The following is a 60,948-nucleotide window of genomic DNA, read 5'->3' as shown; positions in this document are numbered from 1 at the left end:
GGGGACTCTGCTCCCCTGGGTTCCCCGGCTGTGAGATCTCTGCTGCTCCGTGTTTGCATGGGACAGCGGGACGTGGTTACTGGGCACTGAGTTGGGGCTGGCTGAAGTCCGTGTCCAGGATCCCTCCCTCTTCTGCTCTTCACTGGCCCTTCCTCTGCTTCTGTGCCACCAGCCGCACAAGTAGCCATCTCCTCCCTGACACCCTGTTCTTTTCTAGACCGCGACCCGGCTCCCCAGCTCACCATGTCCCCGCAGCCGCCTGTCTACATAACTGGAGAAGCTGTGACCCTGACGTGCTCAGCTTCCGGGACGTCCACTGTCTCTGGGGTCCGGTTCTTCAGAGATGATCAGGAAATTCAAGGGAAGGAACTCCCTTCACCTCGGTACAGTTACACCAATTCGATTCAACTGTTAGGGGTATCTAGATCACAAGCCGGAGCGTACACCTGTGAATCCTGGAAGAGAGAGTCTGGGAGAGATATAGCATCGGAGAAGAGCCGACCGATCTCCATAATAGTGACAGGTGAGTCCCCCCGTCTCCTGCTGTTTACTGGCCCCGTGGTGGGGTATCTCTGCTCCACACATGGGGTGAGACACAGCCCGGTCACTCAGTTCCAGACAGGCCCACCAACTAGGTCAGTTTCAAACCCGCCCCCCCCATGTCTGGTTACTGTCACTCCCTGGATCTGTGGCTCCTCTAGTGGGTGTTGTGGGGGCTATAGTGCTACTTTGCGTTTTGGGGTCTCCCAGGCAGCAGTAACATCTAAAGTTTGGGGGCCGTCTCTTGTCAGTGCCGGGCCCTGATGTCAGACACACCATGGGGAGGGTGGATTGGGCACCCCAACAGCAGGGCGAGGCTCCTAGCTGATCAGTAAAGTTAGTCACTTAGAAGGCACAGCTGTTGGGCAACTTTCAGCCCTGTCATCCTGGCTCACAAGTCATCTAGTTCTACATGCTCAGTCCTGCTGCTTCATTCATAATTGTTATCAGAAGAGGGATCCATTTCTGATGTCACCCTGACCCCTTCCGGCACCCGCTCACCAGGATCCCAATGGCCCTTGTATATGGGAGGGGAAGGTGCTGCCCTGAGGTGCTTGGCCCCCGGGCATGAAACCACCATAGGATACCAAAAAAAAAAATTTATTAATTAATTAACTAAATCCTTCTCTCAAAGCAGGGATTTGGTCGCTAGAGAGGTCTCTGGTCTAGGTGGAGTTACCAGCTGATGCTCACAGCTGAGACAGAGACCACCCGCCCCTTACCCCTGTTGGGCACTGGGCAATCCAGTCCAGCCAGTGGATCCCACACAGAGATGCCCGGCCTCCTGCTGGGTAACATGTGGGCACAGTGCAGGGTTCGGGTTTAGTGAGGTACAGGGGTGCAGGGTGTTTCCCACAGAGAAGTCTCCATCCCCCTCTTATTCCTGAGATGAATGGAACCTGGTAACATCTGCCCCTCACCTCCCAGGCCTTCCAGACATGCCGTCCATGTGTGACCTTCTCCTGTATCTAACCCATATGCCTGTTTTCCAGAACCCCCTGCGGCCCCATCCCTCTCCCTGAGCCCTGATCTCCCTGGGTACCTCCCCGGAGAGCCTGTTCCCCTCTCATGCTGGACGCTCCTGGGGTCACAAAGCTGCAGGATTCCAAATCGATATGGTGGGGTCATTGAGCATCTCATCTGGGGGTAGCTTCCCTCAAACCCTGAATGTCACAGGGCCAGGGGGACTCTGGGTCATGCACCTGCTTGTACTGATACGTCTGTCCGACCGGGAGATCCCAGCTGTGAAGAACCAGCCCCTCTCCACCAGCCTGGGGGAGACGGCACTTGGCAGGGAGATCGGGCTGGTTTGTGTGTGTTAGGGATTTTTTCATTTATCTCCCAATCCTCCTCACTTTGTGGAGATTCCCCATTCTATCTCCATTCCAGACCCTCCACCACTCCCATGCTCTCTGTTGGCTCCCTGCGCCCATCTCTATCCGAGGGGAGTCAGTCACCCTCAAGTGCTTGGCTCCCAGGAGTGAGAGGGCGACGGGTTACAGGTTCCTCAATCACAGAGCGGAGCAGATCCCCAAAGGGGTCTTCAGCCAGGGCACCTCAGTGATCAGCACGACCTACTCAGCAGAGAGCATGTGTGACGCTCCTCGGGGATACCCAGAGCCTGGGGCATGTTCCTGCCACCTGCCCTTAGCGTGAGGAAGCCTGGTCTGTGCTTGCTGGGGGCAGCTCCCTGACTGCCTGGTCTCAGCCACACAAGCCCTCCCCTCCCCGCCCCTGCAGGCTGAGCTGGCCCTGGGCAGGAGCTGCCCCCTCAGGTACCAAGGAGGGGACTCTGCTCCCGCAGGTTTTCCCGGCTGTGAGATCTCTGCTGCTCCGTGTTTGCATGGGCCAGCGGGACGTGGTTACTGGGCACTGAGTTGGGGCTGGCTGAAGTCCGTGTCCAGGATCCCTCCCTCTTCTGCTCTTCACTGGCCCTTCCTCTGCTTCTGTGCCACCAGCCGCACAAGTAGCCATCTCCTCCCTGACACCCTGTTCTTTTCTAGACCGCGACCCGGCTCCCCAGCTCACCATGTCCCCGCAGCCGCTTGTCTACATAACTGGAGAAGCTGTGACCCTGACGTGCTCAGCTTCCGGGACGTCCACTGTCTCCGGGGTCCGGTTCTTCAGAGATGATCAGGAAATTCAAGGGAAGGAACTCCCCTCACCTCGGTACAGTTACACCAATTCGATTCAACTGTTAGGGGTGTCTAGATCACAAGCCGGAGCGTACACCTGTGAATCCTGGAAGAGAGAGTCTGGGAGAGATATAGCATCGGAGAAGAGCCGACCAATCTCCATAATAGTGACAGGTGAGTCCCCCCGTCTCCTGCTGTTTACTGGCCCCGTGATGGGGTATCTCTGCTCCACACATGGGGTGAGACACAGCCCGGTCACTCAGTTCCAGACAGGACCACCAACTAGGTCAGTTTCAAACCCGCCCCCCCCATGTCTGGTTACTGTCACTCCCTGGATCTGTGGCTCCTCTAGTGGGTGTGGAGGGGGCTATAGTGCTACTTTGGGTTTTGGGGTCTCCCAGGCAGCAGTAACATCTAAAGTTTGGGGGCCGTCTCTTGTCAGTGCCAGGCCCTGATGTCAGACACAGCATGGGGACGGAGGATTGGGCACGCCAACAGCAGGGCGAGGCTCCTAGCTGATCAGTAAAGTTAGTCACTTAGAGGGCACAGCTGTTGGGCAACTTTCAGCCCTGTCATCCTGGCTCACAAGTCATCTAGTTCTACATGCTCAGCCCTGCTGCTTCATTCATAATTGTTATCAGAAGAGGGATCAATTTCTGATGTCACCCTGACCCCTACCGGCACCCGTTCTCCAGGATCCCTGTGGCCCTTGTGTATGGGAGGGGAAGGTGCTGCCCTGAGGTGCTTGGCCCCCGGGCATGAAAGCACCATAGGATACCAAAAAAAAATAATTATTAATTAATTAACTAAATCCTTCTCTCAAAGCAGGGATTTGGTCGCTAGAGAGGTCTCTGGTCTAGGTGGAGTTACCAGCTGATGCTCACAGCTGAGACAGAGACCACCCGCCCCTTACCCCTGTTGGGCACTGGGCAATCCAGTCCAGCCAGTGGATCCCACACAGAGATGCCCGGCCTCCTGCTGGGTAACATGTGGGCACAGTGCAGGGTTCGGGTTTAGTGAGGTACAGGGGTGCAGGGTGTTTCCCACAGAGAAGTCTCCATCCCCCTCTTATTCCTGAGATGAATGGAACCTGGTAACATCTGCCCCTCACCTCCCAGGCCTTCCAGACATGCCGTCCATGTGTGACCTTCTCCTGTATCTAACCCATATGCCTGTTTTCCAGAACCCCCTGCGGCCCCATCCCTCTCCCTGAGCCCTGATCTCCCTGGGTACCTCCCCGGAGAGCCTGTTCCCCTCTCATGCTGGACGCTCCTGGGGTCACAAAGCTGCAGGATTCCAAATCGATATGGTGGGGTCATTGAGCATCTCATCTGGGGGTAGCTTCCCTCAAACCCTGAATGTCACAGGGCCAGGGGGACTCTGGGTCATGCACCTGCTTGTACTGATACGTCTGTCCGACCGGGAGATCCCAGCTGCGAAGAACCAGCCCCTCTCCACCAGCCTGGGGGAGACGGCACTTGGCAGGGAGATCGGGCTGGTTTGTGTGTGTTAGGGATTTTTTCATCTATCTCCCAATCCTCCTCACTTTGTGGAGATTCCCCATTCTATCTCCATTCCAGACCCTCCACCACCCCCATGCTCTCTGTTGGCTCCCTGCGCCCATCTCTATCCGAGGGGAGTCAGTCACCCTCAAGTGCTTGGCTCCCAGGAGTGAAAGGGCGACGGGATAGAGGTTCCTCAATCACAGAGCGGAGCAGATCCCCAAAGGGGTCTTCAGCCAGGGCACCTCAGTGATCAGCACGACCTACTCAGCAGAGAGCATGTGTGACGCTCCTCGGGGATACCCAGGGCCTGGGGCATGTTCCTGCCACCTGCCCTTAGCGTGAGGAAGCCTGGTCTGTGCTTGCTGGGGGCAGCTCCCTGACTGCCTGGTCTCAGCCACACAAGCCCTCCCCTCCCCGCCCCTGCAGGCTGAGCTGGCCCTGGGCAGGAGCTGCCCCCTCAGGTACCAAGGAGGGGACTCTGCTCCCGCTGGGTTCCCCGGCTGTGAGATCTCTGCTGCTCCGTGTTTGCATGGGCCAGCGGGACGTGGTTACTGGGCACTGAGTTGGGGCTGGCTGAAGTCCGTGTCCAGGATCCCTCCCTCTTCTGCTCTTCCCTGGCCCTTCCTCTGCTTCTGTGCCACCAGCCGCACAAGTAGCCATCTCCTCCCTGACACCCTGTTCTTTTCTAGACCGCGACCCGGCTCCCCAGCTCACCATGTCCCCGCAGCCGCTTGTCTACATAACTGGAGAAGCTGTGACCCTGACGTGCTCAGCTTCCGGGACGTCCACTGTCTCCGGGGTCCGGTTCTTCAGAGATGATCAGGAAATTCAAGGGAAGGAACTCCCCTCACCTCGGTACAGTTACACCAATTCGATTCAACTGTTAGGGGTGTCTAGATCACAAGCCGGAGCGTACACCTGTGAATCCTGGAAGAGAGAGTCTGGGAGAGATATAGCATCGGAGAAGAGCCGACCGATCTCCATAATAGTGACAGGTGAGTCCCCCCGTCTCCTGCTGTTTACTGGCCCCGTGGTGGGGTATCTCTGCTCCACACATGGGGTGAGACACAGCCCGGTCACTCAGTTCCAGACAGGACCACCAACTAGGTCAGTTTCAAACCCGCCCCCCCCATGTCTGGTTACTGTCACTCCCTGGATCTGTGGCTCCTCTAGTGGGTGTTGAGGGGGCTATAGTGCTACTTTGGGTTTTGGGGTCTCCCAGGCAGCAGTAACATCTAAAGTTTGGGGGCCGTCTCTTGTCAGTGCCGGGCCCTGATGTCAGACACAGCATGGGGATGGGGGATTGGGCACGCCAACAGCAGGGCGAGGCTCCTAGCTGATCAGTAAAGTTAGTCACTTAGAGGGCACAGCTGTTGGGCAACTTTCAGCCCTTTCATCCTGGCGCACAAGTCATCTAGTTCTACATGCTCAGTCCTGCTACTTCATTCATAATTGTTATCAGAAGAGGGATCCATTTCTGATCTCACCCTGACCACTACCGGCACCCGCTCACCAGGATCCGTATGGCCCTTGTGTATGGGAGGGGAAGGTGCTGCCCTGAGGTGCTTGGCCCCCGGGCATGAAAGCACCATAGGATATCAAAAAAAAAAATATTAATTAATTAACTAAATCCTTCTCTCAAAGCAGGGATTTGGTCGCTAGAGAGGTCTCTGGTCTAGGTGGAGTTACCAGCTGATGCTCACAGCTGAGACAGAGACCACCCGTCCCTTACCCCTGTTGGGCACTGGGCAATCCAGTCCAGCCAGTGGATCCCACACAGAGATGCCTGGCCTCCTGCTGGGTAACATGTGGGCACAGTGCAGGGTTCAGGTTTAGCGAGGTACAGGGGTGCAGGGTGTTTCCCACAGAGAAGTCTCCATCCCCCTCTTATTCCTGAGATGAATGGAACCTGATAACATCTGCCCCTCACCTCCCAGGGCTTCCAGACATCCCGTCCATGTGTGACCTTCTCCTGTATCTAACCCATATGCCTGTTTTCCAGAACCCCCTGCGGCCCCATCCCTCTCCCTGAGCCCTGATCTCCCTGGGTACCTCCCCGGAGAGCCTGTTCCCCTCACACGCTGGGCACCCCTGGGCTCACAGACCTGCAGGATTGCAATTTGGCATTGCAGGAGGATGGAGCATCTCAGCCGGGGCAATGTCACTCACGCCTTGAGGATCATAGCTCCGGGGTCTCTGGGTTATGCTCCTATCTGTACCGGGTACCCCCATGCAGCCAGGAGATCCAAGGTGGGAAGAACCAACCCACCTCCATCAGGCTGGGTTCAGCGGCACTGGGCAGGGTGTTTGGGGTGGTTTGTGCTGTGTGTGTCAGGGACTTTTCTCATTTATCTCCCTTCCTCATGTTGTTGAGGTCCCCCTCTCTGTCTCTATACTAGAAACTCCACCTCCCTGCCCCCCATGCTCTCTCTGGACCTGCTCCACCCCATCTATATTTGAGGGGAGCCAGTCACGGTCAGGAGCTTGGGTCCCATGAGTGAGGAAGCAACGGGGGATATAAGTTCTTAAATCAAAAAGAGGGGTCGATTTCCAACGAGGTGTGACAATGCGGTTCTGGCGGAACCCAACTGAGAGTGCCAACTCAGGACAAATTGCTCAAATAGGGCAGTTACAGCCCCAGGCTGGGGTTTTTTCCACCTCTAAGGCAAACCAAACCAGCCAGACTAAGAGGACTTCGGTCTCACCCCACTGGCTAACCGCAAGTCCCACAAGCAATCTCCTTAGACACTCCAGTTTCCCAGTATTACCACCAGTGCCACTCGTTATAGGGACAAATGGTTATGAAAACCAATACCCCAGTAAAAGAAAAAGGTTCTCCTGATCCCAAAGGACCAAGCCCCAGACCCAGGTCAATATACAAATCAGATCTTACCCACAAATCACGCTGCTGCCAATCCTTTAGAATCTAAAATCTAAAGGTTTATTCATAAAAGGAAAAAGATAGAGATGAGTTAGAATTGGTTAAATGGAATCAATTACATACAGTAATGGCAAAGTTCTTGGTTCAGGCTTGCAGCAGCAATGGAATAAACTGCAGGTTCAAATCAAGTCTCTGGAATACATCCCCCGCTGGGATGGGTCCTCAGTCCTTTGTTCAAAGCTTCAGCTTGTAGCAAAGTTCCTCCAGAGGTATGAAGCAGGATTGAAGACCAGATGGAGATGAGGCATCAGCCTTATATAGTCTTTTCCAGGTGTAAGAACACCTCTTTGTTCTTACTGTGGAAAATTACAGCAACATGGAGTCTGGAGTCACATGGGCCAGTCCCTGCATACTTTGCTGAGTTACAAGGCGTATCTGCCTTCTCTCAATGGGTCCATTGTATAGCTGATGGTCCTTAATGGGCCATCAAGCAGGCTAGGCCGAGCTAACACCAGTTCATCTGGGATGTCCCCCAGCAGCATAGCATAAGTTTGAAATACAGACAGTATAGAGCCAATATTCATAACTTCAACTACAAAAGTGATACACACATATAGACAGCATAATCATAACCAGTAAACCATAACCTTGTCTTAGACACCCCATTTGACCCCCTTTATACAAGATTTGCGTGCCACTACAGGACCTTGGTTGCAACAATGATCTATATGGTCCCAGATTATATCAATAACGTCACACCCCCAACGCAAAATTGATGCAGGAAGGGATGACACAAACATCACTGTCTGCATCCCAAGAGCTCCCCATCCTTGGGTTTATCTCACTATGGCCTAGCTGGCTAAAGAACAACCGAAATGGTTTATCAAAATTGTGTTCAACAACATGATTGAACCTCTTTACAAACAAGGTAAAACTTGGTTAGAACAATAGTGGATTGGATCTGCTCTTGCAGCATGGTTCCTGTATGTCTCATGTGACCTTGCCAAGAGCTAAAGAAAACAGCTACTTTATCCATACAAGCTCGGGCAAATGTTTGGAACCCAATTAACATCAAATAAATGCAGATATTAATGATGTTCATAGTACAGGAATCTTGGCATTTAGCCATGAAGGCAATATGGTAGTGTGCCTTAGTTTCCCTTCTCATACAGTACATTAGGTCTGGAATGTCTTTTCTCCTGTGAAAAGTTCCAATACTGTTTACAGGCATCAACTGTGAAACATTAGTATAGCAAGGCCTTTTAACATAAAGTGTGTTCTCATGTATTCCTGTTAACATGTTCAAGGGATTTTCCAACAGATTAGGAACATTGTACATTCTTACAGTTCTTGGTAATAGCAACACATCAGTTACAAAATTACCATTAGCATTAACAACAAATCCATTGCAAGTGTCCATCTACAATCATGGTTGTCATGCCACACCTTTGGCTCAATACCATTGGAGTTTGGGCATTTTAGGGTTAACCTGTGGCTTTCCTTTGCAAAATTCAGTTTTCTCTTTCCTCCTTGTCCTGCAGGATCACACCCTGATTTTTCTTGCTTAACAGAATTTACTGGCTGATGGGGTGGGCTCTCTGTGCTAACAGCTATTAGCAAGTCCTTCCCCTCCCAGCCAGACAAGTAATTTGCATTACCACAGTCAGAAGCCAGTCCACCAGTTTTCATATCCTTAACTGTTATCATTTCCAAGGCTGGACTCTGTCTTAAAGAGATACCACACAAATCCAAAGAGTCTGAGGGTGAGAGTTTGCTTGCTCTCCCCTGCATCCTCAAGCATTTAGCCATAAAACTGTTCTGCTTTGAAACACCAGTAACCAAATCTGTCCTCAGACCCTGAAGCACAGACTGCTCACTTAAAGAATTAGAATGGAGACATTCCTGTTCCAACACCATTGTCTTCCCAACAAGCTGGCCACACACAGCCACTCGGTTATAGGGCTGCTCAACTTTCTTAACAGCTCTTACTCCATCTGAGACCTTCTCAAAGCTACCCACACTGGATCTTTCGAAAGGAAAGTCAGTGGATCCATTCACAACAGAAAATTTCTGGCTGTTAGGAACTGAAACTTCCTTGATTAAATTACTCTCACACCCTTCATTTGCAGGGAACTGCTTGCACAAATTACCATGAGGATTCCTTTCCCCAGGAGCTTTTTTAAGCAGCAAATCACCCCTCACAGAAATTCTGCCCTTACCCTCTTCACCTAGGGCTTGCTCTAAAGGAACACTTTCCTGAGCAACAACAGACTTTTTCTGGGTCTTACTTACATCCAGGATCTCCTTTGGCCCATCAGGCAGATTTCTACACAATCCCCTTTCAGGCAAACCCATAGACTTCCTAGATGAAAGGTTAGAAACATTTCCCTTTCCTTTGCCACACACAAGTTTAGGAATCCTTTCCTTCTTGCTACAAGTTTCCACACCATCAGTAGGTAACACAACCAAATCACCTGCATGCTCTCCGTGTGCCCCGGCTAGGGTATTACCCTGATTAGACCATGTTGCTACACCCTTTACCAACCACACACTAGCAATAGGCAAAATACAAGCACCAGAATTGTCTGGTCTCTGGGATTTTGCTAAGACACTAACTGTATGCAACTTAGTTACAGTGCCATTCTCCCCAGCAGACACAGACTTAGGACCATTCCCTTCCTGGGCTTTAGTTGAATTCAGAACCAACTTTGAGACAACTGCACTATTCTCAACCATCACAGGCTGAAAGGCACCTTCTGTCTGCTCCACAGACAAAGAAGAGCTGGAGACACCTTTTTTACCAGACACATAGCTCGGGATTTCATTTCCCTTGTCCCAGCACACTGGGCTGTTCACAGACAACTGCTTGGAGACTGAGGTAGCTTCCTCCATAGGCAAGTCAATACCCCTGACAGACACAGGCACATTTCCTTCACTGTCACTATTCTCCACACAGGAAACAGGTAAGGTATAGGGACATTTATCTTCCACTATCCCTGCCTTCCCAAACTGCTGACTAGACAAAGCCATCAGCTCACAAGGCTGCCTTGGCTCCTCCAAACTTTTCCTGCCTTCCTCTCCTTTGTCCCAGCACACAGGGCTGATTACAGACAAAGACTGGGAGAGTGGGGCAGCTTCCTTACCAGGCACCTTGCCACTCCCAGCAGACAAACTGCTCTTTTTACTACACTGAGCCACTGCCAGCAAATCACAGTTACCCTTTTCAGATTCACTTTTACAAGCTGTACTAGCCACCAAAACATCACCCATCAAAAATCCACCCTTTCCTTCCTCAGTTAGGGCTTCCACCTGACCATCCTCTTTAGTCTGCTCCAGAGAAACATTTTCCTGCCCAATAAGATTTTGCTGCTCTTGATTCAACTCCAGATTCACTTCTGAGACACTAGACCGACATTCAGAAACTTCATTTACCGACAAATAGCTCTTCTCAGACAAACCTTTGGAGCAACCCTCCCCAGGCAAATCATTGCCCACAATAGACACAGGTTTAAGATCATTCCTGTCCTGTGACTGACCACCTGGACTGAACAAAGCTTTAACATTTTCCCCAATCAAAAGATCCTTAGGCAATAACTTCCTTACACCAGCTATAACCTCATGCTTAGCACCATTCCATTCAAGGTGGATTCTGGCTAAAGGCACACGGACAGTAAACTCATAGAGGACTACAACATTCACACTCTGATCTGGTAAATAATCTTCCTCTTTGACAAGATCTGCTTTAACAAGAGTGATGTTAGAAGCCATAATTTGCCCTACACAGCTTTTACCATTGACTTTTACATTCTCTGTGAATCTTTCATTACCACTCCCATACAGAGCATTGGCACCAGTTATGGAGTCACCCTTTACTGAACACACAGTAAAAGCATTTACATAAAAGGTGGCAGAATTGGGGTACATTTGGTTACACCCAGACAACTGCTCAGAGTTATACAACATACCAACATTGTTATAAACCGGACTTTCAAGAGGATACAATTTCTGCTTTTCTTCCCTTGCTTTTTTGACTTGGAGCTGAAATCTTTGCACTTTTGCCTCAGCTTCTAGTTCCTGCAATCGAATTTCTGCCAGTCTTTGTTCATGTTCAAGTTGAAGTTTACTTGCTGCCTTTTGCTTTTCAATTGCTTCTGCCTTCTGATCACTGGCCATTAACAGATCTCTCAGTTCTTGATTTGTAGCTTTCTTTCTAAAGCTTATCCCCTTTTCTGAACACAAATCTTTCAGGGCTTTTTTTGTCAAGGCCCTCATATGCTCTTTGCTCACCCATTGCAACTGCTCTTTAACCAACCAAACTCTCAATCCCAAAATTCAAATTTGGATAACGTGGGGTTCTGATCCAAAGCTTAATTGACCTGGTTCTGTGGATCCAAGCACGACTACGCCACTGTGACAATGCGGTTCTGGCGGAACCCAACTGAGAGTGCCAACTCAGGACAAATTGCTCAAATAGGGCAGTTACAGCCCCAGGCTGGGGTTTTTTCCACCTCTAAGGCAAACCAAACCAGCCAGACTAAGAGGACTTCGGTCTCACCCCACTGGCTAACTGCAAGTCTCACAAGCAATCTCCTTAGACACTCCAGTTTCCCAGTATTACCACCAGTGCCACTCGTTATGGGGACAAATGGTTATGAAAACCAATACCCCAGTAAAAGAAAAAGGTTCTCCTGATCCCAAAGGACCAAGCCCCAGACCCAGGTCAATATACAAATCAGATCTTACCCACAAATCACGCTGCTGCCAATCCTTTAGAATCTAAAATCTAAAGGTTTATTCATAAAAGGAAAAAGATAGAGATGAGAGTTAGAATTGGTTAAATGGAATCAATTACATACAGTAATGGCAAAGTTCTTGGTTCAGGCTTGCAGCAGCGATAGAATAAACTGCAGGTTTAAATCAAGTCTCTGGAATACATCCCCCGCTGGGATGGGTCCTCAGTCCTTTGTTCAAAGCTTCAGCTTGTAGCAAAGTTCCTCCAGAGGTATGAAGCAGGATTGAAGACCAGATGGAGATGAGGCATCAGCCTTATATAGTCTTTTCCAGGTGTAAGAACACCTCTTTGTTCTTACTGTGGAAAATTACAGCAACATGGAGTCGAGTCACATGGGCCAGTCCCTGCATACTTTGCTGAGTTACAAGGTGTATCTGCCTTCTCTCAATGGGTCCATTGTATAGCTGATGGTCCTTAATGGGCCATCAAGCAGGCTAGGCCGAGCTAACACCAGTTCGTCTGGGATGTCCCCCAGCAGCATAGCATAAGTTTGAAATACAGACAGTATAGAGCCAATATTCATAACTTCAACTACAAAAGTGATACACACATATAGACAGCATAATCATAACCAGTAAACCATAACCTTGTCTTAGACACCCCATTTGACCCCCTTTATACAAGATTTGCGTGCCACTACAGGACCTTGGTTGCAACAATGATCTATATGGTCCCAGATTATATCAATAACGTCACACCCCCAACGCAAAATTGATGCAGGAAGGGATGACACAAACATCACTGTCTGCATCCCAAGAGCTCCCCATCCTTGGGTTTATCTCACTATGGCCTAGCTGGCTAAAGAACAACCGAAATGGTTTATCAAAATTGTGTTCAACAACATGATTGAACCTCTTTACAAACAAGGTAAAACTTGGTTAGAACAATAGTGGATTGGATCTGCTCTTGCAGCATGGTTCCTGTATGTCTCATGTGACCTTGCCAAGAGCTAAAGAAAACAGCTACTTTATCCATACAAGCTCGGGCAAATGTTTGGAACCCAATTAACATCAAATAAATGCAGATATTAATGATGTTCATAGTACAGGAATCTTGGCATTTAGCCATGAAGGCAATATGGTAGTGTGCCTTAGTTTCCCTTCTCATACAGTACATTAGGTCTGGAATGTCTTTTCTCCTGTGAAAAGTTCCAATACTGTTTACAGGCATCAACTGTGAAACATTAGTATAGCAAGGCCTTTTAACATAAAGTGTGTTCTCATGTATTCCTGTTAACATGTTCAAGGGATTTTCCAACAGATTAGGAACATTGTACATTCTTACAGTTCTTGGTAATAGCAACACATCAGTTACAAAATTACCATTAGCATTAACAACAAATCCATTGCAAGTGTCCATCTACAATCATGGTTGTCATGCCACACCTTTGGCTCAATACCATTGGAGTTTGGGCATTTTAGGGTTAACCTGTGGCTTTCCTTTGCAAAATTCAGTTTTCTCTTTCCTCCTTGTCCTGCAGGATCACACCCTGATTTTTCTTGCTTAACAGAATTTACTGGCTGATGGGGTGGGCTCTCTGTGCTAACAGCTATTAGCAAGTCCTTCCCCTCCCAGCCAGACAAGTAATTTGCATTACCACAGTCAGAAGCCAGTCCACCAGTTTTCATATCCTTAACTGTTATCATTTCCAAGGCTGGACTCTGTCTTAAAGAGATACCACACAAATCCAAAGAGTCTGAGGGTGAGAGTTTGCTTGCTCTCCCCTGCATCCTCAAGCATTTAGCCATAAAACTGTTCTGCTTTGAAACACCAGTAACCAAATCTGTCCTCAGACCCTGAAGCACAGACTGCTCACTTAAAGAATTAGAATGGAGACATTCCTGTTCCAACACCATTGTCTTCCCAACAAGCTGGCCACACACAGCCACTCGGTTATAGGGCTGCTCAACTTTCTTAACAGCTCTTACTCCATCTGAGACCTTCTCAAAGCTACCCACACTGGATCTTTCGAAAGGAAAGTCAGTGGATCCATTCACAACAGAAAATTTCTGGCTGTTAGGAACTGAAACTTCCTTGATTAAATTACTCTGGGCTGTTCACAGACAACTGCTTGGAGACTGAGGTAGCTTCCTCCATAGGCAAGTCAATACCCCTGACAGACACAGGCACATTTCCTTCACTGTCACTATTCTCCACACAGGAAACAGGTAAGGTATAGGGACATTTATCTTCCACTATCCCTGCCTTCCCAAACTGCTGACTAGACAAAGCCATCAGCTCACAAGGCTGCCTTGGCTCCTCCAAACTTTTCCTGCCTTCCTCTCCTTTGTCCCAGCACACAGGGCTGATTACAGACAAAGACTGGGAGAGTGGGGCAGCTTCCTTACCAGGCACCTTGCCACTCCCAGCAGACAAACTGCTCTTTTTACTACACTGAGCCACTGCCAGCAAATCACAGTTACCCTTTTCAGATTCACTTTTACAAGCTGTACTAGCCACCAAAACATCACCCATCAAAAATCCACCCTTTCCTTCCTCAGTTAGGGCTTCCACCTGACCATCCTCTTTAGTCTGCTCCAGAGAAACATTTTCCTGCCCAATAAGATTTTGCTGCTCTTGATTCAACTCCAGATTCACTTCTGAGACACTAGACCGACATTCAGAAACTTCATTTACCGACAAATAGCTCTTCTCAGACAAACCTTTGGAGCAACCCTCCCCAGGCAAATCATTGCCCACAATAGACACAGGTTTAAGATCATTCCTGTCCTGTGACTGACCACCTGGACTGAACAAAGCTTTAACATTTTCCCCAATCAAAAGATCCTTAGGCAATAACTTCCTTACACCAGCTATAACCTCATGCTTAGCACCATTCCATTCAAGGTGGATTCTGGCTAAAGGCACACGGACAGTAAACTCATAGAGGACTACAACATTCACACTCTGATCTGGTAAATAATCTTCCTCTTTGACAAGATCTGCTTTAACAAGAGTGATGTTAGAAGCCATAATTTGCCCTACACAGCTTTTACCATTGACTTTTACATTCTCTGTGAATCTTTCATTACCACTCCCATACAGAGCATTGGCACCAGTTATGGAGTCACCCTTTACTGAACACACAGTAAAAGCATTTACATAAAAGGTGGCAGAATTGGGGTACATTTGGTTACACCCAGACAACTGCTCAGAGTTATACAACATACCAACATTGTTATAAACCGGACTTTCAAGAGGATACAATTTCTGCTTTTCTTCCCTTGCTTTTTTGACTTGGAGCTGAAATCTTTGCACTTTTGCCTCAGCTTCTAGTTCCTGCAATCGAATTTCTGCCAGTCTTTGTTCATGTTCAAGTTGAAGTTTACTTGCTGCCTTTTGCTTTTCAATTGCTTCTGCCTTCTGATCACTGGCCATTAACAGATCTCTCAGTTCTTGATTTGTAGCTTTCTTTCTAAAGCTTATCCCCTTTTCTGAACACAAATCTTTCAGGGCTTTTTTTGTCAAGGCCCTCATATGCTCTTTGCTCACCCATTGCAACTGCTCTTTAACCAACCAAACTCTCAATCCCAAAATTCAAATTTGGATAACGTGGGGTTCTGATCCAAAGCTTAATTGACCTGGTTCTGTGGATCCAAGCACGACTACGCCACTGTGACAATGCGGTTCTGGCGGAACCCAACTGAGAGTGCCAACTCAGGACAAATTGCTCAAATAGGGCAGTTACAGCCCCAGGCTGGGGTTTTTTCCACCTCTAAGGCAAACCAAACCAGCCAGACTAAGAGGACTTCGGTCTCACCCCACTGGCTAACTGCAAGTCTCACAAGCAATCTCCTTAGACACTCCAGTTTCCCAGTATTACCACCAGTGCCACTCGTTATGGGGACAAATGGTTATGAAAACCAATACCCCAGTAAAAGAAAAAGGTTCTCCTGATCCCAAAGGACCAAGCCCCAGACCCAGGTCAATATACAAATCAGATCTTACCCACAAATCACGCTGCTGCCAATCCTTTAGAATCTAAAATCTAAAGGTTTATTCATAAAAGGAAAAAGATAGAGATGAGAGTTAGAATTGGTTAAATGGAATCAATTACATACAGTAATGGCAAAGTTCTTGGTTCAGGCTTGCAGCAGCGATAGAATAAACTGCAGGTTTAAATCAAGTCTCTGGAATACATCCCCCGCTGGGATGGGTCCTCAGTCCTTTGTTCAAAGCTTCAGCTTGTAGCAAAGTTCCTCCAGAGGTATGAAGCAGGATTGAAGACCAGATGGAGATGAGGCATCAGCCTTATATAGTCTTTTCCAGGTGTAAGAACACCTCTTTGTTCTTACTGTGGAAAATTACAGCAACATGGAGTCGAGTCACATGGGCCAGTCCCTGCATACTTTGCTGAGTTACAAGGCGTATCTGCCTTCTCTCAATGGGTCCATTGTATAGCTGATGGTCCTTAATGGGCCATCAAGCAGGCTAGGCCGAGCTAACACCAGTTCGTCTGGGATGTCCCCCAGCAGCATAGCATAAGTTTGAAATACAGACAGTATAGAGCCAATATTCATAACTTCAACTACAAAAGTGATACACACATATAGACAGCATAATCATAACCAGTAAACCATAACCTTGTCTTAGACACCCCATTTGACCCCCTTTATACAAGATTTGCGTGCCACTACAGGACCTTGGTTGCAACAATGATCTATATGGTCCCAGATTATATCAATAACGTCACACCCCCAACGCAAAATTGATGCAGGAAGGGATGACACAAACATCACTGTCTGCATCCCAAGAGCTCCCCATCCTTGGGTTTATCTCACTATGGCCTAGCTGGCTAAAGAACAACCGAAATGGTTTATCAAAATTGTGTTCAACAACATGATTGAACCTCTTTACAAACAAGGTAAAACTTGGTTAGAACAATAGTGGATTGGATCTGCTCTTGCAGCATGGTTCCTGTATGTCTCATGTGACCTTGCCAAGAGCTAAAGAAAACAGCTACTTTATCCATACAAGCTCGGGCAAATGTTTGGAACCCAATTAACATCAAATAAATGCAGATATTAATGATGTTCATAGTACAGGAATCTTGGCATTTAGCCATGAAGGCAATATGGTAGTGTGCCTTAGTTTCCCTTCTCATACAGTACATTAGGTCTGGAATGTCTTTTCTCCTGTGAAAAGTTCCAATACTGTTTACAGGCATCAACTGTGAAACATTAGTATAGCAAGGCCTTTTAACATAAAGTGTGTTCTCATGTATTCCTGTTAACATGTTCAAGGGATTTTCCAACAGATTAGGAACATTGTACATTCTTACAGTTCTTGGTAATAGCAACACATCAGTTACAAAATTACCATTAGCATTAACAACAAATCCATTGCAAGTGTCCATCTACAATCATGGTTGTCATGCCACACCTTTGGCTCAATACCATTGGAGTTTGGGCATTTTAGGGTTAACCTGTGGCTTTCCTTTGCAAAATTCAGTTTTCTCTTTCCTCCTTGTCCTGCAGGATCACACCCTGATTTTTCTTGCTTAACAGAATTTACTGGCTGATGGGGTGGGCTCTCTGTGCTAACAGCTATTAGCAAGTCCTTCCCCTCCCAGCCAGACAAGTAATTTGCATTACCACAGTCAGAAGCCAGTCCACCAGTTTTCATATCCTTAACTGTTATCATTTCCAAGGCTGGACTCTGTCTTAAAGAGATACCACACAAATCCAAAGAGTCTGAGGGTGAGAGTTTGCTTGCTCTCCCCTGCATCCTCAAGCATTTAGCCATAAAACTGTTCTGCTTTGAAACACCAGTAACCAAATCTGTCCTCAGACCCTGAAGCACAGACTGCTCACTTAAAGAATTAGAATGGAGACATTCCTGTTCCAACACCATTGTCTTCCCAACAAGCTGGCCACACACAGCCACTCGGTTATAGGGCTGCTCAACTTTCTTAACAGCTCTTACTCCATCTGAGACCTTCTCAAAGCTACCCACACTGGATCTTTCGAAAGGAAAGTCAGTGGATCCATTCACAACAGAAAATTTCTGGCTGTTAGGAACTGAAACTTCCTTGATTAAATTACTCTCACACCCTTCATTTGCAGGGAACTGCTTGCACAAATTACCATGAGGATTCCTTTCCCCAGGAGCTTTTTTAAGCAGCAAATCACCCCTCACAGAAATTCTGCCCTTACCCTCTTCACCTAGGGCTTGCTCTAAAGGAACACTTTCCTGAGCAACAACAGACTTTTTCTGGGTCTTACTTACATCCAGGATCTCCTTTGGCCCATCAGGCAGATTTCTACACAATCCCCTTTCAGGCAAACCCATAGACTTCCTAGATGAAAGGTTAGAAACATTTCCCTTTCCTTTGCCACACACAAGTTTAGGAATCCTTTCCTTCTTGCTACAAGTTTCCACACCATCAGTAGGTAACACAACCAAATCACCTGCATGCTCTCCGTGTGCCCCGGCTAGGGTATTACCCTGATTAGACTATGTTGCTACACCCTTTACCAACCACACACTAGCAATAGGCAAAATACAAGCACCAGAATTGTCTGGTCTCTGGGATTTTGCTAAGACACTAACTGTATGCAACTTAGTTACAGTGCCATTCTCCCCAGCAGACACAGACTTAGGACCATTCCCTTCCTGGGCTTTAGTTGAATTCAGAACCAACTTTGAGACAACTGCACTATTCTCAACCATCACAGGCTGAAAGGCACCTTCTGTCTGCTCCACAGACAAAGAAGAGCTGGAGACACCTTTTTTACCAGACACATAGCTCGGGATTTCATTTCCCTTGTCCCAGCACACTGGGCTGTTCACAGACAACTGCTTGGAGACTGAGGTAGCTTCCTCCATAGGCAAGTCAATACCCCTGACAGACACAGGCACATTTCCTTCACTGTCACTATTCTCCACACAGGAAACAGGTAAGGTATAGGGACATTTATCTTCCACTATCCCTGCCTTCCCAAACTGCTGACTAGACAAAGCCATCAGCTCACAAGGCTGCCTTGGCTCCTCCAAACTTTTCCTGCCTTCCTCTCCTTTGTCCCAGCACACAGGGCTGATTACAGACAAAGACTGGGAGAGTGGGGCAGCTTCCTTACCAGGCACCTTGCCACTCCCAGCAGACAAACTGCTCTTTTTACTACACTGAGCCACTGCCAGCAAATCACAGTTACCCTTTTCAGATTCACTTTTACAAGCTGTACTAGCCACCAAAACATCACCCATCAAAAATCCACCCTTTCCTTCCTCAGTTAGGGCTTCCACCTGACCATCCTCTTTAGTCTGCTCCAGAGAAACATTTTCCTGCCCAATAAGATTTTGCTGCTCTTGATTCAACTCCAGATTCACTTCTGAGACACTAGACCGACATTCAGAAACTTCATTTACCGACAAATAGCTCTTCTCAGACAAACCTTTGGAGCAACCCTCCCCAGGCAAATCATTGCCCACAATAGACACAGGTTTAAGATCATTCCTGTCCTGTGACTGACCACCTGGACTGAACAAAGCTTTAACATTTTCCCCAATCAAAAGATCCTTAGGCAATAACTTCCTTACACCAGCTATAACCTCATGCTTAGCACCATTCCATTCAAGGTGGATTCTGGCTAAAGGCACACGGACAGTAAACTCATAGAGGACTACAACATTCACACTCTGATCTGGTAAATAATCTTCCTCTTTGACAAGATCTGCTTTAACAAGAGTGATGTTAGAAGCCATAATTTGCCCTACACAGCTTTTACCATTGACTTTTACATTCTCTGTGAATCTTTCATTACCACTCCCATACAGAGCATTGGCACCAGTTATGGAGTCACCCTTTACTGAACACACAGTAAAAGCATTTACATAAAAGGTGGCAGAATTGGGGTACATTTGGTTACACCCAGACAACTGCTCAGAGTTATACAACATACCAACATTGTTATAAACCGGACTTTCAAGAGGATACAATTTCTGCTTTTCTTCCCTTGCTTTTTTGACTTGGAGCTGAAATCTTTGCACTTTTGCCTCAGCTTCTAGTTCCTGCAATCGAATTTCTGCCAGTCTTTGTTCATGTTCAAGTTGAAGTTTACTTGCTGCCTTTTGCTTTTCAATTGCTTCTGCCTTCTGATCACTGGCCATTAACAGATCTCTCAGTTCTTGATTTGTAGCTTTCTTTCTAAAGCTTATCCCCTTTTCTGAACACAAATCTTTCAGGGCTTTTTTTGTCAAGGCCCTCATATGCTCTTTGCTCACCCATTGCAACTGCTCTTTAACCAACCAAACTCTCAATCCCAAAATTCAAATTTGGATAACGTGGGGTTCTGATCCAAAGCTTAATTGACCTGGTTCTGTGGATCCAAGCACGACTACGCCACTGTGACAATGCGGTTCTGGCGGAACCCAACTGAGAGTGCCAACTCAGGACAAATTGCTCAAATAGGGCAGTTACAGCCCCAGGCTGGGGTTTTTTCCACCTCTAAGGCAAACCAAACCAGCCAGACTAAGAGGACTTCGGTCTCACCCCACTGGCTAACTGCAAGTCTCACAAGCAATCTCCTTAGACACTCCAGTTTCCCAGTATTACCACCAGTGCCACTCGTTATGGGGACAAATGGTTATGAAAACCAATACCCCAGTAAAAGAAAAAGGTTCTCCTGATCCCAAAGGACCAAGCCCCAGACCCAGGTCAATATACAAATCAGATCTTACCCACAAATCACGCTGCTGCCAATCCTTTAGAATCTAAAATCTAAAGGTTTATTCATAAAAGGAAAAAGATAGAGATGAGAGTTAGAATTGGTTAAATGGAATCAATTACATACAGTAATGGCAAAGTTCTTGGTTCAGGCTTGCAGCAGCGATAGAATAAACTGCAGGTTTAAATCAAGTCTCTGGAATACATCCCCCGCTGGGATGGGTCCTCAGTCCTTTGTTCAAAGCTTCAGCTTGTAGCAAAGTTCCTCCAGAGGTATGAAGCAGGATTGAAGACCAGATGGAGATGAGGCATCAGCCTTATATAGTCTTTTCCAGGTGTAAGAACACCTCTTTGTTCTTACTGTGGAAAATTACAGCAACATGGAGTCGAGTCACATGGGCCAGTCCCTGCATACTTTGCTGAGTTACAAGGCGTATCTGCCTTCTCTCAATGGGTCCATTGTATAGCTGATGGTCCTTAATGGGCCATCAAGCAGGCTAGGCCGAGCTAACACCAGTTCGTCTGGGATGTCCCCCAGCAGCATAGCATAAGTTTGAAATACAGACAGTATAGAGCCAATATTCATAACTTCAACTACAAAAGTGATACACACATATAGACAGCATAATCATAACCAGTAAACCATAACCTTGTCTTAGACACCCCATTTGACCCCCTTTATACAAGATTTGCGTGCCACTACAGGACCTTGGTTGCAACAATGATCTATATGGTCCCAGATTATATCAATAACGTCACACGAGGTCTCCAGCCAGGGCACCTGGCTGATCAGCACGATTTACGCACCAGACAGCAAAGCGTACACCTGTGTGTACTGGAGAGTGGAGCGTGGATGATGAAAGATCCCAGCTGAAAGTAGCCCTCCCATCCTGTTGTCTGTGATGGGTGAGACCCCATTTCCACCTGCGGGTGGATGAGACATGAGAGTCATCACTGGGGAGGACCCTTCTCCATCCCTTCCCAGCTACAGTCAGGAATTGTGCTGCTGCAGCTCCAGGCCATGATCCCAGTTGTCCCAGTGCCCCCTGCCTCTCCCCAGCCTGACTGCCCAGAGAGCCATTACCACAGCCTGGGACTTTCTCCTCTCCCGCTCTCCACTGACCCCTCTGCCCCAGATGCTCCTCTCCACAGAACAATCATCTTCCCCTCCCTCTGCTCTCCAGACCAGCCCCCAGCCTCTCTGCTTTGCCCTTCCCCCAATTCATTCCTCTTAGGCACAGACCCCACAGCCAAGGATGGGAGTTGAACTCCGACGTGGCCCCCATCTCAGACAGGAGGGGCCAGCTGGGGTAACAGCTGAGGCAAAGAAATCAGAGCTCCAGACCTGGATAATCCAGGCCAGTCAATGGAGCATAGCTCATACTTCCTAGGTTGTCAGGCCAGAAAGGACCACTGTCTTCATCTTGTCTGACTTCCAGCATTGCACAGGCCGGAGAACTAGAGCAGAACCAGCGTTAACATCCCTCTGGCCTCCACTCCTGCCTCTTCTGATTACACTTCTGCTTATTATCCTCTCTCCCTCCTTCCACGTTGGACTCTAGTCTTTAAATTTAAGGCTTTAAGGCTTTTGCGAACAGGGGCTGCTAACAGGGAGTTTCGCAAGAGAGTTTAGGAAGGGAGCGCGGGTTCCTTGCCAGTTCTATATTATACCCTTTATTCCCCTTAAAACCTATAAACCAAACTACATTCAAAACTTCTTGCTTTAAACAACCCCTTCTTTAACTAGGAGACAATGCAGGCAGAAGCCCAGCTGCAGAGTGGGGGCTATCCAGTTTATTGCACTGAGTGTAGCATGTATGATTACCTGCCCTGTGGGCAGGTGGCGTATGTGTGCATTCGGTGCAAGGAGCTCCTGGCCCTCAGAGACCACGTACGGACTTTGGAGGCCAGGGTGGAGGAACTGGAGGCGCTAAGGGAGGCAGAGAGGTATGTTGATGAGGCTTTCCGGGACACTGTAGAATTGTCCCACCTCCGGTCAGACAGCCACTGCACTGTTGAGGAGGATGAAAGGCCCAGGGAAGCAGAGTAGTCAACGGGAGCAGAGGGAAACCTTCCCATAGTTGGGACCCTCCTTCCAGATGGTGCTGGGGTTGCCTCTCACACTGAGGTTACCTCTCTGGGGGAGGGACCTCCAGTTGCTAGGAAAAGGCAGGTATTAGTATTGGGAGATTTGATCATTAGAAACATAGATAGCTGGGTTTGTAATGACTGGGAGAAACGTATGGTGACTTGCCTGCCTGGTGCGAAGGTTGCGGATCTCTCGAGGCATCTAGACAGACTTATGTGTAGTGCTGGGGAGGAGCCGGTGGTCGTGGTACATGTAGGTACCAATGACATAGGGAAGGGTAGGAGAGATGTCCTGGAGGCCAAATTTAGGCTGCTACGGAAGAGACTGAAATCCAGGACCTCTATGGTGGCATTCTCAGAAATGTTCCCAGTTCCATGCGCAGGGCCAGGTAGGCAGGCAGAGCTTCAGAGTCTCAATGCATGGATGAGACGATGGTGTAGAGAGGAGGGGTTTACATTCATTAGGAACTGGGGAAACTTCTGGAATGGGGGGAGCCTATACAGGAAGGATGGGCTCCACCTAAACCAAAGTGGAACCAGACTGCTGGCACTAAACATTAAAAAGGTTGTAGAGCAGTTTTTAAACTAGGAGATGGGGGAAAGCCGACTGCTGCAGAGGAGCATGTGGCTCGGACAGAGACTTCTCTTAGGGGAGAGTCTAATGATAGAGAATCTCCAGGGTATAGTCAGGAGCAGAGGATGGAAGAGGATAAAGTAGGGGCCAGATCAGACAAGAAACATTCACATAAAAAAGAATCTGACACATCAGAAAAGGGCAGACAAATGAACAGTGACGAGTTTTTAAAGTGCTTGTACACAAATGCTAAAAGTCTAAATAATAAGATGGGTGAACTAGAGTGCCTCGTGTTAAAGGAGGATATTGATATAATTGGCATCACAGAAACCTGGTGGACTGAGAGCAATCAATGGGACACAATCATTCTGGGGTACAAAATATATCGGAAGGACAGAACAGGTCGTGCGGGGGGGGGGGATTGGCACTATATGTGAAAGAAAATGTAGAATCAAATGAAGTAAAAATCTTAAGTGAATCCACATATTCCATAGAATCTCTATGGATAGTAATTCCATGGTCTAATAAGAATATAACATTAGGGATCTATTATCGATCACCTGACCAGGACGGTGATAGTGATGATGAAATGCTAAGGGAAATTAGAGAGACTATCAAAATTAAGAACTCAATAATAGTGGGGGATTTCAATTATCCCCATATTGACTGGGAACATTTCACTTCAGGACGAAATGCAGAGATAAAATTTCTCGATACTTTAAATGACTGCTTCATGGAGCAGCTGGTCTGGGAACCCACAAGGGGAGAGGCAACTCTAGATTTAGTCCTGAGTGGAGCGCAGGAGCTGGTCCAAGAGGTAACTATAGCAGGACTGCTTGGAAATAGTGACCATAACACAATAGCATTCAACCCTGTGGTGGGAAGACCATCTCAACAGCCCAACACTGTGGCATTTAATTTCAAAAGAGGGAACTATGCAAAAATGAGGGGGTTAGTTAAACAGAAGGTAAAAGGTACAGTGACTAAAGTGAAATCCCTGCAAGCTGCATGGGCGCTTTTTAAAGACACCATAATAGAGGCCCAACTTCAATGTATACCACAAATTAAGAAACACAGTAAAAGAACTAAAAAAGAGCCACCGTGGCTTAACAACCATGTAAAAGAAGCACTGAGAGATAAAAAGACTTCCTTTAAAAAGTGGAAGTCAAATCCTCGTGAGGCAAATAGAAAGGAGCATAAACACTGGCAAATTAAGTGCAAAAATGTAATAAGAAAAGCCAAAGAGGAGTTTGAAGAACGGCTAGCCAAAAAGTCCAAAGGTAATAACAAAATGTTTTTAAGTACATCAGAAGCAGGAAGCCTGCTAAACAACCAGTGGGGCCCCTTGAAGATCAAGATACAAAAGGAGCGCTTAAAGACGATAAAATCATTGTGGAGAAACTAAATGGATTCTTTGCTTCAGTCTTCATGGCTGAGGATGTTAGGGAGATTCCCAAACCTGAGCTGGCTATTGTAGGTGACAAATCTGAGGAACTCTCACGGATTGAAGTGTCACGAGAGGAGGTTTTGGAATTAATTGATAAACTTGACATTAACAAGTCACCGGGACCAGATGGCATTCACCCAAGAGTTCTGAAAGAACTCAAATGTGAAGTTGCGGAACTGTTAACTAAGGTTTGTAACCTGTCCTTTAAATTAGCTTCTGTACCCAATGACTGGAAGTTAGCTAATGTAACGCCAATATTTAAAAAGGGCTCTAGAGGTGATCCCACCAGTTACAGACAGGTTAGTCTAACGTCAGTACCAGGCAAATTAGTCGAAACAATAGTTAAGAATAAAATTGTCTGACACATAGAAAAACATAAACTGTTGAGCAATAGTCAACATGGTTTCTGTAAAGGGAAATCGTGTCTTACTAATCTATTAGAATTCTTTGAAGGGGGTCAATAAACATGTGGACAAGGGGGATCCAGTGGATATAGTGTACTTAGATTTCCAGAAAGCCTTTGACAAGGTCCCTCACCAAAGGCTTTTATGTAAATTAAGCTGCCATGGCATAAAAGGGAAGTTCCTTTCATGGATTGAGAACTGGTTAAAAGACCGGGAACAAAGGGTAGGAATAAATGGTAAATTCTCAGAATGGAGAGGGGTAACTAGTGGTGTTCCCCAAGGGTCAGTCCTCGGACCGATCCTATTCAACTTATTCATAAATGATCTAGAGAAAGGGGTAAACAGTGAGGTGGCAAAGTTTGCAGATGATACTAAATTGCTAAAGATAGTTAAGACCAAAGCAGACTGTGAAGAACTTCAAAAAGATCTCACAAAACTAAGTGATTGGGCAACAAAATGGCAAATGAAATTTAATGTGGATAAATGTAAAGTAATGCACATTGGAAAAAATAACCCCAACTATACATACAATATGATGGGGGCTAATTTAGCTACAACAAATCAGGAAAAAGATCTTGGAGTCATTGTGGATAGTTCTCTGAAAATGTCCACACAGTGTGCAGAGGCGGTCAAAAAAGCAAACAGGATGTTAGGAATCATTAAAAAGGGGATAGAGAATAAGACTGAGAATATATTATTGCCCTTATATAAATCGATGGTACGCCCTCATCTCGAATACTGCATAAAGATGTGGTCTCCTCATCTCAAAAAAGATATACTGGCACTAGAAAAGGTTCAGAAAAGGTCAACTAAAATGATTAAGGGTTTGGAACGGGTCCCATATGAGGAGAGATTAAAGAGGCTAGGACTCTTCAGCTTGGAAAAGAGGAGACTAAGGGGGGATATGATAGAGGTATATAAAATCATGAGTGATGTGGAGAAAGTGGATAAGGAAAAGTTATTTACTTATTCCCATAATACAAGAACTAGGGGTCATCAAATGAAATTAATAGGCAGCAAGTTTAAAACAAATAAAAGGAAGTTCTTCTTCACGCAGCGCACAGTCAACTTGTGGAACTCCTTATCTGAGGAGGTTGTGAAGGCTAGGACTGTAATAGAGTTTAAAAGAGAACTGGATAAATTCATGGTGGTTAAGTCCATTAATGGCTCTTAGCCAGGACGGGTAAGGAATGGTGTCCCTAGCCTCTGTCTGTCAGAGGGTGGAGATGGATGGCAGGAGAGAGATCACTTGATCATTGCCTGTTAGGTTCACTCCCTCTGGGGCACCTGGTATTGGCCACTGTCGATAGACAGGATACTGGGCTAGATGGACTTTGGTCTGACCTGGTACGGCCGTTCTTATGTTCTTATGTTCTTATGTACATCTGCTCCTTTTACTCCTCTCCTCTTCTGCAGGCTCTTTGCTTTTTCTTGCTCCTGATGAGCCTCACGCTACAACATTCAGGCCTAACGTGGCTGCCCAACTAGGAAAATGGCCTCCTCACTGCTTTACATGACCACCTAACTGGCAACATGGCCGCTATTCTGATGCCAACACAGCCACAAAATGAGGCTGCTCAGCACAGCCCAGGACACGTTTATCCAATATGGCTGCCTGATTTCCAATATGGCCGCCCTTCAGAGAGCAGCACAACCTATGGCTAGTCAACATAGCCAAGGACATGGCTGCCAAACAGAAACAGATCTGGGCATCCAACATGGCCATCTTGTGCTTCTCCCCTCTGGGAAGGTAGAATCCCACCAGGACCACCCAGCTCTCAGTCAGTCTGGCCAGAGTGGGCGGGATCTGCAGAGAGAACTGGGCCCTCCCTATCTACCGTGATCTCTGTAAATATCAGGGGCTGGAGCATTAGTAATGGAGGGGTGACAGAAAATGAGTCAGGTCCTGGTGCCCCTGGCCACCTTCTGACCCCCATGTCACAGCCCGACATTGTATCTGAAGGAAGCAATCCCCACCCCAGCCCGGCTCTCACTCATTTCCGTGGGGAGCCCCTCAGGATCCTGAAGAGAAGCACGAGACTCTGGAGAGAGAATAAAGTTCAGCTGTAAATAAATTGAATTCTGGGCACCATCTCCACTTTCTCCACTGCCATGCCTCTGCTGATCCCTGTCATTTTTTAAACCCCACAGATCCCCCTCCCCAGCCTTCGCTGAGCATGGATCCCCCATCCGGAGTGGTGAGCGAAGGGCTCCCCCTGCTCATCACCTGCATGGCCCCCAGGGATGCTGGTCAGCGGAGGTTTCACTTCTACAAGGACAGTGTTGAGCTCGTTCCTGGGGATGTGGGGTCTGAGATCAGCACCACAGAGCCCAGCACCAGGTCTATGAACATCTCTGTGCTCAGCATCCCGCAGGCCGGTCCCAACAACACCGGGGAATTCACCTGCGGGTACGAGGAGAACGTGGGTGGAAGGTGGATCCCGTCCCCCAGGAGCCACGCTCTGAATGTCACTGTTACAGGTGAGACTTCCCTAATTTCTTAATCCAGCTCCTGGTTTGCTCCCATTGGAGGGGAACCATCCCCTGGAGCTCTCCTGGGAAAGGGGGTCAGATGAGGTGACAGATGTCACATGGAGATAGAAACTAAAGTGGAGATGAAAATCCTCCCTCTCCTCCCATGCCCTTTCTATCTATGATACTTCGATGGCCATGTGACCTATTATCTGACCTCCTCACAATGTTGTTAATGGATTTAGCCCTTCATTGCCCATTTCAGAGATGGGGAATAGAGGCAAAAAGAAGATGAGTCCCACAAGAGGCCTGCAGGATAGCAGGGAATTGAACCCCCATAGCTCATGTTGAAGACCAGCTCCATAACCACTGGACCATCCTTCCCCTCTTTAAAAAAGGGGAGCAGGCTGTTACAGATGGAATGTGCAATAGACAACATAGCGAGAGGTTGTCGTCACAGCAAATTTGTTTCAAGGGCGGATTCCTCTGTGGGTCCCAGACCTTTTGACATGGCTGCCTGGCTGTTCTCATGTCCCCTTCCCTCCCTTTTCTTTTCTGCTACATGAACAGCCTCACACTACACCCGTGATATTCTGCTGGGAACTGGTGGCATCTTGCTTATGGGTGGAGCCCTGGCTGCTCTCATCTGCTACTGCCATAGGAAGAAAAGAGGTGAGTGAAAGGGGGCAAGGGGGTGTGATCTCCCGCATGGTCCTGTGATATGGTCTCATCAAAAACTATTCTTTAGTGATCAGTGTAAATAATTTTAAACCATTAACAACCTCAAAGAATCCTACCACCGTGTGTTACGGGTACGGAAACCAAATTCTCAAATATGCCTGGTAAAGGACGTATGTACTTTAAATAAGAAGACAAAGTACAATAAGGGAGGGAGGGATAGCTCAGTGGTTTGAGCATTGGCCTGCTAAACCCAGGGTTGTGAGTTCAATCCTTGAGGGGGCCACTTGGGAATTTGGGGCAAAATCAGTACTTGGTCCTGCTAGTGAAGGCAGGGGGCTGGACTCAATGACCTTTCAAGGTCCCTTCCAGTTCTAGGAGATGGGATATCTCCATTATTATTATTATAATAAGAAGCTAGAGTTCTAAAAAAAATATGGATAGGCTTTCCCATGTGTAGTGATACATGTTCCATTTATTAACACATCATGTCAAATAACCAACTCAGCTGAAGTTTGATTGAAGACAAATCATTTCATTTGATGTGAGCACTAAGACCTTTGGTTGTGGTTAGGGCGAAGTGAGGGTAAAATAATTTAAAATGTGCAGCCGTCTTCATGCCTCTGGGCTGGGAAAATATCGATTTATACAAATTCAGATAAATTGTGGGACCGTTTTCCCCCTGTGCCCTGGCAGAAGCCCCAGAATCACACACACACTGAAATCAATAGTTACAAAGCTGAGTTTACCTTCTTCTCTCTCAAGGTTGCACATTGCAGCTAGGCATTGCCTCACAATCTCTGCCCACCTCAGCTCTATTCTCATCTGGTTCTGTTTTAGTTCCAAAGCCTCTGAAAAGCACCAAAGGATCTGAGCCTGGAGAACACACCAGGAACCTGGATCCTGGTCATGATAATAAGGGATCAAAACCCACGGGTGCCGGAGCGGAGCAGATGGAACAGGTAACGTGAATGGATTTATAGGCTAAGCTTCAAACCCAAGCACAGTCCAACCACCTGAAACTTTTGCCCACTCCTAAAATGCAGCTGCCTCTCTGGGGTGGGGCAGCCAGGTAAAAGCCACAAAGAGATGCTGCACAGGGTTTGCTCACACAGGAGGCAGGGCTGGGAATTCATCATCCCTTTCACCATCACTCCAAACCTCCATTGAATCACAGAAATGTAGGGCTGGAAGGAACCTCAAGAAGCCATCTAGTCCAGCCCTCTGTGGAGAGGAAGGATTACTTAAACCTAGACCATCCCAATGGGATGTCCAGCGGTTCTAAAAACCTCCAATGATGGAGATTCCACATCCTCCCTAGGTCACCCGTTCCAGAGATTAACTACCCTTAGAGATTGAAAATTTCCCTTAATATCTAACCTAAATCTCCCTTGCCGCATATTAAGCCCATTACATCTTGTCCTACCTTCAGTGGATACAGAGAACAATTGAGCACTGTCCTCTTTAGAATGTCATGTTATAAGATGGTTATAAGGTCCCCCCTCAGCAGTCCCATTGGACTAAACATGTCCAACTATTTCACCCTTTTCACATAGGTCATATTTTCTAAACTTCTGATCATTTTTGTTGCTCTTCCCTGGACCTTCTCCAGTTTGTTCACATCTTTCTTAAGTGCGTCGCACAAAACTCGACACATTACTCCAGCTGAGTCCTCACCATGCCGAGTGGGACAACAGTTACCTCCTGTGTCTTACATACGACAGTTCTGTTCATATACCCCAGAATGAGATTAGCCTTTTTCTCAGCAGCATCGTGCTATCGACTCATCTGCAATTTGTGCTCCACTAGAACGCCTTTCCTGCAGTACTGCTGCCGTACAAGTTAAACCCCTTTTGTCCTGCTGCCTTTAATTTTTCCTTCCTAAAGGGAGTACTTTGCACTTCCCTGAATTCCATTTTACTGATTTCAGGGGAATTCTCCCTTTTTTTAAGATCACTTTGATCTTGTCCTCCAACATCTTTGCAACCATCTATTTTATAGACGAACTCTCCACTCCAGCATCCAAGTACTTAGTGTCTGTGCACCCCTCCCCCTCACCATGTCTCTTTCCTCCCCCACCAGGGCTCAGAAGTCACCTACGCACTCATAGCATTCCCGGCCTCACAGGCCCACACAACCCAGATGACAAAAAAAACAAAACCTGCTGAAGATGAGCATGTGCTGTATAGCGAGGTGGTGACAACGCACACCTGGAAGGCAACTAAATAAGGAGGAGACACTCTCTCTATGTCTCTCTGCATGTTCTCCCCCTCCTCCTGGCATCCATATCCTTAACCCTTTATACCCCAAGAGGCCTTTTATGCCTCTTGGCGAGGGGCACACCCAAAACACCATTGATAGAATATTTAGCCAACCAGCATCTTGTCAGGTATCATATAAAAACTGGTAACCCGTTGGTCATGAACACCACTGCATGATATATGCACGGATTGTGTAGCAAGTGTTACGTATGTATGCTGGAAATATGCTATGGAGGTAGTTGATAAAGAAGCCGGCCCTAGACAAAGAAATGTGGATTCATGTGTCTGCATGAATCAGGCTAACTGGCGGATAAGCAAAACAGCCTGGCTTGTGTGCTCCTGGCTGGTTTGATGTCCACTCTTACCCAGGCAGCCGGCATTATCTGAGAACTTACAACCTCATAGCCGGAGACCAGACCAGGTCACCTGTGTGTTAGATTTGCTCTAAATAGATATTAGTCTTATAAGAATGTCTTTAGTGTTTAGATGCTATGAAATGCTTGTATGTTGCTGCCTGCATTAATCTCACTGATAATGTCCATATCCCATGTTATAAGGTGATATTTGTTTGCTCTGAAACTGTAAATGCCCACAGTCTGGAGAGAAGCATGACCAAGTGTGAAATATGAGTTTGCCACAAGAGATGTTATTTCCTGCCCAGCAAAAGCAGGCCCATAGACACCTGACAAACCATTGTGTAACATCAGAGGACAAAACACTTTGTTGATTGCGTCCCTCCACCCATATAGAAGAGAAATGGATGGGAAATTGTCCTCTGCTCTTGAACTCTGGGGGAAGGGAATAAAAATCCCTGAGAAGAAGAAATTGTGTCATTTTGGCTGTCTGAACTCAGAAGGGCCAGAGACTGAACTGAAGCCAGAGATCCCCAGGGGCTGCCTCCTACGTCTGCCCTGAAAGACCCTTTGAATTGACAGATCACCACAAATCTGTCACTCTTCAGATTTACATAGTAACTCATTGGCGTGTGTCTATTTGATTGCTTTTACCTGCAGATAACTTTTCTATTCCTTTTTCCTAGTTAATAAACCTTTATAATAGGATTGGCGACAGGCGTTGTTTTGGTGTAGGATCTAGGGTACCAGTTGATCTGGGGTAAGTGACTGGTCTCTTTAGCTTGGAAGCAACCTAAGAGCGATGTGATTTTTGGTGTAAGTGACCATTGTGACGGGATCCCCGGGGTGCAGCCTGGGACCATGGGACCCCTGTGCCCCCTGAACTCTCTCCAATCTGGGTTGTGTCTCACAGTGCTTTGCTAGTGAGAAGCAGCAAGCTGCTCCAGGCGCTGTGATCACTCAGCACAACCACATGTGGATCCCCACACCCAGCTAGATTGCATGAATGCTCCCAGAGCCACTCATGAATCACACAAGAAAGGCACCAGCCAGATCCCCCGAGCTCCCAGCACTGCACCTCAGGAATATACCCCTTTTTATTTTATAATATACCACCTTGTATCCATTTTCAAAAGCCTAGGACCCTCTTGTTGCAAACAACTTTCTGCATTTTCTTAAGGGTTTTTGTCTGTATTTGCCACTGATTTTTGTTCCTTACAATAGAGGGCTGCTGCACCTCTATCTTTTTTGAGGTTTTTTCTCACAGGCCCGTGCAATAGTCCAGGACTAGATCTTTCAAACTGTCACAGTTGATCTTCTCTCAGTTTGCTATGTTCAGAGTAATCCCTTTGACTTTCATACAGGCCTTATCTCCCGACAGCTTATACCCGTATGTTTTCGGGCCTGCAGAGACAAACACAGATAGTCACAGATCGTCACAAAGCCCTTTTCAATAGATTTTTTTTATTTACAGCTACCAAGTTTTATATCGCATGTTTGTCCCCTCACCATTCTCTAACTTAATCCTTTTAGATTTCTTACAAATAGTCTTTTTTTTCAGCAGGGTCCTGTAACTTTTTGTGCGGACCAGACAGTCAATATAACACTGTAAGCAGCCATCTTCCGGTTTGGTCAATTTCTTTAAAACATGGTCGGGGTCTCCACTGAATTGCACAGCATTTATCAAGGTCACCCCTTGCACTAAATGTTCTTGGGTTAGGCACAGACATTGCATAGCATAACCTATGGCAATAACAGTGTTTAATAAGCTTTCCAAACACAGCTCAGCACACAGGCCCCGGAGCCTGCAGTTTATATCCATTGAAGTCCAAGTCACACAGTCATGGTACCCCTGGCCTGGGGCATCCATGACGCAGCCCTCACAATCTTCCAAAAGCTTTTCCCTAAGGCAGTGTTTAAGGACAGCATAAACAGCAAAACGTACAATAGTCCGCGCGACTTTTTTACGCTCACGACGTGGCATTGGCTCAGTTAGTTCCATGCCTAAGCCTCCTCCTAAACTCCTTATAGTCGTCATCCTCGGAGTCCTCTTCAACAATGTGTAGCAGCATTGAGCAAACAGAAGGCGGTCCCGGTTCATCTTCACTGTTTGATCCAATGCTGTCCAGGGCCTCCTCTAGAAAGGCATCGTCGAGCTGTTGAGAGATTTGCAGACAAGAAACAAGTGTAAGTTCCCACTGCTTGTTTTTACATGTAAGCAGAGTCAGGATGAGCTCTACCCTGACATCTGGTGGTGAGTTGTGCGGATTGTGGAAAAGAACTTCAGGGGCTGATCTCATTTGCATAGGCACACCCATTCTGCCTAGATGGTCACTTTGGCTGCTGTCAGAGCCCCAGTTTCTCTGTTATTGGGGCAGGAAGAATAAACTGTTATTATCCTGATTATGTGAATCAAGGACAGTGGAACTGTACTTGTCCTTTTGTTATGATTGGGGGGGCGGGGACTCACCATCAACTAAGCAGCACTCGCTAGGCAAGGGACATGGGTTCCAAAACCCAGTGAGTTGAGAAAGGTTGGGGATAGATATTATTTTTTACTTCATGGCCTAAGAGATATAAGCAAAGTTTTCATCTTGAGGGTAAAAGACCAAAAATATCAAGACATAGCCTTTGATAGGCCAAGAGACTACTTACACTTGTAGGACCTGGTGGTGTGGGCCCCCTTGTGAGGGCCTGAAACACCCATTGTATCTTCTTTTCTCTTCATTGTGTATATCAGAGCTAATTTAGATTTTATTAGAAGTCTAGTTACAGGCTGCTGAGCTGAATTCACTTTGGGCCAATGGTGCACCAGCACTGAGGTTCCCCTACTACATGCTGAAATCACTAAAGAGCTAAAATTGAGAACTGTGTTAAGTAATGGGGGGCCTGAAGATATGTTGCTGAGCGGCTGGTGGAGCAGTTTGCGGAATGGCTGGTGGAGTGGAGCGGCTGGTGGAGCAGTTTGCGGGATGGCTGGTGGAGTGGAGCGGCTGGTGGAGCAGTTTGCGGGATGGCTGGCAGCGTGGAGCGGCTGGCGGAGCGAAGCAGTTTGTGGGATAGCTGGAGCGGCTCACGGGATGGCTGGCGGAGCAGAGCTGAGCCCCACGGAGAGGCGGGGCAGTCGGCCTTGGACCACATAAGGTGCCCCTTAAAACACCCCCCCTCCCCATTTCCACCCAGGCTGTGGTGGGTAAAACTCTGCAGATGAACTTTTGAACTCTGGGGCTGCACTGACCAGGGACAGAGATTTTTGGGTTGCTGGACTTTGGGGACTTTGGGTGACTTTGGGTTGCTGGACTCAAGAACTGCTCTGGGGAAAGGACACGGCCCAATTTGCTTGGGGGCGGGTCTTTTGCTCATGGTTTGTGTTACAAATCCTGTTTGTGGTGTTTCCCCAACATAATGCCACATTGTTTCTCTCTGTTATTAAAAGGCTATTGCTACACTCAGACTCCGTGCTTGCAAGAGGGGAAATATTGCCTCTTAGAGGCACCCGGGGGGTGGTATGTAATTGTCCCAGGTCACTGACTGGGGGGCTCGAACCGGTTTTGCATTGTGTTATTGAAATGGAACCCCTAGATACTGAACCCGGCCCTTGTTGCTGCCGACTCTGATGGGGAGAAGGGTTACATACATTTACACAACCCCGGTTCCTAACTCCATTACACACACACGGATGCACACACACACACAAATCCTCTAACGTTACTTCTAAATTGTTCATTTACCTGAGCAACGTACCTTGTCTGCCGGTGACTCCCTCGAGCTAGGTTCGCCTCCCCCCTCCACTCACTGACCCACATGGATGGGCCCCTGCCTGGGGGGGACTCAGTGTAATGGGCAGGTGGGGTCTCAGGCTCCATGGCCCGTCCAGCCCTCGCTCTCTCTGTGTGAGAGGAGGGGGATGCCTGCCCCCCCGACCAAAACCCTCTTCCCCCTCATCCCCCCCTCTGCAAGCATCTCAGCAAGGACAGGATATATCTTTACCTGTGGGGGACACCAGCCTGGGGAGAATCTGGAGAGAGGCTGGAAGAGAAGAGAAGAGAAGAGAAGAGAAGAGAAGAGAAGAGAAGAGAAGAGAAGAGAAGAGAAGAGAGCTCTAGGGAGGGGATGGGGCCGAGTAGGATGGAGGGATGTGGGACAGGGTGGAGGAGGAGTCTCCAGACAGACACACAGAGCGATGGGGGCCGAGGAATGTCACTTACCCAGCAGAGGCAGAAGGAGAGTTAGTGCCATGCTGAGCTGGTTGCTCTGGGCTGGGAGCTGGGTTCTCGGCTCAGCCACCAGCTCCATCTGGGTGCAAGGAGGGGGATGGGCCCCTCCCCTCTGAGGGATGCAGGGGAAGTCACAACCTTAGTTGCAGTCACCGCTCAGCTCAGCGGTTAGACGGGCAGAATCATCTCAGGTAAGGAGGGACTGAGGGCAGCTGATCACTTCCCGACACCGTCTCCAAGACCTGCCCTGGCGGCTGTACTTCAATGAAGTGCTGGTGGGAGGGGCTGGAGTCTGAGCTGGTGTAAAGGAATCTCTTGTTCTGTATTCTGGGCATTGTCAGTTTCAAGCCTTCATATGAGGCAGCGATTTCAATTACCCAAGGTCAAAGCGCTTTGGGGATTGACTTTATCTACCCTTGCACGACCCATAATCACCATGGAGATATTTTCCAAACTTTGTGGCTCTTCTACAGCATAAAGAAGGATAAAAGATAACACCAACCAAATTGGGTTGAAAAGTGTAACTGAAAACAGAGCAGGGGGTTGATTCCCATCTCCAACCCACTAGAGCCCACTTCCCTCCCAAAGCTTGGAGTAAAACCCCTACATCCTGACTCCCAGTCTCCTCTGCTCTATCCACTAAACCCCACACCTCCCTCAGAGTCTGGAATAGAACCCAGGAGTCCTGGTTCCCAGATCCCCCTGCTGGCTGCCTCAAAAGAACACATGGAAGAAAGAGAGAACTCTCCATCATAGATTCATAGATTCTAGGACTGGAAGGGACCTCGAGAGGTCATCGAGTCCAGTCCCCTGCCCACATGGCAAGACCAAATACCATCTAGACCATCCCTGATAGACATTTATCTAACCTACTCTTAAATATCTCAAGAGATGGAGATTCCACAACCTCCCTAGGCAATTTATTCCAGTGTTTAACCACCCTGACAGTTAGGAACTTTTTCCTAATGTCCAACCTAGACCTCCCTTGCTGCAGTTTAAACCCATTGCTTCTGGTTCTATCCTTAGAGGCTAAGGTGAACAAGTTTTCTCCCTCCTCCTTATGACACTCTTTTAAATACCTGAAAACTGCTATCATGTCCCCTCTCAGTCTTCTCTTTTCCAAACTAAACAAACCCAATTCTTTCAGCCTTCCTTCATAGGTCATGTTCTCAAGACCTTTAATCATTCTTGTTGCTCTTCTCTGGACCCTTTCCAATTTCTCCACATCTTTTTTAAAATGCGGTGCCCAGAACTGGACACAATACTCCAGCTGAGGCCTAACCAGAGCAGAGTAGAGCGGAAGAATGACTTCTCGTGTCTTGCTCACAACACACCTGTTAATACATCCCAGAATCATGTTTGCTTTTTTTGCAACAGCATCACACTGTTGACTCATATTTAGCTTGTGGTCCACTATAACCCCTAGATCCCTTTCTGCCGTACTCCTTCCTAGACAGTCTCTTCCCATTCTGTATGTGTGAAACTGATTTTTCCTTCCTAAGTGGAGCACTTTGCATTTGTCTTTGTTAAACTTCATCCTGTTTACCTCAGCCCATTTCTCCAATTTGTCCAGATCATTTTGAATTATGACCCTGTCCTCCAAAGCAGTTGCAATCCCTCCCAGTTTGGTATCATCCGCAAACTTAATAAGCGTACTTTCTATGCCAATATCTAAGTCGTTGATTAAGATATTGAACAGCGCTGGTCCCAAATCAGACCCCTGCGGTACCCCACTCGTTATGCCTTTCCAGCAGGATTGGGAACCATTAATAACAACTCTCTGAGTACGGTTATCCAGCCAGTTATGCACCCACCTTATAGTAGCCCCATCTAAATTGTATTTGCCTAGTTTATCGATAAGAATATCATGCGAGACCGTATCAAATGCCTTACTATTCATGAACATTCAGACACATTAATAGAGTGTCTCAGAGATGGAGGGTGTCAGAGAATTTCATGGTTGTCCTACAGCCCTTGTGGGCACCGCCTGGGAGCGTCTTGCAGACGCTGGAAGACACAAACACAAGGAGCAATGCAGGGTCATCAACCCTCCAGGCTTCATTTCACACCAGGTCCTGCCTCGTGAGCTGTGATACACTCCAATTTCTCACACTCAGACAGGTTGAATGACCCCAACCATATTCAGTGTATTCCTTTGGGGGTGCTGTGCTGCAGGGAGCAGGGCAGGGGATCAGCAGGGGGCGCTCTCCCCTGGCAGGCAGTGCTGGCTGCCATGCCCTGCGTGGTGCTAGGGGTGCGGTGCTTCGGGAACCAGAATGAGAGTCTCCTTAGGGTGCATTGTGCTGCTGGATTTGTCATCTCGTGGAAGGTGTGCATAGAAGCTAATGACATGCCTGGTCGTTAAATACCCACTGGCTCTTCACATGCACAATTCTTGTTTTCTAAATTCCCACCTCCACTTCGACTGGGCACATAAATCTCGCTCTGCTGAGCTCATGGAGCTCGGTCCTGTGTCTTTGTACAAGAGCTGCAGAGTCCTACACTAGGGGAGGTTGGATGGTTGCTGGGGTCACTGCTCGCTGATGTTGCGCAAAATCCGCTATGCTTGGTTGGCATCTTTTGGGGTTTCATCCACACCCTCCTGCCCCTTAACCTTTGGTCCCTTGAAACGCTTGGATCCTGCAGCTCCCTGTGTGGGTGCTTCCCACCAGCAGACAGGCATGTACTGAGCATCTGCGATCAACAGACCTGGTTTAGCAACACCGACTCCAGCAGCCTGCTTGGTACCTCTCACCATGCTCTGGTCTTCACAAGTCTTGGTTACTACTAACCATGGGACCCCGATGCTTCCCTGGCCCAAATTTCCCCACAAACCATTTGCCCAGAAATGTCCATCCCTCATCCGGAGAAATTATATGGGTCGCTTGCTCCTTTAAAGAGACAATCCACAGCTGCTTCCACATTAACTGGAGTTACCAGTGACTTGAATTCACATCCAGCCCTGGGTTGGTTTAGATTAAAATAAAACAAATTTATTAACAACAGGCTAACAGGTTAACAGGTTAAGTGATGCCAAGTGAAAAGAATCCAAGCGAAAAATGGTTACAAGAAAATCAGTGAAAATGCAGCTGAAAGGCTAAAACTCAATGTAGCAAGGCATGGTCTGTGTTCAAGATGGTTTCACTCTCTAGTGAGCATGGTCCAGCCTGGCCGACCAGCTCTCGGTCAGAACCTTCCACCGAAGTATGAGGAGCTGGTTTCCCCTGTCGTCCGAGGCAGAAGATAACTTGGAGGTGCACTGACCCTCTCTCTATTGTCCCTGAGAGCATATCTCTTTAAGTTCATTTATGCTGCTTCAAGAAGCAGGAAGGTCTCTTGGGAGTGCCGCTCCAGCCCCCGCTGATAGCTGAGTCGTTACCTCCTCTCCTTGATGGCTTTGAAGATTTTCAGAAAGCCTTTGAAAAGGTCCCTCACCAAAGGCTATTAAGAAAAGTAAGCAGTCATGGGATAAGAGGGAAGGTCCTCTGATGGATTGGTAACTGGTTAAAAGACAGAAAACAAAGTGTAGGAATAAATGATCAGTTTTCAGAACTGCGAGAAGTAAATAGTGGGGTGATCCAGGGGTCTGTACTGGGCCCAGTCCTATTCAACATATTCATAAATGATCTGGAAAAAGGAGTAAACAGAGAGGTGGCAAAATTTGCAGATGATACAAAACTACTCAAGATAGTTAAGTCCAAAGCAGACTGCGAAGAGTTACTAATGGACCTCACAAAGCTGGGTGACTGGGCAACCAAATGGAAGATGAAATTCAATGTTGATAAATGCAAAGCAATACACATTGGAAAACGTAATCCCAACTATACCTATAAAATGATGGGGTCTGAATTAGCTGTTACCACTCAAGAGAGATTTTGGAGCCCTTGTGGATAGTTCTCTGAAACCTTCCACTCAATGTGCAGCGGCTGTCAAAGAAGCTAACAGAATGCTGGGAGTCATTAGGAAAGGGATAGATAATAAGACATGTAACAAGGGGGAGTGTCCTCCCTCCAGACGGACAGAGAGACAACCGCAACTGCCACGATAGAAGGACACCCTCTTCCACCCCGCCGGAAGCAGAAGGGAGGGACAGGAACCTGAAGTATAAAAGGCAGGCCCTCCAGCTCAGTTGAGGACAAGCCACCACAGGAGAAGGACATCTTCCATCCACTGCCGGAGCTCAGACCCGACAGTGCCCACTACAGCGCCTGAGACCCAGAGGGACTGCCAGAGCTGCCAGTTGCCAGAGACACCCAAGGAGTTGCTGGGGCTGCCATTAGCTATTTATCCCAGGCAGATGAACGATGACCCTGGGACCCACGTACCCCAGCCCCAAACGGGAGTGTAGGATGTAGCCCAGGGCAGTGGTTCTCAACCAGGGGTATGTGTACTGGGCGCACCCAGAGGTCTTCCAGGGGGTGCATGAGTTCATGTAGATATTTGCTTAGTTTTCCAACAGGCTACATAAAATGCACTAGCAAAGTCAGTTCAAACAAAAACTTTATACAGACAATGACTTGTTCATAGTGCTTTATATACTATACTCTGAACTGTAAGCACAATATTTATATTCCAATTGATTTATTTTATATTGTATGGTAAAATGAGAAAGGAAGTAATTTTTCGGTAATAGTGTGCTGTGACTCTTTTGTATTTTTATATCTGATTTTGTAAGCAAGTAGTTTTTAAGTGAGGTGTAACTTAGGGATGTGCATGACAAACAGACTCCCGAAAGGGGTACATTAGTCTGGAAAGGTTGAGAGCCACTGGCCCAGGGGAGCTGATTGTAGTTCGGCTGTGTTGTTGACTGACAGCTGGCTAGGATGTTGTAGCTGGATTTCTCCGCTGACCCAGTGGCGGACTGTTCCACCACTCTTAGGGCCCTGGGCTAGAGTCGGGTGGGCCTGGGTCCCCCTACCCCTGCCACCCACCCAGGGATGGCAGGCTCCCCACTCTAGGCCAAGAGACCTGTGATTGTTGGTGGTTTGCCAGAGCCAGGACCCCCGACTGTTTGCTGCCCAGCCCTGCTTGAGTGCCTGGGCTTTTAGACTTTACTGCTCTGCCCTGACTACAGGGGAGAATCCTGTAACTGTTTGGTGCCCCACCCTGGCTGGAGGTCTGGGGGCCTAGAGTCATTACTGCTCTGTCCTGAATGCCGGCCCCAACCTCCTAACTGCTAGCTGCCCCATCCTGCCTGAGCGCCTGGGCATATAGACCTTGCTGCTCTAACCTGACTGCAGGCTAGAGCCCTCTGTTTGTTGCCCCATCCTATTGGAGGGCCAGGGTCCATAGACTTATTACTGCTCTACCCCGCCACGTGATGGAGACCCCGGTGCTAATACCCTCTGAACTGTGCCCTTTCAGAGGTCTTGTCTTGAGGGAGCATGGCCTCCCTCCCAGAAGGATGGAGAGACAGCCTCAACCCCCTTACAGACAAAATATCATATTGCCTTTACATAAATTCATGCACTGTGACCCTGCACCCCATATTCTTCACAGTGATATTATTGTTAATTGATTATGCCGTAATCATAATGCATTTTATGCAATATAGATCATGTGTGATATCATTGAAAAGGTTATAATTTACTGAATAGGATTATCCTATTTGTATGCATGTATCATTTTTGTATCTGAAGTTAGGAATATTGATTATGTATCCGTGTTACAAATGTGTTTACACATGGGCAACGCCCACTAGGCAGAATGCACTCAGTCAACATGGTTGGCTGGGCAGGGCCCATTCAGGTTAACGAGCCATTAGGAGAAAACAATAGGCTTTAGAAGAAACTTATCTCCCACCAGTGGGGTGTGGAGGGTGGGGTTTCCTGAGGACCCTACAAACAGCTTCTGACTCATGGCTGATATGACACTACAGAGCAGGACCACCCAGAGGATTCAGGGGGCCTGGAGTCTTCGGTGGCGGGGGGCCCCCGCCGCCAAATTGCCACCAAAGACCCGGCACTTTGGTGGTGGGTCCTGGAGCGGAAGGACCTCCCGCTGCGGGTCTTCGGGGCACTTTGGCAGCGGGTCCCAGAGCGGAAGGACCCCCCACCTCTGAATTGCCACTGAAGACCCTGAGCGGAAGAAGCTCCGGGGGCCCGGGCCCCGCAAGAGTTTTCCGGGGGCCCCGGAGTGAGTGAAGGACCCTGATCCAGGGGCCCCAAAAAACTCTCATGGGGGCCCCTGTGTGGCCCAGGGCCTGGGGCAAATTGCCCCACTTGCCCCCCGCTCTGGGAGGCCCTGCTACAGAGATTTGTGACCAGGTGACCAGGTGCTGGACTCCATCTTGGAATACCAGTGTTTTTCCACTGACTTGCGTGGGAACCAAGCTTTAACACAAAGGGTTCCCACTATATGCAACAGTTAATTAAGGCAGGGGAGTGATGTCATTCTGGTTCTTCACTGACTCCCCACCCAAAGAGACTCCTGAAAACACCTGAGGAACAAAGACTGAACTGAGGGGAAGTGCTGGACCCAGACTAGAGGGATTTTTAGCCTGTGAACGAAACACCTGGAGATTCCAAGCTGTAAGTTAGTGTAGCTTACTTCTTAAGAGCCTTCATCTGCTTGCATCATTTAAGGTGAGAATTTTCTATTCATATCCGATCTATGTAGTACAAGAGCATAAGAACATAAAAACAGCCAGACTGGGTCAGACCAAAGGTCCATCTAGCCCAGTATCCTGTCTTCCAACAGTGGCCAATGGCAGGTGCCCTAGAGGGAATGAACAGAACAGGTAATCATCCAGTGACCCATTCCCTGTCGCTTATTCCCAGCTTTTGGCAAACAGAGGCTAGGGACACCACCCCTGCCTATCCTGGGTTATAGCCATTCATGGACCTGTCCTCCATGAATTTATCTAGTTCTTTTTTAATCCCTGTTATAGTCTTGGCTTTCACAAAACCCTCTGGCAAAGAGTTCCACAGGTTGACTGTGCATTGTGTGAAGAAATACTTCCTTCTGTTTGTTTTAAACCTGCTGCCTATCAATTTCATTTTGTGACCCCTAGTTTTTGTATTATGCAAAGGAGTAAATAACACTTCCATATTTACTTTCTACAAACCAGTCATGATTTCATTATATTAAGTTTAGTTTGTGTGTTTTGTTTATTTGCTAGGTAATCTGCTTTGATCTGATTGCTATCCCTTATAATCACTTCAAATCTATTTTTTTGTAGTTAATCAACTTGTTTTTGCTTTTTCTAAAACCAGAGTGTGTGATAATCAGAACTCGGGGCAGAAAGAGTATATTTCCTCTTCACATTGAGGGAGGAGACAAATTTCATTAGCTTACACGTACAGTTCCCTGTGCAGCACCAGATGGTATAATGTTGGGTTCACACTCCAGAGGGGTGCATGCCTTAGGAACTGAGAGGTGCCCTAGCTAGACCTTCCCATGCAGTGACTGGATAAAGAACCTGTCTGCATGTAACTGCAGCTGGGTGTGTCCCTACCTGTATGTGTGCTGGTAAAAGGGCAGGCTGGAGCCTGGGAGAGGGCTTGGCAGGCTGGTCACAGCAGTACAGTGTAAAGGCAGCCCAGGTTGGTGGGTCAGAGGGGCTCAGTGGTACCCAGTTCCAGGTGGCACCCCGGGGCGGGAAACCCTTCACACCCACATCTTGAGTACTGCATGCAGATCTGGTTACCCCATCTCAAAAAAGATATATTGGAATTGGAAAATATACAGAAAAGGGCAACGAAAATAATTAAGGGTATGGAACAGCTTCCATATGAGGAGAGATTAAAAAGACTGGGACTTTTCAGCTTGGAAAAGAGACGACTAAGGGGGGATATGATAGAGGTCTATAAAATCATGACTGGTGTGGAGAAAGTAAATAAAAAGTAAATAAGGAAGTAAATAAGTTCACACAACGCACAGTGAACCTGTGGAACTCTTTGCCAGAGGATGTTGTGAAAGCCAAAACTATAACAGGGTTAAAAAAACAACTAGATAAATTCATGGAGGATAGGTCCATTAGGGGCTATTAGCCAGGATGGACAGGGTTGCAAAACCTTGCTTTGCCAGAAGCTGGAAATTGACCTCAAGGGATAGATCAGTTGATGATTCCCTGTCCTGTTCATTCCCTCTGAAGCACCTGGCACTGGCCACTGTCAGACAACAGGATCCTGGGCTAGATAGGCCATTGGTCTGACCCACTATAGCTGTTCTTATGTTCACCGAATACGTAAATTGTAATTCTCTTGTCACTGGTCACACTGCTTCATTTGTATTCAAGCCCTGGGCGGACCTGGTTCTCCTTTGTTCAAATACAGACTTTAAAAGAGACTAGCAGAGGACAACCATAACTCCACCTATGGCACTCTCACATATGTACCACCATTATATTATTGATCAATGTGATGGGAGTTTCAAATGATACCTCAGAAGGCTGGGTTGGTACACACATCATTGCAGTTATGTGTAGGGTGTGAATGCAGGGATTCCTGGGTTCACACTGAGCAAGCAAACTTTGTGCATGAGAACTGTGCAGCTGTGAAACAGTAGCCATGCCTCATCCCAGACATGGCTGCATTTTGGTTGGTTGCTGGAGCCTGCATGGTGCCTAAAACCCTTCTTCAGATACAGTGGATGTTTCTCAGATCTCACTTTTGGAATTTCCCCTAGAACCTTCTACCACTCCACCACCAGTCTGAAATTCAAAGGGAGAGATCACAGCCCAAATGGGTCACCCTGTGGAGAGAATCCAAGGCACAGAATGAAGGGCCCCCTTTACAGAGCAAGCCAGTTACCTGGGTCTAGAAGCAGCAGTGTGAGATGAGGAAGATAATGCCATTGATGAGGAAGAAGGAGCCACCCACCACCAGCTGCTGGATGCATAGGAAGCTGCGAGCTGCAGAGAGAGGAGAATAATGAGTGGAACCGGCAGGTGAACATCACTGCTAATGGTGACCCACATGATGTCTGTGTATCTGTGCCTCCAGGACTCATGACAAACTCCCCTGGATCTCAGGAGCCAGCAAGATGAGATGTGAAACCCACTCCAGCCCTTCTCTCTTAGACTGGTGAATACCAACCCCTGATTCTTCCTATCTGTGTGTCTTTTCCACTCCTCTCTTTCTGTCCTCCAATGCTGTGACCACCGTGACCTCGTTTGGCCATCAGGGTCAGTGGGTGCTGGTTGCTCGCTTGAGAACTGTGTCTGGGGTTCGAGGGTGAATTTATGTGGGAAGTTGTTAAAAGTCATAGCCCGCCTCACCTGACACTGTGACATTCATGGCCAAGCTCCTTGGGGCCAGGATCCACCTCCCGCTCACATTCTCCTCATACTCGCGGGTGAATTTTCCGATGTTGTTGGAGCCAGACCACAGGATGCTGAGCACAGAGATGTTCATAAAGCATGTCCTGGACTCTGTGGTGTTCACCTCAGACACAAGGTCCTCGGAAGGTCTTGGCTTTGTCATTGTATCCCTGGGAGCCATGCAGGTGATGAGCATGGGGAGCCCTTCATTCACTGCTCCAGACAGAGGATACATGCTCGGCACTGGCTGCGGAAGGATGTCTGAGGGGAGGAGCAAAGGGAAGGGTTCAGCAGGGATAGGGCAGTGGGGGAAATGGAGATGATGCCCAGAGTTCAGTTTACCCAGAGCTGACCTGTGCTCTCTCTCCAGAGCCTCTTCCTTTACCTCAGGATCCTGAGGGCTCCCCGCAGAAATGAGTGAGAGCCGGGCTAGGGGATGGGGATGGCTTCCTTCAGATACAATGTGGGGCTGGGATGTACGGATCGTAAGGTGGTCAGGGTCACCAGGAGGTGATTCATTTTCTGTCACCCTTCCATTACTAATGCCCTAGCCCCCTATATTTATGGAGCCCTCTCTAGATAGGGAGGGCCCAGGGTGTCTGGCAATCCCACCCCATCTGGCAAGACTTTCTGAGATTTGGCTGGCCTTGCTGGGATTCTACCATCCCACAGGGTAGAGGTGCAAGGCAGCCATGTTGGATGCCAAGGTCTGTTTCTGTTGGGCAGCCATGTTCTTGGCCATGTTGAGCAGCCATATGTTGTGCTGCTCTCTGAGGAGCAGACATATTTGAAATCAGGCGGACATATTGGGTAGACATGTCCTTGGCTGTCTTGAGCAGCCATGATATGTGACTGTGTTGACATCAGTATAGTGGCCATGTTGCTGATTGTGTGGCAAATTAGAATATTGAGGAAGCCATTTTTCTCAGCTGGGCAGCCATTTTGGGCCTGAATATTGTGATGTGAGGCTCATTGAGAACATGAACATGTCTGTAACAGCCTGCTTCTCATTCCAAAAAGGGGAAGGATGATCCAGTGGTTAGGGGGCTGGCCTGGGGCATTGGCTATCGGGGTTGAATTCCCTGTTGTACCACAGGCCCCTTGTGGGACTTACCCTCTCTTTGCCTCTATTCCCCATATCTACAATGAGCATGGATGAGCTATATCTATTAACAAATTGTAAGCAGTTCAGATACTTGGACCATCAAAGAGCCAGGTTAGGGGTTGGGGATGGCTGCCTTCAGATACCATGTGGGGCTGGAATGTGGGGATCATAAGTCAGCCATGGTCACCAGGATGTGACTCTTCTTCTGCCACCTCTATGTTACTAATGCCCCAGCTCTTGATGTTGGTAGATAGGGAAGGCCCAGAGCATCTGGCAATCTCAGTCACTCTGGCCAGACTGGCTGAGAGCTGGAAGGCCCTGGTGGGATTCTAGTATCTGAGAGGGTAGAGGCACAAGGTGGCCAGGTTGGATGTCCACATCTGTGTCCATTGAGCAGCCATGTTCCTGGCCATGTGGAGTGGCCATGTATTGTGCTGCTCTCTGAAGGGCGGCTATATTTGGAAATCAGGTAGACATATTGGGTAGACATGTCCTTGACTGTGCTGGGCAGCCATGTTATGTGATTGTGTTGATGTTGGTATAACGGACATGTTGTCAGTTGTGTGGGCATCTAGGAGAATGAGGAGGCCATTTTCTCAGCTGGGCAGCCCTGTTGGGCCTAAATATTGTGGCATGAGGCTCATCAGGAACTTGAAAGAGCAAAGATGGGGCAGAAGAGGAGGGGAATAAAAGGAGCAGGTGAAAATTCAAAGACTAGACTCCAGCATACAAGAGAGGATGATAATCAGAAGTGGAATCAGAAGAAGCAGGAGTGGAGGCCAGAGGGACGTTAGTGCTCGTTCTGCTCTATTTCTCTGGCCTGTGCAACGCAGGAGGCCAGAATAGATGGACACAGTGGTCCTTTCTGGCCTGGCAGTCTATGAAGTATGATCTATGATCCATTGACCGGCCTTGATTATCCAGGCCTGGGGCTCTGGTTACTTTGCTTCAGGTGTTAGCCCAGCTGGCCCCTCCTGGTTGAGATGGGGACTGCATCAGAGGCCTGCTCCCTTCCTTGGCTGCGGGGTCTGTGCTAAGAGGAATGAGTTGGTGGAAAGAAGAAGGCTGGGAGCTGGTCTGGAGAGCAGAGGAAGGGGAAGGTGATTGTTCTGTGTAGAGGAGTGTCTCATAGACTCATAGACTTTAAGGTCAGATGGGACCATTATGATCATCTAGTCCGACCCCCTGCACAACACAGGCCACAGAATCTCTCCCACCCACTCCAGTAACAAACCCCTAACCTATGTCTGAGCCACTGAAGTCCTCAAATCATGGTTTAAAGACTTCAAGATGCAGAGAATCCTCCAGCAAGTGACCCATGCCCCACACTGCAGAGTAAGGCAAAAAAAACCCAGGGTCTCTGACAATTTGCCCTGGGGGAAAATTCCTTCCCAACCCCAAATATGGTGATCAGCTAAACCCTGAGCATGTGGGCAAGACTCACAAGCCAGACACCCAGGAAGGAATTATCTGTAGTAACTACGATCCCACCCCATCTAACATCTCATCACAGGCCATTGGACATATTTACCGCTAATAGTCAAAGATCAATTAATTGCCCAAATTAGGCTATCCCATCATACCATCCCCTCCATAAAAATGTATCAAGCTTAGTCTTGAAGCCAGATATGTTTTTTGCCTCCACTACTCCCTTTGGAAGGCTGTTCCAGAACCTTCATCTAATTTCAAGTCTAAACTTCCTGATGGCCAGTGTCTGGGGCAGAGGGGTTAGTGCAGAGGGGAGAGGAGAAAGTCCCAGGCTATGCTAATGGGTCTCTGGGCAGTCAGGCTGTGGGCACTGCTGGGGAGAGGCAGAGGGTACTGGGAGCACTGGGATCATGGTCTGGGGCTGCAGCAGCGCAATCCTCAGGGGTAACTGGGAAGGGATGGAGAAGACGACCCTCATGTCTCACCCCCCCAGGTGAAAATAGGATCTCACCCGTCACAGGCACTGGGACAGGAGGGCTCCTTTTGGATGGGATCTGTCGCCCAAGCACCGCTATCCAGTACACACAGCTGTATGCTTCACTGTCTGCCGCGTAAGTCGTGGTGATCAGCCAGTTGACCTGGCTGGAGTCTCCTTTGGAGATCCGCTCCCGTCTTTGATTGAAGAACCTGCATCTCTTCACTTTTCTCCAATGGGAGCTGAGCACCTCAGGATTACTGACTCCCCTGGGATATAGACGGGGTGCAGGGGGTGGAGAGAGAGTGTGGGGGGAGGTGGAGGGTCTGGAATAAAGGTAGAAGGGGGCCCCAGAAATGAAGAGAGGAGCTAGATGAGCAAAGTCAGTGACCCCCACACACACCCCACCCCACTCTCTCTGGCCAGTGCTGCCTCTCCCAGGCTGTTAGAGACGGGCTGGCTTTTCCCAGATGGGATCTCCTGGCCAGATGGGCATACCCAGAACAGACAGGTGTGTAACCCAGAGACTCCCAGCCCTGTGACATTCAGTGTATAAGGAAGCTGCTCCCGGATCAGCCCTCAGCTGAGATGCTCCATCCTCCCACCATGTCAAATTGGATCCTGCAGCTTTGTGACCCCAGAGGCAGCCAAGCACGTCGGGGGAACAGGCTCTCCAGAAGGAGAAAGATGGGGCCGCGGGGGGGGGGGGGGGGGTTGGAAAACAAGGGTCAATGTTAGATACAGAAGAAGGGTCACACCTGGATGGGATCTGTGGAAGGACCTGGGAGGTGAGGGGCAGATATAAGGCAAAATTCATTTCAGGAATTAGAGAGGGTTGGAGACTTCTCCATGTGAAACTCCCTGCACCCCTGCACCTCACTGAACTCCGACCCTGCACTGTGCCCATGTATTTCCCAACTGGAGGCAGGGCCTCTCTGGGATCCACTGGCTGGACTGGGTTGCCCAGTGCACAGCAGGGGTAAGGGACGGGTGGTCTCTGCCTGAGCTGTGAGCGTCACCCAGTCACTCCACTGGGACCAGGGACCTCTTTGGAGACCAAATCCATGCCATGATAGACTAATTTGTGTCCTAGGGTGCTTTCTCCCCAGGGGCCAAGCACGTCAGGGTAGCACCTTCCCTTCCCATACACATGGGGAGTGAAGGATCCTGACATATTGGTGCCGGCATGGGGTCAGATAACATGATAGCAACCAATCCCTCTAATGACAGAAATCATGACTGAGGAAGCCAGGCAGCTGAAGGGCTGTAGATTTACAGAGGGTGGCCCTGACAGTGCCCACCTGGGACCCCGGTGCTTTGAGCTTGCCCACAGCAGTGACCTGTCAGTGCCCAGTCTTTGCTGATCAGTAGGGACCTCCTGAGGCCACCACAAAGTGTCTGAGATGCTGGGAGTGGCCCTGACAAGAGACAGGGGGTGAAGCTGTGGTTTTGGGGTGGGCTTCAGCTTCTCAGGGACTCTCCAATCAAACAGGAGGAAAAACAGGAGCTCACCTGTCACTGTTATGGAGATGGAGCTGCTGTTCCTAGATGAGATCTCTTGATTGGATTCCAATCTCCTGTATGCACAGGTGTATGATCCTTAATTTCCCTTCTCAGCTGTGAACTCCAGCAGGGCTCCAGCATTAGGGTTGAGGACTACACTGGGGTCCTGCTGCCCTTTTTGATAGAAGAATCTGTATCCTGAAACCTCCTCACGCCCAGGAGCTGAGCAGGTGAGATTAACTCGCTCCCCTGGGAGATACACTGTGTACCAGTACTCCTGCAAGAGTGTGGGGGCCAGCGAGAGATCTAGAACAGAGGCAGAGGGTCACCGTTGAGGGAGAGGCCATGATGGAATGAGGAGAAGGGAGCAGATAGGAGTCCTGGACAGACATGATCACAAACCAGCCTCATCTCACTGCCTGGCACCCACCCCCTCGCTAGGAAATACACCATGCCAAATAAACCACAGCCCGTCTCTCTCTCTCTCTCTCTCTCTCTCTCTCTGTCTCTCTCGCACTCGGGGATCTTTTCATAGATCCCAAGGCCAGAATGGACCATTGTGATCATAGAGTCTGACCTCCTGTGTCACCCACAGGGCTGGCTCCAGGCACCAGCTTAACAAGCAGGTGCTTGGGGCAGCCAACGGAGAGGGGCGGCACGTGCGACAATTTGGCAGCGGCAGGTCCCTCACTTCCTCTGGGAGTGAAGGACCTGCCGGCGAATTGCTGCCACCGATCGCGTTTTTATTTTCTTCCCCCAAATTGTCGCCGCCGATCGCGATTGCGGCTTTTTTTTTTTTGCTTGGGGCGACAAAAATGCTGGAGCCGGCCCTGGTCACCCAGGCCCTAGGATTTCCCTGAATTGATTCTTCTGTGACCTAGAGCAGATCTCTGAGAGAAACATTCAGACTTGATTCAGAAATTGCCAGCACTGGAGAATCCCCCACGACCCCTGGGGAATTCTCCCAGTGGTTAATTCCCCTCACTGTTAAAATCTGCACCTTATTGCCAGTCTCCATTTGTCTAGCTCCAGCTCCCAGGCACTGGGTCATGTTTGATCTCTGTCTGTTCTGTTGAAGAGCTCTCGACTGTCCAATTTCTGTTCCCATTAGAGTGACCAGATGACAAAACTGAAATACTGGGACGCGGGGGGGGGGGGAGCGGCGGGGGGGGGGAAAAAAAGCCACCGGAGCGCCCCCCCGCACCAGCTCGCCTCGTCTCCACCTCCCCCTGTTGGGGAAGGTGCCCAGCTGGTGCAATCCCGCAGGTGGCCCCGGAGTGGGGGCAGCAGGCCCCAGCCACCCCCCCCCCGTCCTGCTCGGGTCCTGCAGGGGAACAAACGGGGCTGCCGCTGCCTCCACGTGGCGGGAGGTGAAGCCCTGTCGGAGTCCCCATGCGGGCAGCTGCTGCCCTCCCACCCGCACCCATGGGCGCGTACAGGGAGCCAGTTCCCCAGGCCGGACCCAGGGCTGCCCTTGCAGGGATGGACCAAGCCGGACTCAATCACCCTGCGCTCCCCTGTGTCCCCCGGGCCTCCCTCAAGCACCTGCGCCACCATACAGCTGATCTACACAAGCCTGGGAGGGAGGAATGGCGTGCTTGGGGAAGAGGCAGGGATTTGGGGAGTGATCCAATGGGACAGTGAGGGGGCGGGGCTGGGGGCGGGGTCAGGGCAGGGATTTGGGGAGGGATCCAATGGGGGAAGGAGGGGGCAGAGTCGGGGTGGGGGAGGTGCGAGCCCCTCCGGGCTCCTCCTGTGTGCGGGAGTGGAGGGCAAAATTGCTTGTTTGTCCAGTGTCCTGACCAAACATCGGTCAACAAACGCAGGACAAACAAGCAAATATCAGGACAGTCCCGATAAAATCGGGACGTCTGGTCACCCTAGTTCCCATGTAGGAACTGCTAGACTGTGATCAACTCCCCCTTAACCGTCTCTTTGTTACACTAAACACCTCCAGCTCCTGCAGTCTCTCACTATAAGATGGACTCACCCTTTGTGTGGCTGAGCAAATTCCAGCTCCCCCCATCTGTGAAACTTAACACCGCCTATCCCACAGCCTGCTCCCCACTGATAATATACCCCACTGACACCCAATCTGCTGCTTTCCCCTCCCTTGGACAGATGAGATGGCAGGGTGGGTGGAGCCCAGACTGTGCTGAGGAACAATTCAGGGATGGGGACAGGAGCCCAAGAGAGAATCTGCTTTTCTCATCAGGGATTAGGGCAGGGGTGGGCAAATTTTTTGGTCCGAGGGCCACATTGGGGTTGTAAAACAGTATGGAGGGTTCGGTAGGGAAGGCTGTGCCTACCCAAACAGCCTGTCCCCTGCCCCCTATCCAACCCCCCCACACTTCCTGCCTGCATGGCAGCATGGCTGCGGGGGTGGGGGACAGTGGAGGAGGGGCTGGGGCTAGCCTCCCCGGATTGGAGCTCAAGGGCTGGGCAGGACAGTCTCGCAGGCCGGATGTGGCCCGCGGGCCATAATTTGCCCACCTCTGGATTAGGGGCATCAGAAATGGAGCTGGGGAAAGAAGGGTCCTTCATCCACCTGGTGCACTCCAAAATCCCCACAGTCTCCATCCAGGGGGAAGTGGGTGCAAAAATGGGGGAGGATTGTTGATGCAAATGGTTCAACCCCAAGACCCCCTTTTCCATCAGGGTATTCACCGAATGTTCTCTGTCCAGGGGCAGTGATAGAAGAGGGGGGAGAATCCATCAGCTGACCATCAGACCTGCCTAGCTGTAGCTAGAAGGCATTGAAGATAAATGAGGAAACTCAGGTGGATGTGGGGAAGGGAGGGGGGAGTTTTTCCATCCACCGTGTTTCCTCTGGGGTCTCTGCAGAACCTGCTTTTAATGTCCCTCTCAGCGGTGTTGGGCTGTGTCCCCTGGCCCTTAGTCCTCTGTGGGAGCCCAGAGCTGGGGCAGAGAGACCTTCCTCCTCCACACACAGCCCCACTCCCTGAGATGCCCCCCAACCCTCTGTGAGCATCTCATCAAGGACAGGAGACATCGTTACCTGCGGGGGACACAGGGCCGAGGAGCATCTGGAGAGAGGCTGGAAGAGAAGAGAAGAGAAGAGAAGAGAAGAGAAGAGAGTTATGGGGAGGGGGATTCAGAGGGATGGAGGGATGTGGGGCAGGGATGGAGGGAGTCTACAGACAGACAGACACACAGAGGGATGGGGGCCGAGGAAGGTCACTTACCCAGCAGAGGCAGAAGGTGAGTTAGCGCCATGCTGAGCTGGTCACTCTGGGCTGGCAGCTGGGTTCTCAGCTCAGCCACCGGACCAGTCTGGGTGCAAGGAGGCGGACAGGCCCCTCCCCTTCGTTGGAGCCAGAGGAAGCCACAGCCTCATTTGCAGTCACTGCTCAGTTGGGCGGCTGGACAGGCAGCAGCAGCTCAGGTAAGGAGGGGCTGAGGGCAGCTGACCACTTCCCGCCACCTTCTCCAATGTTTGTTCTGGCTTTTGTACTTCAATGCAGTGCTGGTGGGAGGGGCTGGAGCAGCAGCCCCCGAGGGCTGGATCTTCCCAGGGTGGCCCAAGGTATCAGCTGTTGTAAGGAACCTTCCTTGAGTTACTCTGGTTTACACCCACTTGGGAGCTGTGGGCAATTGACCCCAGCTGGGGGTCTTCCCCATTGACTCCAATGGAGCTATGGCCCATTGACCCCAGCTGGGGATCTTCCCCATTGACTCCAATGGAGCTATGGCCCATTGACCCCAGCTGGGGGTCTGGGTCATTAACAGCGATGAAATGGCTGTTACGGCTGGAGGGGTTTTTCATTGTTTGATGTTCCCGATGTGCTCAAGAGTATTTCTGTCCAGAACGGAAGTAGAGAAATTTCAGTCTCAAATGTCTGATGCAGCCAGCCTCCTGGCCTGGGGCCAGCCCTCCTTACCGGGGCATAATTTGCATGTCTGTTGACCGAAATAATCAGAGTCACTTTTAGCTCATCAGGAAACTGCCATCTAGGGTTTGACCAGTGCCGCTTTGATGTCCGGTCCCGTACGAAGCGCTCTCAGCCTTGTAAGCATAATGGCTCAATACGAGGTGGAGATTTCAGTTGACCCAGTGCAAGCAACTATAGGAACTTACTTTGTCTCCCATGGGACACCCTGAAAATACCAGAGTCCCCAAACCTCCCACTACTCCACAGCTGATACATGAATAAAAAATGGCACCAACCAAACTGGGCCAGAAAGTTTAATTCAGGAGAGCGTGATTAGACAGGGGTATTTACCCATCCTTCACCAGCAGCTCTAACCACCATACCCAAACTCCTCTCAAAGCTTGGGATAGAACCCAGGAATCCTGGCTCCCAGCCGCCCCACCCCCTCTAACCACTAGACCACACAATCCTCCCAGATCTGGGTATAGAAACCAGGAGTCCTGCCTCCCACCCCCCTTATCCCACAAGATGAAAAGAACAAAACGGAGGTGTTTGCTGTGACAAGCGTTTGAGGGTGAGCCGAGATTGAGGTCTGGGGAATTTGCAGGCAATGGAAGCAACGTGCTGCTGGGAAGTTGGGGGACAGGGATTAGAAGAGGGGTTCACTGTACACAACTTCCTCTGAGACCAAATTCCCTCCTCGCTGGTGGAACGTGGAGTTCCCAGGGCTCACAGGTGGGCACGTGGCTACAGAATACTAGGAAAGTGGAGAACAGAGAAGAATCAGGTCTGCCAGGAGCTTATGTTGTGCTGTAGACTAGAGAACTTTTGTTGTGCTCTCCCCTTGCAGTCAGTGCTGGCCCCACTTCCCCAGGGTGGTGCTAGGGGGCGCTGTGCTGCAGGGACCAGGGCACTCAGTGATGGGCACTCGCCCCTTGGAGTCAATGATGACTGCACTGCCCAGGGTGGCGCTAGGGGGCACTGCAGGGAGTGGGGTGGGGGATCGGGGTGCTCTCCCCTCACACTCAGAGCTGACCCCATTACCTCACTGTGGTGCTAGGAGGCACTGTGCTGCAGGGAGCCGGGTGGGATCTTAACAGGGGGCCCTTTCCCATTGTGGGGAATACTGACACTAGTGCTCCCGCATGGCACCAGCGGGTGCTGTGCTCCAGAGACTGGGGTGAGGGGCTCAGCAGGGGGCGCTCTCCTCTCTGAGTTTACCAGGGTTGGGCATCCTGCCCTGGTGCCTGCATCCTCTTCTCCCTGGCCTCTATTCTTGGATTTCCCACCAGGGATGCTGGGCAGCCGCCGCTGGTTGTGGGTCACCGGCTGATCCCAGCCGTCATGGCTCCTTTGCTGCAGAGCTAATCACGTAACAGATCAGACCCCCCTGCCCAGTCTCCCCTCCCCACTGCCCTGGATTGGACCCTCCATCCATTACCCGGTCTCCCATCCCCGTTGCCCTGTGTTGGACCCGCCACCCAGCAGCCAGACTCAAGGACTCTTTTCTCCATGCTGCAATTCCCATTTTTGACCACTAGCTGGCAACATAGTCTCAACATCACCAGTAGGGGAGGTGGAGTGTGGCAGTCAGAAATTCCCCTCTTCAAGGGGAAGTGGCCCTGAGAAGGCTCATCAGACACCTCCCATGTACCATGCCCCACCTTTGAGACCCCATGGGCCACACAGTTGGGGAGAGTGTCTGGGGGGGAGCAGGGTGGTCATTACTCACCTAAATTGACCCCAGGGGCTCCGCTGACACCAATGTAGCTGAAAGAGGCAGAACTATGTCTCAGTGATGGAGCTGGGAGGGTCAGTGGAGGAATTAGGGGCTCCTACCCCTAAGGGTGGAGAGGATTTGGGGAACAGACTCCTGGAGTGTGATAAGGGGTGAAGGTGGGAGTTTTGGGTGGGGCTATCATTGGCCAGCAATTCTCTAGGTGATAGCTTTTCTCTCTGCTTCATTCTGCCATTCTCGCTCATTCTCTCCTCTTCATTCATCACCCCCTTTCTTTCCCTGACTCTTTCTCTCCCTCATTCCTCCATTCTTTTCTGCTATCTATTCATTGCATCTCTTGCTCATTTGCTCTGCTTCTCACCCTGGCCCCAAACCTCCTCATGCCAACTGGCACAGGGCATTGGGGTACATGGGGCTATGGGGAACCCACAGGGTCATCAATATAACATCATGTAGAGTCTCTACTGAAAGCAAGTGTCACACTGGCCATCATCATCAGACTGCTTATAAGGCATGAACATTTAATTAAGCAACGGAGCACCAAGGGTTAAGGTGGATTCTCCATTGTGGGCACTTTTAAATCCAGAGCGGGTGTCTTTCTAAAAGATCCTCTCTAGGAATTATTTGGGGGCAGTTCTCTGGCCTGTGTTATGCAGGAGATCAGACTAGATGGTCACAATGATCCTTTCTAGACTTAAAATCTATCAAACAAGTATCGTATTGAACCGTTTCCCTGTGTCTTATCCTATAATTGATTTTCTGTAATAAACCTGACTGATATTGGTCATTTGGTCTCTTGAGCGTGTTTCATAACAAACCAAGGTGCGGTCAAGCGATCGACTGGACGCTTTTTCCAGAAACCAATGGGAAAAATATGTCCAGAAATTTACAGATACACAATGTAAGGGGAAAGTCTGTTTGAGAATCAAAGTTTGATCTAAAGATATTGATGCTGCATATTTTGGCTTGTGGGGCTGACAATTTCGGCTGTAACAGATACAAAGCTTTACTTTTTTGAATCTCGGCATGGCCTGTCATTAAATAATTATTCTCTAAGCCCCCTGTTGTCTGACTTCTGTGAAAAAAAATATTTAAAAAAAAATGCTTAAAAATAAACATCGATATTACCTGTTGAAATTATAATCAAAATTCTGCCAGACCTAGATATACACTTCTGATCATAGAATCATAGAAGATTAGGGTTGGAAGAGACCTCCGGAGATCATCTAGTCCCACCCCCTGCTCAAAGCAGGACCAACACCAACTAAATCATGTCCAGCTGGACCGTAAAAACCTCTAAGGATGGAGATTCCACCACCTCCCTAGGCAACGCATTCCAGTGCTTCACCACCCAGCAATGGGAAAAGTTTGGGGTGAATGTGGGAGGGGACATATAGTGAAAAATAAACATCTCATCTGCCCAGCCTTTTTTCCTTCTCTTCCATTCATGTATCATTTTCTCTTTCTCATATTCACTCATCTGTGCTCTCTCATTCACAGCCTGGCTCCTCACGGCTCAATGCAGAGGGGAGAAGTTGGGGGATGAAGGCAGATGTTGTGTGGGGAGGCGGGTTCCTTGCTGTAACAGATGGGATGGGCCAATGTTTGGGGAGGGATATTGATGACCCTGCCAAGGGAGACAGACAGCCCCCCATGGGGAGGGGGAGTAATACCTCTGGAAATGGGATATCTTACCCAGTTGCTGTCTTGCTGCTACCTGTGGAGAGAAGGTCAAGAAGCTACATTAAATGGTTGCTTGGTTTCCCTTATTCTCCCATCCTAGTGTCTCCCCCCACAGGGGCATGGGGTGAGTGCCTGGCACGGCTATGACCCACGGCCTTCTTGATGCCAACTGACAGAGTGGCACACAGGAGTGCAGGGCTACCATGGGTCCACCAAAGAATGTCATGTGAGGTTGCTAATGAAAGCCTGCATCACATGCATTGTCAAGACCATTGCGAGACGAGCGTATGGAAAATCTGCGGGGAGTTATGCGGAGATGTTGAATATTATTTTCTCTGGGCCTTGTCATGGTTAAAGGGAGGTCACTCCAAGGTAACTCTGGGCAGGAGCTGGAAGATGCTTATCTCCATTGTGGACCACTGCGTGTCTCCCTGTAGAAGTCTATCAGCATCCTGAATCCAATGCCAACAAAGAGTTTGTGGAGAATCGGGGGTGATATTAACAGGAAGAATTAAACAACAGCTGGGGAAAACTTGTTCTCAGATGGAGATCAAAGGTCTGGTCTGGTACATTAGGGGGTGCAGAGAGATGCACTCCGGAAGCCTTCAATCTCTGAAGATAACCTGACATGAGGTTTGATCTTAGGGAAGGAGGATCTCAGCCAACCTGACTGAAAATGATGGGAAAACACTATGCCATAGGAGACAGGGAAACATCCTGGGAGTTCAGTTTAGGCTCTAGGAAGCATGTTACAATTTTGTTTTATATGAAACTATTTGTTTCCAATATTCTTCCTTCAATCTCTGGTCTTGGATGAGAAGAAGAAGAGGTCTGTATCCCTCAAAAGCTTGTCTTGCTCCCCCACAGAAATTGGTCCAATAAAACCTCACCCACCTGGTTGCTTTGGTGATAAACTTCTTCTTGTTTTCCCTATAAACAGATCTAAGTGCTGCATGGTAAGTGGGGACCCCAAACTCAGCATCCAAAGTTGGAGTGTCCCATTCCTTTGGGGACAGCAGATCTAAAAGTTCTAGGTGTGTTCAGTGGAACAGGGGGTAATTGTAACCCTGTACAGAGAGCAAAGTTTGCAGGAGTATGTGTTGCCAGAGACTAGCAGAGTCCGGGAGCTGATCCACAGCAAGACACAGACAAGAATCCCTCACACTAAGGGCTTGTACCTCATAACCCTGGGGATCCCTGGACACCTGGGTCCTATTCTCCACCCCAGTCTTGCCCACCCTCCCCCAGAATTCCACAGACAAGACCCAAGCTTCCATTCCCCATCCAGGTCGCCTTACCGGTACCTTTCTTTTTTCTTCTGCAGCAGCAGCAGCCAAGAAGAACCAGTAGCCCCAGAGCGGCTCCTCCACCACCGCAACCAGCCACCAAGGGGAGGAGCAGATCCCAGCCTACTTGAGAGAAGAGAGGAGAGCGACAGTAGGCATTACGCCAGGATCTCCAATGTAAACGCTTCCCCTGCATGGCATTGTGGACTCCGCTATACCCCAGGCAGCCTGCAGAATAGGGACAATCTGCGCCCTCCCCTTTAAGAAAGGAATTGCCAGATACACGATGTGATCCTGCCACCTATGGGTCCAAGATGGGAACTGCACCTCAGGGGAAATATTCCTTCTCATTATGTTAATGCTGTTGGGGGCCTCACCTCTCCAGCTGTAATTCCTGGTGACATTCCAGGTAACATTCACAGCCTGGCTCCTGGGGGACTGGATCCACCTCCCACTCATGTTCTTCTCGTACCCACAGGTGAATTCAACAGTGTTGTTAGGACCAGTCTGTGGGATGCTGAGCACAGAAACGTTTATAGATCTGGAGACGGACTCCATGGTGCTGATCTCAGACCCCTCATCTCTGGGGATGATCTCAGTTCTGTCCTTGTAAAAGTGAAATCTCCACACACCGAGGTCACCAGGGGCCATGCAGGTGATGAGCAGGGGGAGCCCTTCACTCACTGCTCCAGATGAGGGATACACGCTCAGCACCGGCTGGGGAAGGGGGTCTAAGGGGAGCAGAAAAAGGGAGAGGTCAGCAGGGGAACCACAATCCAGTATCAGAAAGGGGCGGCTATACTGTATAATGGGCACTAGGGGCAGCAGAGAGTGGGAGCAGGGAAGGGACAGCTAAACTGTATAATGGGCACTAGGGGCAGCAGAGGGTGGGGTGGGGAAGGGGCAGCTATACTGTATAATGGGCACTAGGGGCAGCAGAGGGTAGGGACGGGGAAGGGGCGGCTATACTGTATAATGGGCACTAGGGGGCAGCAGAGGGTGGGGGTGGGGAAGGGGCGGTTATACTGTATAATGGGCACTAGGGGGCAGCAGAGGGTGGGGGTGGGGAAGGGGCGGCTATACTGTATAATGGGCACTAGGGGCAGCAGAGGGTAGGGATGGGGAAGGGGCGGTTATACTGTATAATGGACACTAGGGGCAGCAGAGGGTGGGGGTGGGGAATGGGCAGCTATACTGTATAATGGGCACTATGGGTAGCAGAGAATGGGGGTTGGAAAAGGGACATCTATATTGTGTAATGGGCAGCAGAAGGGGAATGATGGGGAAGGGCAGAGGAAGAAGAGGTTTGATGAGGGGAATGTGGGGCATCTCTGCTCCCCCCCCCAGGACCACTGCTCCTCTGGCTGTCTAGGATGTGGGGTGACTCCTGAGATGTGGGGAGAGACCCCAGCGGGAGCATCCCAGGGGTCAGAGCCTCACCTGACACCGGTACAGTGATGCTGATACTGTTCTCAGATACAATCTCCTGCCTGGCCTCCCATCTCCAGTACTGACAAGTGTAGAACCCATCATTCCCCATCTGCACCGTGAGCTCCATCTGGGCCCCCCCGCTGGCAGCTAGCAGCTCTTCCGGGGTCTTATCCCCTCTGTGCAGGTGGAACCTGAACCCCGCCACCTCCTCGCCACGGGGGGCTGAGCAGTTGAGGGTGACCTTCTCCCCAGGCAGGTACACAGGGAGCTTGGGATGCAGAGAGAGTTTGGGGGCCAGTGGAGGAGCTGCAATAGAGAGAAAGGGGTCAGTGCAGAAGGGCAACCCCCAGAATCAAGAGAAGTCGATATGGGGAGTCCAATGATCCCCCAGCCTATGAAACACCCCACAGCAAACATCACACAGGGCAGATGCCAATCCCCAGTCTGAGTGGAATGGCATCTCACAACTGCCAAAGCTGTGGGGGAACAGCTACAGTCCTAACCGAATAAGCACCTCAAAATACAACAGGTGAAATTCCTGGCGAGACTTTTGAGTGATTTACAAACAGAAGTGCTAAACTTTGAGCTGCTCAACTTGGAGCAAATGAGCCTGGAGAAGCCCACATTTGGCAAAGGTGAGGATATGACACGAGAAAGACCTGGTGGTCTCCATAAATTTCCCTACTCAAGAAAAATAAAGGTTACACTCCCGGATAACTGAGGACGAGACACAGATAATGAGCTGCAGTGCTAAAGAGTGAGAAATGTGCTGAATGGTATAAATCAAGGCCGTGGTTTGGTAGTTTAATACTAATCGTTCATGACAATGGATGTTGAATGGTCTTTTTCATCGTGTGTCCTCCACCACAATCATGGGTATTTCCAGTGCTGGCCACATGCTATGGCCCAGTTTGCAGATCTTCCCCCAAGAGCCGGCAGACCAACAGATGTTCCCTAGTTTGTGTTTGCCACAGTCACATGTGTCTGGGTCACTGGACTAGCCCCACTTCCACAGATTGACTTTGGACCTGCCAACTTTTTTTCGGAGATGATTTAAAGATCTCCAGGTCGACCAATCCTTCACTCCTCTGGGGAGGCATTCGGCAAATCGCTTTACATTTTGACAACCTTGGTGAGCATTTCAAGTCATGTGTACCACGTTTCCAGTTGTGTGGCCATGGATCTTTTTAAGCAATTATTTTACAGCTAGGAAGCTTTTCTGTGATTTCAGGGCCACCATTGGCCATGTACTGGATGTCTGGGATGGCCAACGCATGCACATCATGGCCCACGTCAGACTGTCTCAATCTGCAAATCCTGCTGAACACCTACCACTACAATATGTGGAATGGGAAAAATAAGGGATATTCTATTAGTTTATTCTTCACAGTTCATGACAATGTATGTTGAATGGTAAAAGAATCATGGAGTTATGTGGATGTAATGCCAATGATTTGTAACAACATAGAAGAATGAAAATAATGTATTAACGTTTGGGTCAATGTATAACTGGAGACACAGGATGACAGACATAGATGCACCAATTAATGTATAAAAAGAAAGTGACCAAGGGCCCAAAGTGGAGAACACAGGTCCAGAGACTGAGACAAATTTGGAAACTTGGGCTCCTACCTGTTCAGTCTGATCTGTCTTATTGTTGCCACACATTTATGATCAGAACCGACAAGTGTCAATGATTCAATCTGAAAATTTATAAATAAATGTGAAAAAATTGATTAAGCCAATATTGGGTGCCTCAGTTTCCCACCTTACAGTGGTCACTGGAATTCAACAGGTGACCATGAAGAGTCTGGAGTCCATAGAAGGAGTAGGGGGCCTCTCCAGAACACACACAAAAAGGGCAAAGGGATGCTGGAGATAGGGCTGGACTCACCAGTCACAATGATGGAGATGGAATCGCTTTTGCCTGACATGATCGCTTGCTCAGATCGGATTATCCAATAAGCACAGGAGTATGCCCCAGCATTCCCAGTCATAAGCACACGCTCTAGCCAAGGCCCCTCATCCAGCTCGGAGACCTGCTCCCCTCTTTGATGATAGAATCTGTATCCCCTCACCTGCTCGCTGCCAGAAACTGAGCAGGTGAGCTTGACACGTTCCCCCTGAAAATA

At 48.9% G+C, this 60,948-nt stretch overlaps 1 protein-coding gene and 1 long non-coding RNA gene across 2 annotated transcripts; one reads left to right on the top strand and one right to left on the bottom strand.

Moving 5' to 3' along the window:
- Positions 1–221: 221 nt before the first annotated feature.
- On the top strand, positions 222–31,508 carry LOC101940011 (peroxidasin homolog). The gene is made up of 7 exons (XM_065565339.1): positions 222–523; positions 2,544–2,849; positions 4,870–5,175; positions 27,183–27,512; positions 28,074–28,175; positions 29,022–29,143; positions 30,264–31,508. The coding sequence occupies exons 1-7, from the start codon at positions 244–246 to the stop codon at positions 30,408–30,410; spliced, it is 1,593 nt and encodes a 530-aa protein (XP_065421411.1). The 5' UTR covers positions 222–243; the 3' UTR covers positions 30,411–31,508.
- Positions 31,509–38,228: 6,720 nt separating this feature from the next.
- Positions 38,229–45,191, bottom strand: LOC135975503 (uncharacterized). Its single transcript, XR_010592453.1, has 3 exons — positions 44,233–45,191; positions 43,766–43,859; positions 38,229–38,512 (listed from the first exon to the last, which is right to left on the bottom strand). It is a non-coding gene; the product is annotated as an uncharacterized LOC135975503 (long non-coding RNA).
- Positions 45,192–60,948: the final 15,757 nt, after the last annotated feature.

Source organism: Chrysemys picta, chromosome 13 (assembly GCF_011386835.1).
Source record: "Chrysemys picta bellii isolate R12L10 chromosome 13, ASM1138683v2, whole genome shotgun sequence".
Taxonomy (NCBI): Eukaryota; Metazoa; Chordata; order Testudines; family Emydidae; genus Chrysemys; species Chrysemys picta.
The sequence above is the reverse complement of the archived record's forward strand: the minus strand, read 5'-3'. Positions and strand labels throughout refer to the sequence as shown.

Excerpts from the sequence above, each read along its gene's own strand:
- LOC101940011 (XM_065565339.1), top strand. The coding sequence starts at position 244 with ATGTCCCCGCAGCCGCCTGTCTACATAACTGGAGAAGCTGTGACCCTG. Across the intron at positions 5,176-27,182 it reads GATCTCCATAATAGTGACAG|ATCCCCCTCCCCAGCCTTCG; the intron begins GTGAGTCCCCCC and ends TAAACCCCACAG. Across the intron at positions 27,513-28,073 it reads TCTGAATGTCACTGTTACAG|CCTCACACTACACCCGTGAT; the intron begins GTGAGACTTCCC and ends CTACATGAACAG.